Source organism: Aethalodelphis obliquidens, unplaced genomic scaffold (genome assembly GCF_003676395.1).
Source record: "Aethalodelphis obliquidens isolate GAN/ISIS:26980383/991018 unplaced genomic scaffold, ASM367639v1 scaffold7, whole genome shotgun sequence".
In the NCBI taxonomy this organism is placed as follows: Eukaryota; Metazoa; Chordata; class Mammalia; order Artiodactyla; family Delphinidae; genus Aethalodelphis; species Aethalodelphis obliquidens.
In genome coordinates this window covers 37,677,932-37,750,020 of record NW_020837951.1, presented here as the reverse complement: position 1 = coordinate 37,750,020, position 72,089 = coordinate 37,677,932, and the positions used below count along the sequence as shown (strand labels likewise).

Below are 72,089 nucleotides of genomic sequence, written 5' to 3'. Positions count from 1 at the left end.
AAGCCAGAGAGAAAAATGCAAATAACACATGGTATGATTTAGATGTAGAATGTTAAAAAAAAAAAATTGAACTCATAGAAACAGACAGTAGAGTGGTGGTTGCCAAGGGCTAGGGTGTGTGGCAAATAGGGAGAGGCTGGTAAAAGGATACAAAGTTTCAGTTGTAAAAAGAATAAGGTCTGAGGATCTAATGTATAACATGGTGACGATAGCTGATAAGACTATTGTATAATTGGAATTTGCTAAGAAAGTAGAACTTTAGTATTCTCACACAAAAGGCAAACATGTGAGTTGATGGATGTGTTAATTAACTCAATGATGGGAATCCTTTCACAATGTGTATGTACGTCAAATCATCACGTTGTATGCTTTAAACATATTACAATATTATTTGTCAACTATACTTCAGTAAAGCTGAAAAAAAGATGGAAGCAGCCTGGATTCTCAATTCTCTGCTAGTTGGGAAAATGTGAAGGAAATCTTCCCACTCTACATCAGATTGTGATATGAGCAAGTAATAAACTGTTGCATTAAGCACCTGACAGTTCAGAATTCATTTGTTTCAGGAGCATTATTTGAGATGAGCTTGACTAATGCATCAGCTTTCATATCCTGGTTCCCTAAGTATGTTTATTCTTTTACAAAACGTTTTTTCCCAAAAGCCAGTTCCCATTTTGATCATCATCATGATCATTAACAAACTAGTATTGTATTCGTGGTTTGCGCTGGTCTTTTTTGTAAGTGCTGAGGGTAAAAAGGGGCAACAAGTTATATTTCTTCTATTAGATCAGAAAATTCATGGCATGGGCTGGGATGTATTTATTCATTTATTTGTTCAAAAATATTAACTTTATATGCATTTTTATATACTCTACATTTATCTTTCTATACCCTATAGTACTTAGAGTAGGTGAAAATTAACTTTATTAAATGAATGTACTTAGAATCCAAGGAAATATTTTGGTTATCTTTGCCCCCATCCTTATTTCCACTTATCATTTATCTCCTACTCATCCTTAGGGTTTTGGTTTAGGAAACCCTAAACCAAATTTTTCAAGGAAGTTTTCTGCAAACTGCCAAAACTGAGATGTGCTTCCAGAGTGCCCTGGGCTGTTTCCTCTTGTAGCCCTTATCACACCCTATGGCAATAGCCTATTTGCCCATATGACATCTCTAGAGTGGAAACTAGTGACTTGGAAGCATTCCTGTTTTCCCAGCACTTAGTATATAGTACATAGAACATAGCGCATAGTAGGGACACAGTCATTCTCTAATAGAAGTATAAATGAATCAATAACACATTCCAGGGTGAATGAATAGTAGAGACATTAAAGCTTCCAGGAAAGCTTTTGTATTTCAAAGATGAGGACACTGAAACACCCCACATCTGACCAATTGATGATTTACTTGATCAGGCTAAAGAGATGTATCTTTGCTGATGAGTCAGGGTGAGTAAAGGGGGTTCATACCTCTATAAGCCAAGCAATGAGAGTAGAGTGATAGATATTAGCTATTAAGTAGCATTGATTCAAAAGACGAAAGCCAAAACAATAACAACAGGGGGCATTGTGCTGTGCAAGGCAGAATAAATATGCGTGTGGAGATGTTCACCTGGGAAGAAATACTTCCCATCTTATGGTGGAAAAGATATTTCTGAATTTAAAAGCTTTGTATGTACAGGCACAATGTTTGGGGATTTATGTAAAAGGTCTACGACAGGCAAATCCATAGACACCGAAAGTAGGTTCCCAGTTGTCAGGGCATGGGAGAAGGGAATGGGGAGTGACTGCTAACAGGTATGGGGTTTTTGAGGGGGAGGATAATGAAAATGTTCTGCAATTAAATGGTTCTGATGGCTGTGCTACCTTGTGAATATAAATACCAGTCAATTATACACTTAAAATGGTGAATTTTATGGTATATGAATATACCTCAATACAAAAACGTTATTGAAGCACAAGATAATAGGGAGTAAATAAACAATACAAGTTTCTAATGTTATTCTAAAATATTTTATAGTTTTTATGTTGTAAAAATGAAAATACCCAAGTTAATACTAGAGACTAAAGTGTCTCTGGCAACCACTCTAATAGTTGAACTAGTTTTAGCAAGCTCTGGATTATTTGCTATAATATTATCATCTCTTTTCAGGCCTGGATTTTTTAATTATATCTGGTCTTCAAAAATGGATACTTGGAGGAAATGTGCACATAATATTTTATTATAATTGGTTATTTTTCGAAGATGGATGTTAGTTGGTTTTCCTTTATCCTAAACTTTTTCTCCTGTCCTGCCTTTCAACCACTGAGAACTGCTTTTTTGAAAAGAAAAGTATTTTGTGGTGTCTCCCTTTATTTTCTCTTCTCTTTGGAATATTAAGTTTTTAAAAATGGATTTTTGCTACACAATGTTAAGCACAATCATTTAAGGTGAGTTTCAAGACTCTATGAAATCTCCAGTCACTCACAAAGATGAAAGGCCTCTGTGACCCGTTTATTAAACGTCCCTACTATCACCTGAGGAAACTTAGTTCTTCTTTTCCTTTATTTTTTTAAATAAATTTATTTATTTATTTATTTTTGGCTGTGCTGGGTCTTTGTTGCTGCACATGGGCTTTCTCTAGTTGCAGTGAGCGGGAGCTACTCTTCATTGCGGTGTGCGGGCTTCCCATTGCGGTGTTGTTGCGGAGCATGGGCTCTAGGCGCCCGGGCTTCAGTAGTTGTGGCACGTGGGCTCAGTAGTTGTGGTGCACTCGCTTAGCTGCTCCGTGGCATGTGGGATCTTCCTGGACCAGGGCTCAAACTCGTGTCCCCTGCACTGGCAGGTGGATTCTTAACCACTGTGCCACCAGGGAAGTCCCTCCTCTTCCTTTAAATCTTTGGAACCTGGAGCTACAAACAGAAATTCTATTAAAATATGTTGCAAAAACAATTCATCTTTTACAACATAGAATCAAACATAAAATACACTTCAAGAGGAAGATTGAGAGTGCAGTTTGTGAATTTCATCAAATGTTCCCATTACAAGAGACAGAGGAAGTAGGATGTCAAACAAAAACTCACTGACAACTAAAACAAAACTAGGTGATAAAGTATCCCCATGAACCCCTAAATATGAGCAGGTAGGAAAAAAAAGGAGCATCACAGCATCTATAAAGTCAGCATAATATCAGCATCTGTATGGGAGGAAACCCAAGGAAGTATACAGGGTGCTGACAGACATAAGAATGCAAGAACCCCAACATCACTAGCAGATATCCCCTGGAAGTTGCAGCTAGCTAATTGAATACCAGCAGTTAGGGATTTTTTTGGGTACAATTCACAGTATATGCAACATTAAAGAAGCTAGCAACAGCAACAACAAAAAACCCTATAGTATTGAATTGGAATTGGAAAAATCAGCATAAACTCAAGATGTATTTTATCTTTAGATAATATGCTTTCTAGATCTGCTTCCTGAAAAGACCTAGAAATACTGAGCAACTCTATAGCAATGAACCTCCTCAAATTTTTTACTCCAAATAACACTTTTCACAAAAGAAAACAAGTCACATCAGAGAAATGTCTAACTCCATGTTCAGAGCAGGAAATATACAAAATAAGCCTGGAAATATACAAAATAAGCCTGGAAATATACAAAATAAGCCCAGATGGGTAGCAAGGAAGTGATCAAGGACCACTGTGTCAAAAGGACTTGGGAACCAACCTGAGGAAGCTCCTACTGAGCAAAGATGGGGCAATTTAAGTGTCAGTAAACACAATAGCTGCAGTGAAATGAAACATATCAAATATGTTGCAATTGGTGAGTTCAAAAAAAGAAAGAAGAGCAAGAGAGAGAGGAAGGAGGGAAGAAAGGAAGGGAAGGAGGGAGGAAGGAAGGAAGAAAAGGGAGAATAACTAATTGCTAGTAAACCAACTTATTATTTGCCAACTGGTGAATAAAGGAGGAAAATGAAGCATATTTCTTATCTTTCCTAAATGAACTTCTACCAGTTAAATAGTAGATGAGGGAAAGCTTCTCTTTATAGAAGTATTCCAGCTAATACATAAAGAAGGGATAATAGAATTAGGGTATCACCATATTGAAAACCCAAATTAATTAGTGGATCTGGACATGAGTCACCAATAGCTGCTAACATCATGAAATGACATCATGTACTTTTTGATGAAAGAATTCAACATCACCTGTGAAGTGGTCTTGCCAAAAAAAATCAAACCTGAATATGATTACGCCTCTAGATCCAACTACCAATTTACAGGAAATATAGAGGATAGAGGAACATGCTAAATGACACCAGCAATATGCAGTCAGCAAAATTCAGAATGTAGAAAACTACAGGACAGCCAAACCAATTTATTTGATAAATTAATTACAAGAGGACAAAAAGAGATGGAAGGATTATTAGTTTTTTGAAGGAGACTAAGAAATATCACTTAATAGCAACATGTTGACTTTATATTAATTCAGAGCAACTTAAAAAATATACTATTGAAGCATGTGGAAATTGGAACACTGATTGAATATTTGATAACATTACAAAAATTTTTTTCATTATTTACCGTGATCATAATGATATTATGGTTGTGTGTGTGCAATAGTCTTTATGTTTTAGAGATACATATGGAATGGTTGAAAGATGAAATGGTACCTGCCATTTGCTTCAAAATAATATGGAGGAGGAAATTAGATGGAGGTAGAGATAAGTAAAAGGAGGAGGAAATTAGATGGAGGTAGAGATAAGTAAAAGGATTAGCCATACATTGAAAGAATTATTAAATCCAAGTGGTGGTACATAGGAGTTTATTATATTTTTTCTATTTCTCTATGTGTTTGAAGTTTTCCATGATAAAAGAATTAAAAACAAAATTATTTAAAATGTATTTTGGGGAAAAAGTTGAATGTGAAATCCATATTTATCAGGGTATTTATCAATGCTGTGATAAACCTTTGTTTTATACGAATTGCTATTGAAAATATTCAGTAGCTAAAACCACTAAAGTAAGCACTAGAACATTTGACTACAAATTAGTTAGAAAGAAAATTCCATTACTCATTTTTTCCCTCAAACACTGCTGGTACTGGCCTGGATCTGGAAAACTGACTTCTAGTCTTATCTCCCATTGAATATCTGTGTGAACCTAAACAAACCACCTGTTGATCTGTGCTATGCAAACAAGTGGAGGGCTCACCAACACAATAAACCAGCCTCTAGTTTAATAAGTAAGTTTTATTTGCACTCCATCCCGCCAAAAACTGGAGGAAAAATAAAAATTGAGTTAGCAACAATTAAACTAAAAGTAGGGATTATGACAGTTTTGTTCATTGCTGTATTCCTAATTTTTCATCACAAATGCCTGGTACATAATAGATACCCTAAAACTGTGAATGAATGAAAGGATGGAAGGATGGATGGATGAATGAATTTTATATAAGTGGATTCCACGTATCTGTAAGTAAATCCCAATATAGTCAGCTTAGACTGTGAATATTTATATCTAACTTTCAATAATTTTCAGGCTACAGTTGCATTTCTCTACTGTCTAGGTTAGTGGTTCTCAAAGTTTAGCCTCCATAAGAATCACCCAGAACGCTTGTAAATAGATACCAAATTCTAAGCCCCACACCAAATTCTTAGATTTGTCTTTCAAGCAAGCTCTCAGGTGATGCTAATGCTGCCAGTCTATGGAACACACTTTGAGTAGCATTGGGAAAGCCAGATTTTGTCACCAACCATCCCCCATCAGAATTATTTGGAGAACTTTTTAAATATTCAGATTTCTATGACTCTCCTGACACCTACTAAATCAGGATTTCTGAGAGTTAGTCTCAGAAATATGAATTTTAAGAAGCTCTTTGAGTCATTCTTATGTACACTCAAGTTTGAGAATGGCCTAGACTAGTGCTGTCCAATAGAACCCTCTGAGATGATGGAAATGTTCCATATCTGCTCTGTCCAGCACAGTGGCCATTAGCCATATGCAGCTACGGAGCACTTGAAATGTGGCTACTCTGACTGAGAAACTAAATTTTTATTTTACTTTATTTTAATTAATTTAAATGTACATGTAAATTGCCACTCGGGGCTAGCGGTTACCATATTAGAATATGAAGGCCTAGATTTTCAAACTTACCTTCTTAAAAGTAGAGTTTCCTTCAGTCATGGCAGAAGGGGAGACCCAGATGTTCCTAGGATCCTACGCTTTTCTGCTAGAGCAAACCCCCCTTGGTTACCTTGGGCTTTCATTTTATATTATGGTCCTTCAACCAACTGGAGTCCATGACCCTGTAGGGACAGCCCTAAAGCTCCTGTGAAAGATAAATCAAAGTGCTCTGACAAATTTTCAAATGAATGGCACATAGGTTAATGGAATAATTATTTATCTGCCAAACAATTATGCTTTGGGTCAATTTAATGCAGCTTCTCAAGGGATTCCCAATATGCTCACCAACTTATTATCTCATTAATCCTTATAACCACTTTGTGAGCAGGAGAAAGGACTCAAGTTATTATCCCATTTCACACACAGAAAAACTGACTCTTAAAGGAAGAGAGCGACTTCTGAAATCTCCCCAGCAACTCCCTTATGGGAAGTTATAATTATTTTTTGTATTTGTCATTCTCTGTAAGTAATTAAGGTTCCTATACTCACGGACACCTCAGTAGTGCTTTAAAAAGCAATTTACTGGGCTTCCCTGGTGGTGCAGTGGTTGGGAGTCCACCTCCCGATGCAGGGGACATAGGTTCGTGCCCCGGTCCGGGAAGATCCCACATGCCGCGGAGCAGCTGGGCCCGTGAGCCATGGCCGCTGGGCCTGCGCGTCCGGAGCCTGTGCTCCGCAACGGGGGAGGCCACAGCAGTGAGTGGCCCGCGTACTGCAAAAAAAAAAAAAAAAAAAAGCAATTTACTTTCTTTGGCACTTAACTATTCATGAAGATGGAACTTGGGCCCTGAGTAAAATGAGACAGACCCAAACTGGACTCAGACATCCTAGGGCTTCCAGGGTTTCATGGCATAACCCACAGGCTGCCGAATGAATGAATGAATGAAAAATAAATAGAATATTTATTTATTTAGCAGAGAGATGTCCACATAGGCATAACAATATACATACTAATACATACTAACAACGTACTTACTAATTACATTTTTTTTTTACATTTTTACATCTTTTCTTTTAAGAATCACAGTAGGGGTAGGAAGATTGTTTTGGGTAGCATAGAAGTTGGGAGACTGGAGATGGGATAATAAGTCTCTCTCTCCAAATGACAAATTTCAGGTCCTCCCCAGGTGATTTAGTTTCATAGCAAGATTTATGCCTGGGGCACCATCCTCAACTAGATAGATTGAGACAAGACCATAGGCCATCGAAGTCAAAGGCATGAAATGCTAATTAGATACAAGTAGCCCAAGGAGACTCGAAAATGCCGTCAGAGTCCAAAATTTGCAAAGCCAGCTGCAGTTTCACTTTGCTTTATACAATGTCATTTGAGTTACCTACACAAAACCTAAAGGAATGTAAAACAGAGATCTCATGGACGGGTTTGCCCTGCTGGGAGGAGGGAGAACTCCCAGTTGCCTGCTCGCTTTCTTTAAAGCAGAGCTTCCTCTCGATAAGAGGTAGGGAGGGCAGATTCTGGTGGACGTTGGTGGGCAGGGAAGGGGAGAGGAGAGGGAGATGAGTGCCTGAAATTGGGATGGCAGCCCTATGTTTAAAATGGAGAACACCTCCAAGAAGGGGGCCCTGGGTAGACTTTATTCACTTAATAGACTTTAAGTGCCTGAGGACACAGTACAAACTCGTATCACATTATCAGACAGGCCCCCTCACGGCATCAGTGTCGGCAGAGGCTCATGAATATGTAAATACTATATGTATCTTGGAAACATGCTTGACAAGAGAATAGCTAAAATGAACTGATTCTAGTTATAAGCCCATCAGCCTGCCATTCTTTATGTTTGAACAGGCAGGCTATTGCTAGGTGACAGATCATTAAGGCTATCTACTCAGTCAGCGGAAATGAAGAAATAATTTGTTCCTAATAACCTTCAGATGACCTCCCAGGCAAAAGGGAGTCTTTAAAGTGCTGTCTCTGCCAATATATGTCAGGCGGCGCGTGGGGTTCTTCTGGCCCTGCAGTCAGAGCGGGGCGGCTGGTGAAACAGATTAATAAACACCTACTGACAGGGACATATCAGGAAAAGATCTCATCACCTGCCATTATTGGGTTGATGAATAATTCAGAGCTCTCCATCAGAGCTGGGAATTTCAGGCTGTGCGGAGATCTACATCCACAGGGAGGAGGGAAGCCTGAAGACACTGATTCCCAGCATGAAATGGGGGCCTAGGAGCTGTATTTCTGTCCCAGACTGTGCAGGCATCGGGCAGGGGTAGGGGGCTGTGTGGAAAGGCGTGGAAAGGTTTGCCTCCTCAGAAGGTGACCAGTAGGGTTTAGGACCAAAGAGCCAGTAGGAAACTTCTCAAAGATACCCGACTGTCATGAAAAGTTTAGTGGCCAGGGAAGGCCCCCGGCGCTTATTTGTCTATCATCATTGTTGGTGAAAGAGGCCTTGGCCTTCGCTTCCTTACCTTACTGGTGGATTCCAGAGGAACAGATAGGTCAGTCTCTCCGACTTGGCCCTCATTCCCTTGTGTACTTAATCTTGCCTCCATTCCTACTTTCTTCCTATCGGTGAGGAAATATTTGCTCTGCAAATGTAATCACTGTAACAGCTTTGGGGTCAGATAGGCTTCTATGGGGATCTCATGACAGTCTCTAACTACCAGCTGTGTGATCCTGGCCATGCTGGGATTCAGTTCCCCGTCTGTAAAATGGGCTCAACAATGTCTGAGTCAGACAGTTATTGTGAGGTTGAAAAACAAGTACGCCTGGAGAAGTCCTAGCCGAGGGCTGGGACCAAGCAAGTGCCCACTTTCTACTGGAGACATATATTGGTTGCCTTCATCTGTCCATCTGTTTTTTGATCAGAGACAAGGCAGGAAACATATTGTACAGGCAAATTTAATAATTCAAAGAGAGTTAAATAAAGGGACCATTTCCATAGATGCTGGCAAGGTTTAGCAAACCAACTAGGGATAGTGACGTGCCCCAGACCAATAACAGCAGGGATCCCTTAGTCCCTCTAGGCCTTAAGGGGCAGGAGGAAGAAGCCAGCCATTTACAAGAGATTTGCTGCCTGACAGAGCTTTCTATGGAAGCTCCTAGCCAACCATGGTGATCTGGCATGTTGGGAGCACAGGACAAACATCCCCACTGCACTCTGCTCCTGCCCTCCAATCCCTGCCAGGAGCTCCCTTTCACTGAACCCAACTGGATGCCAGGCAAGAGGCCAGTTGATGGGTCTTTAAAGGTCAGCTGCCTGGGGCACAGATCAAGGTGGAGAAAGGTGGGAATTGAATCTGGAGGGACAAACAGAAGAGATCCAGCATATTCACCTGACTGATCAGATTGTCCGCACTTCTCTATCTATGGTGTCTTTCGATGTGTGTCAGTTAAAAGGAAAGCAAAATAAAGGGCATATCTATGCATTTTAGGACCTTAAAGACTAGACTAGGTGGGCGTGGGGGAAAGGAAGAGAAAGAGAAAAAGAGAGAGACTAAAGAGTAATGGAGTCAAGTAATAATAATATAATAATATAATGCAATCAAGAAAATTTAATAATAATATAATGGAGTCAAGAAAATTTAGGCCATCATGTAAATCATTCCATATCCTTTACTAAGTTACTCTTTCTGGTTCTGACACCCATAAAGTAAAAACTTTGCACTACTTGATGTCACAGAGCTTTCTTAAGATGGAATGAATGACCTAAAGCATTATAATAGAGTAGCTCCATCAATGCTTTCCCCTCCCCATTCTCAAATAAGTAATGGCATGGAAGACAAAGATTGCCATTCTTTGGAACTCAGAGCCACACAACATCTCCTCCTGAACTTGAACTTGATTTAGAGCTCATGGTGCTAAAACACGTTTGATGAAATGTATGCATTGTTCAGAGTCTAATCCTTCCAATTCAACCCAATCTGAGTTTCACTGGGCTGGAGCTTTTTGACTTTAGTCAAGAGGTAGGAGAAAATGTGATGTTTTGTTCCTAAAAGATAAGCACAGAAAAGCCTCTGGTCAGAAAATTAGAACGAGTGTATAGATCTTTCTGAGTCAATCAACTGTAATGAAACATCGTTTTAAAGAATCTTGTTAAGTGGCTTAGAGATAAAGTGCATTTTCTAAAACATTGGTTTCACAAAGTAGAGTGAAAGTTAGGATACACTTGGTAATTCTAGGGCTGAGCGGAGGCAGAGAATGAGACTAGATAAGGTAGAGAAGTGAGCAGAGCTGGGAAGGAGACAGAGCAAACACAGCAGGAATGACCCTACACTGGCTACAGTAGAAAGGCTGGATCATCTGAATTTCCATCCATCTGGATCATTGTCTTTCTTAAGCATTCTGAATACCTTTGGTTCTATTGCATCCTGTATATAACCCTTAGAAATAGCATGCTAGAGGAGGAAGTCTCCCATCAGGTCTCAGATGGCCTTAAAGAATAAGCTCTTTCGTCATTTGATTCCAGAACCAATATGTAATTCACTCATTCATTCATTAACTAATATTTTCAAGAAATATTTATTGAGGACCTATTAGATTCCAGGAAGTCTTCTGGAAATATATTTCTAACTTACATTGATGCCGTAGTCAGAGGAAGTCCCTGAATTTTAAATGATAAAGAATAGCCAGCCTTGCGAGGATCAGCAGAGAGAGCATCCCAGGTAAAGAAGGGATACAGAGGCCCTGGAAGCCTAACCAAGCTCGGCCTGTATGAGGAGCATGAAGGGCGGTGTGGCTGGAGGATGGTGAGTCCAGATAGCAAAGCCTGAGACTGGAGAGGAAGGAAGGGAGCACGCTACAGGGTGTTATGGGAGTACTCACTTACCCATCTCCAGACTCCAAATAATGAGAAAAAGCAGACTGCAGTGGGAAGTTCAGCACCTTGTTGGGTTCAGTCTTCACATGCTGACCTTGCATCATAATGCAGCAGGTGGAAACAACAGGGCAAGCACAGGCGATGTGGTATTAAAGTGCCTCAGGGATACAGTTAAGCCACAGCAGAGCTGCCCAGGGTATATCTCCTCTGCCATCCTCTTTTTGTTACCCATTATATTTGCACTTCTTCTTACAGTTTTGATAGGGAAAGGTCTAAAAGGCCATGCTTTGCCAACACATTCTCCTGAGGCTTCCTCATAGGACAGGCAGCTCTAATTTTAGAAAGGGACACAACAGATTAACTAGCCAGAAGCACATGGCCCATCCACACATGAAGGGGCTGGAGGAGTCCCCTCGCTCAGGAATGGAGAAGGGTCCCCAGCACGTAAGCCACTCACATGGCCTTTCTCTTCTACAAGGCTTATTTTCACTTTTGGATTGGAACTTGAAGAGAACACCAGAATATGTTTTCTGGACCTTTGGTTTTTCTTGTGAGTTAATTTCACGTATCTTCAAAAATATGGTTTCTCATCTGTACACAGACAGAGGGAGAGCCAGTCTCCTTTAGAAACTTGTCTGAGTACGAGTAAGTGGGTGTGTTATTTCTGGAGAAGTTCCACTGATCATTTCAGTTCCCATTTTGGCTATATTCTCCTCTATATTGCTCATTTTCTGAAGATATCTCTTTGTTTTTGTTGCTGCTGCTGTTACTGCTTTCCCAGTAAATCGCCTCTGGGCTCTGCCATGCAGCGGAAACTTTTTTCAAATGCAGGCCCATTAATGTAATCAGTAGCCATTACTGCTTAAAGCAAGTCAGTTACTGAAGTAAATAGTTAAACTTGTAAGTGACAAAGGAAGTAAGCCAAAGAAAGCAAGAATTGGGGCGGGGGTGGGGGAAGAGTAAAGATGATTTACAAAGAATGTCAAAATGGAAAACTTTTTTCTTGTTTCCTCCTTCCTTCCCTATATCTTTAGATGTAGCATGATGAAGAGTTTCTCTCTTTTTTTTTTTTTTTTAATTTATTTATTTTTGGCTGTGTTGGGTCTTCGTTGCTGCGCCGGGCTGTCTCTAGTTGCGGTGAGTGGGGGCCACTCTTCGTTGTGGTGCGCGGGCTTCTCATTGCGCGGGCTTCTCTTGTTGCGGAGCACGGGCTCTAGGCATGCAGGCTTCAGTAGCTGTGGCACGCAGGCTTAGTTGCTCCACGGCCTGGGTTCTTCCCGGACCAGGGATTGAACCTATGTCCCCTGCATTGGCAGGTGGATTCTTAAGCGCTGTGCCACCTCGAATGATGAAGAGTTTCTTACACCAATAGGATTAAGACATCTGCTGGGAAGGGAAGTGACACCAGGCATAGAGTCTGGGAAAGTAAATCCTAATCAGGGTGACCATATGTTCTGGTTTGCCTGGGAAAGTCCAAGTTTCCACCTGTTCTTCTGGCACAGTTGCTAACAATTTTCTCCCTTCACTTTCAAAAATGTCCTATTTGGATGGTAAATTACACGGTGGCCCTAGCCCTAATTCTGCCTCTTCCACTAAGCAGGCATGTGTCTCTGGATAAATTCCATACTTGTCTGGATTTGGTTTCTCAAGTGTTTGGATGAGATTGTAACTACGGTGCTCTTTCTCCCAATATTCTATTGTTCCATTAAGAATAAAAGAAGACAACATAGAGTTTTGTAGATTAGGGAATGTGCATGCTTTTAATGAAAGAATATCACTTACTTCTGAGGGGAAAGTTTGACTCCTGGTTTAGTACAACTGCCTCTGTCTTCTCTAACAGGCATTTGTTAATGATGATTGGAAGGATGATTGGCGCTACTCTTAAGATCTTAAATGCATTATCTTATTTAATCCTAACAAAACTATTATGGTTTCTATCTTATACGGACTGATAGTCACTTCAAACTGTCTTTCAAATATAATTGTATCTGACTTTAAAATACAGTGTTCTTAACCACCATGCCACATCTAGGATGCTTTGAGCAAAAGCAGCAAAGAAAGTACTCAGTGTATCAGTCAGGGTAGGCTAAGGTGTGCTGTAGTAACAAAGAATCCACAATCTTTCTGGCTCAAAACATTTATTTCCCAGTCATGTTACATATCCATCAAGGGTTATCTGGGGGCATTGCTGTGTGCTGTTCTTTCTCTAGGACCTAAGCTGATTGAGCAGCCATCATCTGCACTGTAGACCCAGTTCATTGGTAGAAGAAAAAAGGTAGCATGGCAGATTGCACACTGCCTCTTAAAGGTTCATCCAGAAAAGACCACGTCACTTCTGTTCACAGTTCATTGCATACAACTTCATCAACTCAAGTCATATGACTACCTCTAACTGCAAGAGGACAGGAAGTAAAATTGTACAGTGGACCAGAAATAACAGGAACATTTGGTGAAAAGCATTTAGCCACACCAAGGTACTCCTAGAACAAAAGATCTAAAGTCCCTCTCACAGCGTTAAAATTCTGAGTTTCAGTCACCTCTAAGCAACATTTCATAGAACTAGGCATGCATTTTTGACTCTATTTCTATAATGCTTTCTTAAGCCCTTTGTTATCCACAGACATACTAGCTCACCTCTGTTAAAAACATTCTTTCTATCCAAATAAGCAGGTTGAATGATATGGATATAAACTACTCCTAGTCCACTTATGCCCCTCCTCTCTCTCACGTCTCAGCTGTATCTACTATAAAACTAAGAGATGCCAGTTCAGTGAAGGAAAGGGTGTGTTTACCTCAGGAAAGAGTGTCTTTATGACACAGATCTTCTCTGATGAATCCACTAATGTGAAATTTCTGACCCAATAGGCAGTGATTGCACAGCTCTGAGACTTCTCTCATTATTCATGAAATATGTGCCGTGCAGTGTCAGTGCTCTCCCTGCAGACCTGCTGCCAAGCAATTACTCATTTCCATCACTTAGCCTTTTTATTATTATTATTTTTCAGTGGGTATCTATATATTCACTACACTTCAAGAAGCAAAGCACAGTCCCAGAATGAAAATGATGCTCGTCTTGTTTGATTTTAAATAGAAAAGCACTTTAAGTCCTTAAAAATTGATGTTGTTTTAAACTTTACAGAAGGCAAGAGAGGAAACCAGTAGCTGCAGAAATAAATGGAGAGCAATCAGGAGCATTTCCAGGGTTATACATATTTGCTACCCAAGAGCTGCTGGAGGGACTATCTTATACGTCCTGATTTATTTCTCTGACTCCCCCCAGGAGCCCTTAAGAGGAACAATGAACCAGAAATGGCGACAGAGCTCTGGTTGAAGTCCTTTGCCAGAGGCAGGAGTATTCATGTTCAGTGGCCCGTGCTTAGAAAAGGGACAGGCTCCAGGAGCCATGTCCCCTTCTCAGCACAATGTTTGTTTGTATAGCCCTTGCAGATATAAAGTCTAATGTAAAAGAATGGCTGCCTTTTGCTGCTATGTGATAAAATCTGTTCAGAGCACTTGTATCCTGGTGAACATCACAACTGAGAAACATTCCAACACCAGAAGTTAAAACAGAAGAGCTTTGGAAGTGTGAAACTTCACTAAACAAAAAGTCCTCAGTCCTAGGCTCCAATCCTCCTGCGCAGGTAGTCTTCTCAGAATCTGTGATCCGTTGCAATGATGGCCCCAGCTCTTCACAGTCCCAGTATCCACCCCTTCTCTCGTGAATTTGTGGTTACTCATTAAAAAGACATTGTCCCAGACTTCCCTGGTGGTGCAGTGGTTAAGAACCCACCTGCCAATGCAGGGGAAACAGGTTTGATCCCTGGTCCGGGAAGATCCCATATGCCATGGAGCAACTAAGCCCATGCGCCACAACTACTGAGCCTACGCTCTAGAGCCCGCGAGCCACGACTACTGAGCCCGCACACCACCACTACTGAAGCCCATGCGCCTAGAGCCTGTGCTCCGCAACAAGAGAAGCCACCGCAATAAGCCTGCGCACCGCAGCAAAGAGTAGCCCCCGCTCACCACCACTAGAGAAAGCCCATGCGCAGCAACAAAGACCCAACGCAGCCAAAAATAAATAAATAAATTTATAAATAAATAAATATCTCTGCCTTAAAAACAAAAGAAAAGGCATAGTCCCTTTCTCCATTTCTTGAATGTGAGCTGGTCTTATGACCTCCTTAGCCAATAATTATGCAAAAGTGATAGTAGGCCAATTTTGAACCTATGCCTCCAAAGCCCTTGTGTGTTGCCATGTGACCTCTCTTGCATCCTCACTATCACCATGGAAATGTGCCTGCTGGAAGAAGAGAAACATGGAGCAGCTTCAGCCCTAGTTGTCTCAATGAAGGTCGGACAGACTGACAGCCAGCTGACCCCCAGGCACATGAAAAAGCCCAGCCAAGATCAGCAGAGCCACCTTGCCAAAACCCAGCTGACCCCAGATGTATGAGAAATACATGTCTATTGTTTATTATTAAAAGGTCTTGTGACTTTGTTATACGAGTTACATAACTCACTCACTCAAACCCCATCAGGAAATTATGACTTTCTTTTTTTCCCCTCTCCCACACCTCACCCTGATATTTATTTACTTTGGTCTTTCCATTTTCTTTAGTTTCCTTACTCTATTTCCCTTATTATCATTAAGTGCATATCACTGTGCTGGACAACATAGTTAATACAGGGACTGGTGAATCAGGGAACTTTCTCTCAAGGAGTTCTCATTCTAACACAGCAGTTCTCAATATTTTTTATCTTGACTTACTTAATGGATGGCATTAATATGTGCAAGACACTCTCAAGAGCAAACTTGGAGTTATGAACAATTTCTGGTGCATTAGCTCTTTCTCTCCCATGTCTCCTATACCTAAGACATTGCATTTGAATGCTAGCAAGTCAAAGCAGCACTAAAAGGCTTGAAACATATCATAGATGCCAACTTGAATCATTTGTATGATGTTGTTTTACCGAACATTAGTTGTAAATTACTTACAGTACCCATTGTTGCTGATTGCTGCATCCTGGGTTTTGATATCCCAGAGGAGAACAAGTGGCCTAGTGAAAGGAGAATGCTGACATCCCGGGTCTTAACTGCAATCCAAAGCATACTGAAAAAAGGGCTTAGCACAAATATAAGCAACAGACTGGGGGTGGGGGGTGGGGCGGGCGGACTCAGAAAGGAACAAAACATTCCACCTGGGGCACACAGCGATGCTTCCCAGAAGAGCTGACATCTGATCTGGCCAGGGTTTTGACAGAGTAAATTAAATCACTTCATTTGTAAGAAAGCACTCTTTATCCCTTCTCCTCCAATCCCAGATGTCCCCCCAATCCTTTTGACTGGGGTCCGTCGAGGTTGAAATTTCCATCAGAGCAAAGAAATTACACAATATTGCCACACCTTACTGAGATAGGTGATGAGAAGGTAACAGCTCAGAATCTGGAGCTTTGAGCCCAGATTCCCTATTACTGCATTTCTTCCAGAAGGATGCTCACGGAGTCAGCCTCCCTCACTTACTGGCCAGATCTACCAGTTCTCTATCACCTGGCTAACAACAGAGCTGGGACAAATATGGCTTTCTTCTCCCTGGGCTAATGTTCTTTCCAGTTTGTTGAGTGTTTGATGATCTTTAGATGTCCCTTCTAACCTTGGCTTCTGAGTCAGGTTTTCTTTTGAGTCTTGCCTGCCGGTCTAAAGAAGGATTTATAGACACCCTCCCCCCACACTCCTGCTTTGGAGGAGTCAAAAGCACTCCTCCAAAGCAGGAGTCAAAGCTGCTCTATACAGACAGAGGCCTTTGGGATTCTCGAGGACTCTAGTTTAAGAAAAACTCTTTCCCTGTTTCCTCCTCCCATGTCTATCCTAGAAAAGTATGATCTTTCAGTTTCACTCTAAGACGCAGGTTTCCCAAGTGGTTTCCTCATTATGCGATGGCACAGGAAGGGGAAACAGCCCTGCGTTGGAAGTAGTATCAGAATGAGAGCAATAAAGTTCTACAGGACAGTATTGTGTAAAGGAGGAGACCTGGAAAGGTGCATTCTTTCATATAGTTTGAAAAAAGCGAGCTTCACTGGCAGATGGGGAATGTATGTGGAGCCTTTGCTCCCCTCTAGGAAACCACAGTGCAGAATTTTAAGGTTTAAGAGCAAAGCTAGGCTATCCTCTGCAGTTAACAGTTCTTTGAAGAAACAGCTGCTGGCTTGCTGCTTGGCCCTAATAGAGATTGAATGCCTGATGATAGGCTGTAGACTTACAGAATACCTTGTTATCATTATGGCATTCCACATAATGGTGCTTCTGACCAGGGAATCCATTAACAGTGAGCTGTCTGATACACCAAGCCATAAAATTGGGCGGGCACAGTAGCACGCCATCATCAAGTAGGAATGCTGTATTTGAGACTCCCCATGAGGACGTTGCTCAGATTTTCATGGTTCCTACTTTTGCCGCGTTCCCTCCTTTCTCTCAACCTACCCCTAAGGAGTTCTGTATGACCAGCTGACCAAGAAAGAAAAAATTCAGGTTTGCTTTATAGGTGGTTTTGCATGAAAAGCTGGCAGCATCTAAAAGTAGGCAGTTGTTACACAGCCTCGCTTAGGAGTGGCATGAAGGACGGTGGTGAGGGATCATCCTGACGGTAGGCAGAACTTTTGAGCAGTCTACCTGGTTATTCATTTTTGCCTGGAAGGAGAGAGGGCAAGGTACGGAACTATATGGATTCAAGGGCAGTGACTAATGGTTTGGTTGGATGATCAGAAACTTGAAGGAATACCACTTAAAAGTTGGTAGAAGGAGGTCTGGGGAGAAATAAGTGGATAGGTCTCTCAGAATAAGCAAAATATGAAAAGATCTTTATGTCTCACAGCAGAGAAGTTTAATGATCAAGTGACCAAGATGACCTATTCCGTGGATGTTGGTCAGCCTCTTTTCTGAGCAACCCCATCCTTGCCCATTGGGCTAATAAAAATAGTGGCCAGGTCAGGAGAGCTGAAGGCTATGCATGGACTCAGCAAGATGAACTTCCACTCGCCAAGCCTACAGCCCCTGCTCCAGGCCCACCTCCCATTGCCGGCTGCACATCTGCAGAGGCAGTAGCTGCACAGAGACAACAGCTTCCCAAGGACATTTCCTTAAGCTCCCCCTTCATTGTCCCAATTTGGTGGCAGGACATGCTGGGTTTCTCATATTTCTCTTCAAGCTCTGATTTCAGGAGATTGCTAGTGGGCATCAGGAGGATGTATTAATAATTCTTTCTCTGCTCCTTCAACTTCCACTTCCAGATCTTCACTTCCCCAGCAGGGCAGGGGGCCACATTTGTATAAGGTCTAATTTCCGTAATAAATCCCCTGTTCCGATAACACTCATGAGAGCTTCGCTTCCCTGACTGAACCCTGGCCGGTAAAAGGGGATTAGGTGTGGGTGAGTAGACCATGCATTTTATCCAGGTGAGGCCCTTTAAGATCGCTAGCTTTTCAGGACGTGGCTTTTATGTGTAGTTTCTTCTGCAGTCTGGAAGGTGAGGACTGAGATGGAGTGGGATTGCTATGCATAGAAAGAAAGGAAAAACTGGAAGGAAATTCCCCAAATCTAAAATAATGTTAAAAGTCTTGCTTTTGGTGGCAAGGCTACATATGGTTTATGTTTTCATTTTTTTCTACTGCTATTATAATTTCCAAATTTTTTACAAGAAATAGATTTGATCTATTACTTGATTAGTGAAAAAATAACAAATTTTGTTTCGAATAAAATCAGGGAATTAAAAAAGTTCAGGTTACTTGGTGACATATACATACCCTAAGGTATAATACAAAATCCATTTGTTGAATAGAGTTGAATTAATCAGTTTACACTCAATGTATACCAAGAACAAGGTTACTAGTTCAAAAAACACACCAAGTTTCAGTACCTCAAACAGTAAGTAAGACTGAGTGTGTTAGTGAAGCTCCTTCCATCACAAGAGGAGGCGTTATAAGGCTCAATATATGGTGGTTTGTTGTAAGAATACGTAAGACATTAAAATTGCTGGAATTTTTAACTGTCCCACATTTCACGGTGGCACAGAGTGTAGGAGACCCCTTGGAGCCTGGGCCTGGATTGAGGTTCATCTAGCTCAGAAGTAACTCTTGGGAACCTAGAAGAAAGTTATGGGTATTTATTCAAACATTTCGCTAATAGATAATTCAGCTTCTTCCTATGCTTTCCCCATGTGTACTCGCTGTTAAAGAAAATTAGATCATTTATAAGAAAAAATTAAAAATCAATCTCATTCTTTGTATATCACAAGTATTTTATCATAAAAGCAATAGGGAGCTACAGTGGAGATTGAAGCAGGAAAGTAAACTGAGACTTGAGGTTGAGATTAATAATAAAGCAACCTGGAAACGGTGAAAGGAGAAAAGTCACAGAGGCAGAGAAGACAACTAGGATGTTAGTGTAACAAGCTAGGCAAAAAAATAATGTAAACCGAGTCAAGAAACTGGCAAGTAGAACCAAAACTTATGTTGGAGAAACTAATGAAAGTATCATATTAGCATAATTAGAAACCAATTTGTTTAACTTTAATGAAAAGCTGCATTTTCTTTTTTTTTTTTTTTTTAACATCTTTATTGGAGTATAATTGCTTTACAATGGTGTCTTAGTTTCTGCTTTACAAAAAAATGAATCAGTTATATATATACATATGTTCCCATATCTCTACCCTCTTGCGTCTCCCTCCCTCCCACCCTCCCTATCCCACCCCTCCAGGTGATCACAAAGCACAGAGCTGATCTGCCTGTGCTATGCGGCCGCTGCCCACTAGCTATCTATTTTACGTTTGGTAGTGTATATATGTCCATGCCACTCTCTCACTTTCTCCCAGCTTACCCTTCCCCCTCCCGATATCCTGAAGTCCATTCTCTAGTAGATCTGTGTCTTTATTCCCGTCTTACCCCTAGGTTCTTCATGACATTTTTTTTTCTTAAATTCCATATATATGTGTTAGCATACGGTATTTGTCTTTTTCTTTCTGACTTACTTCACTCTGTATGACAGACTCTAGGTCTATCCACCTCATTACAAATAGCTCAATTTCATTTCTTTTTATGGCTGAGTAATATTCCATTGTATATATGTGCCACATCTTCTTTATCCATTCATCCAATGATGGACATTTAGGTTGTTTCCATCTGCGGGCTATTGCAAATAGAGCTGCAATGAACATTTTGATACATGATTCTTTTTGAATTATGGTTTTCTCAGGGTATATGCCCAGTAGTGGGATTGCTGGGTCATATGGTAGTTCTATTTGTAGTTTTTTAGGAACCTCCATACTGTTCTCCATAGTGGCTGTATCAATTTACATTCCCACCAAGAGTGCAAGAGGGTTCCCTTTTCTCCACACCCTCTCCAGAATTTATTGTTCCTAGATTTTTTGATGATGGCCATTCTGACTGGTGTGAGATGATATCTCATTGTAGTTTTGATTTGCATTTCTCTAATGATTAGTGAGGTTGAACATTCTTTCATGTGTTTGTTGGCAGTCTGTATATCCTCTTTGGAGAAATGTCTATTTAGGTCTTCCGCCCATTTTTGGATTGGGTTGTTTGGTTTTTTGTTATTAAGCTGCATGCATGAGCTGCTTATAAATTTTGGAGATTAATCCTTTGTTAGTTGCTTCATTTGCAAATATTTTCTCGCATTCTGAGGGTTGTCTTTTGGTCTTGTTTATGGTTTCCTTTACTGTGCAAAAGCTTTGAAGTTTCATTAGGTCCCATTTGTTTATTTTTGTTTTTATTTCCATTTCTCTAAGAGGTGGGTCAAAAAGGATCTTGCTGTGATTTATGTCATAGAGTGTCCTGCCTATGTTTTCCTCTAAGGGTTTGATAGTTTCTGGCCTTACATTTAGGTCTTTAATCCATTTTGAGCTTATTTTTGTGTATGGTGTTAGGGAGTGATCTAATCTCATACTTTTACATGTAGCTGTCCAGTTTTCCCAGCACCACTTATTGAAGAGGCTGTCCTTTCTCCACTATACATTCCTGCCTCCTTTATCAAAGATAAGGTGACCATATGTGCGTGGGTTTATCTCTGGGCTTTCTATCCTGTTCCATTGATCTAGCTTTCTGTTTTTGTGCCAGTACCATACTGTCTTGATTACTGTAGCTTTGTAGTATAGTCTGAAGTCAGGGAGCCTGATTCCTCCAGCTCCGTTTTTCATTCTCAACATTCTTTGGCTATTTGGGGCCTTTTGTGTTTCCATACAAATTGTGAAATTTTTTGTTCTAGTTCTGTGAAAAATGCCAGTGGTAGTCTGATAGACATTGCATTGAACCTGTAGATTGCTTTGGGTAGTAGAGTCATTTTCACAATGTTGATTCTTCCAATCCAAGAACATGGTATATCTCTCCATCTATTTGTATCGTCTTTAATTTCTTTCATCAGTGTCTTATAACTTTCTGCATACAGGTCTTTTGTCTCCTTAGGTAGGTTTATTCCTAGATATTTTATTCTTTTTGTTGCAGTGGTAAATGGGAGTGTTTTCTTGATTTCACTTTCAGATTTTTCATCATTAGTGTATAGGAATGCCAGAGCTTTCTGTGCATTAATTTTGTATCCTGCTACTTTACCAAATTCATTGATTAGCTATAGTAGTTTTCTGGTAGCATCTTTAGGATTCTCTATGTATAGTATCATGTCATCTGCAAACAGTGACAGCTTTACTTCTTCTTTTCCAATTTGGATTCCTTTTATTTCCTTTTCTGCTCTGATTGCTGTGGCTAAAACTTCCAAAACTATGTTGAATAAGAGTGGTGAGAGTGGGCAACCTTGTCTCGTTCCTGATCTTAGTGGAAATGCTTTCAGTTTTTCACCATTGAGGACGATGTTGGCTGTGGGTTTGTCATATATGGCCTTCATTATGTTGAGGAAAGTTCCCTCTATGCCTACTTTCTGCAGGGTTTTTATTATAAATGGGTGTTGAATTTTGTCGAAAGCTTTCTCTGCATCTATTGAGATGATCATATTGTTTTTCTCCTTCAGTTTGTTAATATGGTGTATCACGTTGATTGATTTGCGTATACTGAAGAACCCTTGCATTCCTGGAACAAATCCCACTTGATCATGGTGTATGATCTGTTTAATGTGCTGTTGGATTCTGTTTGCTGGTATTTTGTTGAGGATTTTTGCATCTGTGTTTATCAGTGATGTTGGCCTGTAGAGTTCTTTCTTTGTGACATCCTTGTCTGGTTTTGGTATCAGGGTGATGGTGGCCTCGTAGAATGTGTTTGGGAATGTTCCTCCCTCTGCTATATTTTGGAAGAGTTTGAGAATGATAGGTGTTAGCTCTTCTCTAAATGTTTGATAGAATTTGCCTGTGAAGCCATCTGGTCCGGGCTTTTGTTTGTTGGAAGATTTTTAATCACAGTTTCAATTTCAGTGCTTTTGATTGGTCTGTTCATATTTTCTATTTCTTCCTGATTCAGTCTTGGCAAGTTGTGCCTTTCTAAGAATTTGTCCATTTCTTCCAGGTTGTCCATTTTCTTGGCATAGAGTTGCTTGTAGTAATCTCTCATGATCTTTTGTATTTCTGCAATGTCAATGTCAGTTGTTACTTCTCCTTTTTCATTTCTAATTCTATTGATTTGAGTCTTCTCCCTTTTTTTCTTGATGAGTCTGGCTAATGGTTTATCAATTTTGTTTATCTTCTCAAAGAACCAGCTTTTAGTTTTATTGATCTTTGCTATTATTTCCTTCATTTCTTTTTCATTTATTTCCGATCTGATTTTTATGATTTCTTTCCTTCTGCTAACTTTGGGGGTTTTTGTTCTGCTTTCTCTAATTGCTTTAGGTACAAGGTGAGGTTGTTTATTCGAGATGTTTCCTGTTTCTTAAGGTAGGATTGTATTGCTATCAACTTCCCTTTTAGAACTGCTTTTGCTGCATCCCATAGATTTTGGGTCATCGTGTCTCCATTGTCATTTTTTTCTAGGTATTTTTTGATCTCCTCTTTGATTTCTTCAGTGATCACTTCGTTATTAAGTAGTGTATTGTTTAGCCTCCATGTGTTTGTATTTTTTACAGGTATTTTCCTGTAATTGATATCTAGTCTCATAGCATTGTGGTCGGAAAAGACACATGATACAATTTCAATTTTCTTAAATTTACCAAGGCTTGATTTGTGACCCAACATATGATCTATCCTGGAGAATGTTCCATGAGCACTAGAGAAAAATGTGTATTCTGTTGTTTTTGGATGGAATGTCCTATAAATGTCAATTAAGTCCATCTTGTTTAATGTATCATTTAAAGCTTATGTTTCATTATTTATTTTCATTTTGGATGATCTGTCCATTGGTGAAAGTGGGGTGTTAAAGTCCCCTACTATGAATGTGTTACTGTCAATTTCCCCTTTTATGGCTGTTAGTATTTGCGTTATGTATTGAGGTGCTCCTATGTTGGGTGCATAAATACTTACAATTGTTATATCTTCTTCTTGGATCGATCCCTTGATCATTATGTAGTGTCCTTCTTTGTCTCTTCTAATAGTCTTTATTTTAAAGTCTATTTTGTCTGATATGAGAATTGCTACTCCAGCTTTCTTTTGGTTTCCATTTGCATGAAATATCTTTTTCCATCCCCTTACTTTCAGTCTGTATGTGTCTCTAGTTCTGAAGTGGGTTTTTTGTAGACAGCAAGTATATGGGTCTTGTTTTTGTATCCATTCAGCCAAACTGTGTCTTTTGGTGGCAGCATTTAGTCCATTTACATTTAAGGTAATTATCGATATGTATGTTCCTATTCCCATTTTCTTAATTGTTTTGGGTTCATTATAGTAGGTCTTTTCCTTCTCATGTGTTTCTTGCCTAGAGAAGTTCCTTTAGCAGTTGTTGTAGACCTGGTTTGGTGGTGCTCAACTCTCTCAGCTTTTGCTTGTCTGTAAAGGTTTTAATTTCTCCATCAAGTCTGAATTAGATCCTTTCTGGGTAGAGTAATCTTGGTTGCAGGTTTTTCTCCTTCATCACTTTAAATATGTCCTGCCAGTCCCTTCTGGCTTGCAGTTTCTGCTGAAAGATCAGCTGTTAACCTTATGGGGATTCCCTTGTGTGTTATTTGTTGTTTTTCCCTTGCTGCTTTTAATATGTTTTCTTTGTATTTAATTTTTGACAGTTTGATTAATATGTGTCTTGGCATATTTCTCCTTGGATTTATCCTGTATGGGATTCTCTGTGCTTCCTGGACTCGATTAACTATTTCCTTTCCCATTTTAGGGAAGTTTTCAACTATAATCTCTTCAAATATTTTCTCAGTCCCTTTCTTTTTCTCTTCTTCTTCTGGAACCCCTATAATTCGAATGTTGGTGCGTTTAATGTTGTCCCAGAGGTGTCTGAGATTGTCCTCAGTTCTTTTCTTTCTTTTTTCTTTATTCTGCTCTGCAGTAGTTATTTACACTATTTTATCTTCCAGGTCACTTATCCGTTCTTCTGCCTTAGTTATTCTGCTATTGATCCCTTTTAGAGTATTTTTCATTTCATTTATTGTGTTGTTCATCGTTGTTTGTTTCATCTTTAGTTCTTCTAGGTCCTTGTTAAATGTTTCTTGCATTTTGTCTATTCTATTTCCAAGATTTTGGATCATCTTTACTATCATTATTCTGAATTCTTTTTCAGGTAGACTGCCTATTTCCTCTTCATTTGTTAGGTCTGATGGGTTTTTATCTTGCTCCTTCATCTGCTGTGTGTTTTTCTGTCTTCTCATTTTGCTTATCTTACTGTGTTTGGGGTCTCCTTTTTGCAGGTTGCAGGTTCGTAGTTCCCGTTGTTTTTGGTGTCTGTCCCCAGTGGCTAAGGTTGGTTCAGTGGGTTGTGTAGGTTTCCTGTTGGAGGGGACTAGTGCCTGTGTTCTGATGGATGAGGCTGGATCTTGTCTTTCTGGTGGGCAGGTCCACGTCTGGTGGTGTGTTTTGGGGTGTCTGTGGACTTATTATGATTTTTGGCAGCCTCTCTGCTAATGGGTGGGGTTGTGTTCCTGTCTTGCTAGTTGTTTGGCATAGGATGTTCAGCACTGTAGGTTGCTGGTCGTTGAGTGAAGCTGGGTGCTGGTGTTGAGATGGAGATCTCTGGGAGATTTTCACCGTTTGATATTATGTGGAGCTGGGAGGTGTCTTGTGGACCAGTATCCTGAAGTTGGCTCTCCCACCTCAGAGGCACAGCACTGACTCCTGGCTGCGGCACCAAGAGCCTTTCATCCACTCGGCTCAGAATAAAAGGGAGAAAAAGTAGAAAGAAAGGATTAGTAGAGGAAAGAAAGAAAGAAGGAAGGAAAGAAAGAAAGAAAAAGAAAGAAAGAAAGAAAGAGAGAAAGAAAGAGAGAAAGAAAGAAAGGAGGGCGGGAGGGAGGGAGGGAGGGAAGGAAGAAAAAAAACAAAGAAGAAGAAGTAGAATAAAATAAAGTAAGATAAAATATAATAAAGTTATTAAAATAAAAAAATAATTATTAAGAGAAAACAAACAAAAAAAAAAAACGGTTGGATAGAGCCCTAGGACAAATGGTGGAAGCAAAGCTATACAGACAAAATCTCACATAGAAACATACATACTCACAAAAAGAGGAAAAGGGGAAAAAATCATAAATCTTGCTCTCAAAGTCCACCTCCTCAATTTGTGATGATTCGTTGTCTAAAGGAGGGAGGTAAGGAAAGAAAGAACGAAGATAAAGTAAAATAAAGTTATTAAAATAAAAAGTAATTATTAAGAAAAAAATTAAAAACAAAACAAACAGACAGGTAGAACCCTGGGACAAATGGTGGAAGCAGAGCTATACAGACAAAATCTCACACAGAAGCATACACATACACCCTCACAAAATAAGGAAAAGGGGAAAATATCATAAATCTTGCTCTCAAAGTCCACCTCCTTAATTTGGGATGATTCATTGTCTATTCATGTATTCCACAGATGCAGGGTACATCAAATTGATTGTGGAGCTTTAATCCGCTGCTTCTGAGGCTGCTGGGAGAGATTTCTCTTTTTCTTCTTTGTTCTCACAGCTCCCAGGGGCTGAGCTTTGGATTTGTCCCCGCCTCTGCGTGTAGGTCGCTGGAGGGCGTCTGTTCTTCGCTCAGACAGGACGGGGTTAAAGGAGCCGCTGATTCGGGGGCTCTGGCTCACTCAGGCCGGGGGGAGGGAGGGGCACGGAATGCGGGGCGAGCCTGCGGCGGCAGAGGCTGGCGTGACGTTGCACCAGCCTGAGGCGTGCCGTGCGTTCTCCCGGGGGAAGTTGTCCCTGGATCACGGGACCGTGGCAGTGGCGGGCTGCACAGGCTCCCCGGAAGAGGGGTGTGGATAGTGACCTGTGCTCACACACAGACTTCTTGGTGGCGGCAGCAGCAGCGTTAGCGTCTCAGGCCCGTCTCTGGGGTCCTCGCTTTTAGCCGCGGCTCGCGCCCATCTCTGGAGCTCCTTTAAGCAGCGTTCTTAATCCCCTCTCCTCGCGCACCAGGTACGTGGGGGGTTTCTTGCCTTTTGGGAGGTCTGAGATCTTCTGCCAGCGTTCAGTAGGTGTTCTGTAGGAGTTGTTCCACGTGTAGATGTATTTCTGGTGTATCTGTGGGGAGGAAGGTGATCTCCGTGCCTTACTCTTCCGCCATCTTCCCGGAAGTCCCCTGCATTTTATTTTCAAAGAGTAAAGAAAGGTTGATCTTGCTTTTAGTCAGACATAATGTGGGATTTTCAGTCCTATGGATTTGTTAATTACAGATTTCTTCCTATCTGTCTGACAAGGCAACCTGTGATTCCTGATCGTATGGTTGCTGAAAAGCACTGGTTAACCGTAGACTAGGTTGTGCTGCAGTAACAACGCCCAAACCTCTGTGGCTTAAAACCACAAGGTAGGGGCTTCCCTGGTGGCGCAGTGGTTGAGAGTCCGCCTGCCGATGCAGGGGACACGGGTTCGTGCCCCGGTCTGGGAGGATCCCACATGCCGCGGAGTGGCTGGGCCCGTGAGCCATGGCCGCTGGGCCTGCGCGTCCGGAGCCTGTGCTGCGCAGCGGGAGAGGCTGCAACAGTGAGAGGCCTGCGTACCGCAAAAAAAAAAAACCAACACAAGGTAATTTCTCCCTCACACACAGGTCTATCATGGGTCAGCTGAGGGCACTGTTGTGCAGCAGCCTGGCTCTAGGATCAAGCCGAAAGATCAGCCAGCATCTGCCACCACTTACCTTTCACTGTGGTAGAGGGGAAAAAGACAGTAGCCCATCATACACCAGCTTATAAAGCATCTGTCTAGAGTAGAACATTATACCTCACCGGTCAAAGTAAATCATATAACCCCACTCAACTTGCAGGGAGTAGAGAATTGCAGTCCTGCTGTGTGTCCAGGTAGAACCAGAAACTTCCTGTGAACAATGCTAATGTTCACCCCACTGGTTATGGCTTCTTCATTAGCAGTGTTGTCTTGGCTGCCTTGAAACTCATGAACTACCTAGAGATCAGGAAAAAGACTTTAAAGTAAGACTCCACCTGCAGCAGCCAGTAGTGATGCTATTAATTCCCACAAGCTTAGTTAGAAAGCCCTAAGGTCTTAGCTATTTATATAGCTGCAAACACCCAAGACACTTCCTGACACATTATGGATGTGGAGTACAATAATAGCCTTAGTAGAATTTCCGTTCTGGTTTCTGTCTTGTCAGGAATCTTCCCTGCGGTCTACCTAGGGCCTCCCAAGCTGTACCCCGGGCTTGTTCTTCACCTTCTGCCCTGCTGTGCACAGTGACTATTAAGCAGCTGTCCTCTCCCACTGCGGTGAGGGCTGTGTGTCCACAAGGCATTGTTAGTGCAGCAACATATGCTGGTGGAGCACTTGGGAAGCAGGCTAGATGGAAAACAGGGGGACTTAATTGAATTAGAAGCACACACGCAGGATATTCTGGTCTGCGATCTTTGCAGCCCCCTCTCTGTTTGTCAGAGAAAGTCTGTCTACTTTCACATGATCTGCTAGCATTTGGGATTTATTCTCTGCACCTTCTATTAAATCCAATAGCCGTCTCTTATTCTCTTGCATCCTCACATTCTATAAACCAAAGAAATATGGTCTTTTGCAATAGTTCCGCAGTCCTTGCCAAAAACAGACAAATGAAGTAGTGCTGAGGATGAATGAGGGCCTTAGGACATCGCACACACTGGGTTCCACCTTGCTTTGCACCTGCCAGCCCTCTAGGTATGGGTTCCCACACTTTCCTGATGATAAGACGCAACAAAGGTATTGGTTAAAATACAGATTGCCCAGTCTATCCTGGGGAAGATACGAATCAGAAGGTCTGGATAGGGCCTCAGGAATCTGATTTTTAAAACACTTGAGATAAGTCTTATTTTCAGGAAAGTTTGGGAAACACTGGCCATTGCTTGTTCCCTTCCTCTTACAATAGTTGGACGTTTTTCAGCTTCACCAAACAAAGCTGCAAGGCTGGAGAACGATACCACCAAACCTTTCTCAAATAACTTCAACCTATCTGCTTCTCCTATTATAAAAATTTCTAGCCTCTAGTTATATCATATCTAGTGTACTTTCATATACTTTTATATAGTGTTGGGCTATTGTCTCCAGCTGTTTCACTAGGTATGTGTAGTTTCTCCCTATAAGTATAAATTCCCAAAAGTCAAGACTAGTGCCTCTACTTTGTCTTCCCTTCCCTCTTTACATGTCTAGCATCATATCCTCCTCTACCTCTGTCTCTACCATCTAATTATCTATCTCCCCATTAGAATGTAAACTCCATGAGAGCATGCAGCTTACCTCCTCCACAGTATTTAGAACTGTGCCCAGCATGTATTAGGTGCTCCAGATAAATGCATCTTGGCCTGTGGGGCAGATTAATAAGAAAGTTTTAAACAAGTCTGAGACATCTCAGATGTTACAAGGTTGCTGCTATCTTGACTGCTTTATCAATGTGATGATTCCCTTTCCTCCTTTTGCCCTCTCTTTCCAGCCTCTGCCTTTTTCCCTGACTAGACTGTCCAAAAGAGCGTTTCTCTAATCTAATGGGTAGAGAAACAGAAGTCCAGAGCTGAATACAAGTAATGTACAGTTTTGATTTTTGCTGGCCCGCAATCTATTTCTCTTCATTTTGTTAACAGAAGCCCGATTCCCTTTCAGGGAACCATCTCAGCCTCTGTACTGAGGTAGGAGTGACCCAGACCTGACCAATCAGTGTATCCCCTTGCCTCAAAGCTTGTTTCGGGAATGGCTATATGACCCCTGGGTCTAATCAGAGTTGGGGACTTTTGCTGGGACTTTGGCAAACACTGGCTTTTGTACTGCTGAGGTTGCTAGCTAGAGAATATTACAGTAGCCTAGAGTTTGGGGGGGGCCTCCCGTGGAGAGTGCCTGACTGAGATTGAAACCAGCACAGGGAAGAACAGGATGCAGTGCTGATCAGAGAAGACAGGCATAGAGAGAGTAGTGGTGACCCGGGAACACGCGCCCTGGGGACAGGCTAGGGGACGCACTTGTTCTGTGAGCTCTTGCAGGCGTCCTGCACATGGTCTGCATGTCCGGTGTCAAGCGCAGCCCTCGTACTCAGGGCAGGTTGGGTGAAGAAGAGAGCTTTGTTTGCAGGGAACATGCTGCCCAGGGGCTCACCCCACACGTGACCAGGCTCACCCCCTGTCGTCCTTTACCAGCAGCATTCAAAGGGCTTCCTAAATGCCCTTCCATGCTCTTTTTATACACTGTGCACTCATGCTACCAAGCCATCTGCAATAGATTTGTTTCCACGTTGGTCTGTGAGCTGCAACTTGAGAGCCAGGGCCGGATTTTCCAAAAGTTGTACCCCCATTCCTAGCACAGTGCCTGGAGGTGCTCCGTGCTCCCTACATGTTGGTTACACGATTCAGGGTATGCATAGGGTAGCTTACAGAGTTCAGCTCTGAGTTTCCTGACCTGAAAACACAAGGGATATGCCTCTACCAAAAATTAGAGCTACTGAGGGAAAAAACTTCTTGATTTCTCGACCTTGTTGGGCAGAGAAGAGTCGACTCTGAGCTGAAGTTGTTGGCCTTGCTCCCTCTCTTCGCAGATGACAGCCTCTGGTCAGTCTGTGAGGAGACACACCAGCAGCCTGCACTGTCCTGGCCAACTGGGTGGTTTCTCCGGAGGCCTCTAAGAGGCCAGGAGAGATGGGGCATGACAGAGCCAGGCCCGCTGCTCTGCTCACTAGAGAATGCCCGAGCTGGCCAGAATGACCCGCTGCACATGTGGGAAGCAGAAGAAGGGTTTCAGCCCCCAGAGGGAGAGGACAAGAGGGTAAAAATAGAGAGCGAGTAGGGATTTTTGGTTTTGGTTTTAGCATCTATGCCCGAGGAAACTGACAGCAAGCATCCCTCTGTGAATATGTGGATCCCACTGGATGGAAATGCAGGCTGAGGCACCAGCACCTGGCTCCTTTCTTTTTCTTTTCTTCCTTTCTTTTTCTCTCATGTAATAACACTTCCCCCCAATTCTTATGAAAATTTGGTAAAAATAGCTGTTTTCATTTGAGAAGCATTTTGAAGAGACCAGTCAAAAGGCCACTTTTCCACTAGCTATTGTGAATAATGCTGCAGTGAACATTGTAGCACATATATCTCCTTGAGGTACTTATTTCATTTACTTTGGATATATACCCAGATGTGAGATTGCTGGATCATGTAGTGGTTTTATTGTTTATTTTTTGAGGAAACTCTTACGATTTTCCGTAAGGCTCTACCTGTTTACCTTCCCACTAACAGCATGCAAGGGTTTCTTTTGTGTCCATTGATGGATGAATAGATAAAGAAATTGCACACACACACACACACACACACACACACACAAGCACATATACACACAATGAAATGTTATTCAGCCTTAATAACGAAGGAGATATGGCAGTATGTTTGAACCTAGAGGACATCATGCTGAGTGAAATAAACCAGACACAAAAAGAAAAAGGCTGCATGATCTCACTTATATTTCGAATCTAAACTCATAGAACCAGAGAGTATAATAGTGGTTAGCAGGGTCTACGGGGTTGAGGAAAATGGGGCGACGCTGGTCAAAGGACACAAAGTTTCAGTCATGTAGAATGAATAAGTCTAGAGATCTAGTGTATGGCATGATGACTATTGCTAATAATATTATATTGAATAGTGGAAATTTGCTGAGAAGTTAGATCTCAGGTGCTCTCACCACACACAAAAAAAATGGTAACTATGTGAGATGGATATGTTAATTAGCGTGATTGTAGCAATCATTTTGCTATGTATATGTATATCAAAACATCATGGTGTATACCTTAAAATATATAATTTTTATTTTTTTAAAAAAAGGCCACTTTTCCTTACTACCCAATTCTATTACTGAGTAGGATTTCTGTAAGATTTTTCTTCCCAAAGGGAGAGGCCGACTACACTCTACTTCATAGAAACTCTCCCTTCAAATCATCACATTACCTCATATCTTCTTTTTGCACGGCTGCCTTTTTTTCTTTGAACTCATGTTGAAATCATGTCCAAAGTATGGATAACAAGTTGCAAGCAGGATTGTGGTCACGAAACAAATATTGCACCTTAAATGCCAGTGAACACAATTCAGGCAATTGGATAGACATTTCTTTCCTATCAGAAAGTATTTTGATGAATAAGATTCCTTCTTGGGCCAACATCACTCTCATATTATTTGCATCATCTTTGTAGCTCTGCTAGACTCCCTTCTTTTTACTCCCAGCCTTGCGGGCAAACTCTAATCAAAGTTTATATACAAAAAAGATGGAGGAAGGTTCCTAGGTTATGGATAAAGCCAAATTCCACAGTGCTAGAGAAAGAGGTGATAGTTGTGCAAATACAGCTAGTGAACAGCTCCTCTGATCCAGCTCCTGAGGAAGGGGAGATGAATAGGATTCCTATCAGGTGTGCCCAACTGTTAAAGACCTAGTGTCTTATTTGCTTCTCTGGAAAATATGCTTACAAAATACAAGCAAATCCCTAAGGGGAACTCTCAGGCACTTTATGAATGTTAACAGTTTTCTAATCACTGATATTATGTTCACATAATGGCTTCTATTAACACAACAACAAGGTTTGCAACATGCCCTGCAGTTACTTGATGCTTCTTGGTATTTCCATCTCATGACAGTGATAAAAAAGAATCCCATATCTTTCTTGATATCTTGAGGTAATTGTTCCCAGTTGCTGTAATACGAACTGATTTGGCTCCAATGGAAATCCCACTAATAGTGACAAGCTGATATTTGCTACCGTTTGATCTCAGAAACAAGAATACTGCGTTATATGTCTACTGTTAATATGCTTTATATGTAAATTGTTAATGAACAGTTTACAAAGTGACATTGACCATTGTTATGTCGTGTATTCCAAAGACAAGTAGACTCAAGCTAGGTGTGACTCCTGAAACAGATGGCCAGTTTAGGTGATATACTCTAGTCTCTCAACTGACTGAACGGAAAACAATGGAAGGTATTGCTGTTGTTTTTTAGCATCATTTATGTCACTTTTTTCCCTCCCCCACAACATTTTTTGCCTCAACTATTTTAGCAAGTAGCATTGGCTATAATTTGTACTTCACAGTCTAACAGGGAATTCCCTGGCAGTCCAGTGGTTAGGACTCCACACTTTCACTGCCAAAGGCCCGGGATCCTGCAAGCCATGTGGCATGGCCAAAAAAAAAAAAAAAATACTGAGATGCAAAACTAAGATATAATCCTGGATATTAAGAAAAAAAGAAAATGGATTAAAAAAATAACAAATACAAATATCAATGATAAACTGTAAATTTATCCTATTTTATATCATTTTTAATTTTAGCTTTCCTTGATACTGATAATGATCATTATAACTAGTTTTAGGCAATTATGTATCGTAACATTAATCCTCATAAGACATGATTGACTAAGTATAAGTATATCCATGTAATAGATGAGGGCATAGATAAAAAGAAGTTTAGAAAGGCTGGAGACAGAGATGTGTTGGAGCTGATGCACGCCAGCCTCTGAGAACCAATTGTACACGTCTCTCCCAACTTCGTGTGCAGTGTCATCACATAGTAGCTTAAAACTGGCCACCGTGAAAGTATTTACACCATGGAATTTAGCAAACACTAGAAATCAGGGTACCCCCTCCCCTAAACGCTGGTTGTTAAACATTAAACAAGCGCTCCACTAGTTACAAAACTAGTAAGTGGCTGAGTTGAGATTTAAACTGTTCTGTCTGACTCTAGGCTGGGTGGAAACCATGGGCCCAAAAGTCAGGAGAATTTTGTTCTAGTACTAGCTTGCTTTGCCATGGAATTTTATGTCCTTAAGCCAATCCCTTCAAGTGTCTACCCTGCATTTTATCATCTACAGCATCCGGCTCTTAAATATTTAAATAATGAATAAAAGTATGAAGAATTATTGAAGGGCACTATCCATATATTCTTATCTGGTAAGAACAAGAATTCTAAGCTTTGATGATCACCTTCCCCCACCACTACCATGTTCACTTAGTAGAATTGAAGAGAGGGCATTCCTGCCCCCATCCCCCCTTCTCTAATCCCCCTTCCCCTGGCCTCTTCAGTAAGGTTCTCCCAGAAGCAGACCCTGAGACAAGGATTCACATGCAAGTTATTTGTTATGGAAGTGCTCCCAGAGAAACCAAACTGAGAAACCGTGGGAAGCTGACTAAGGACGGGGAGGAAGCCAAGCAAAGGCGTGATTTCAGGAGAAATCCCCTGGGAGCTCAGGAGCATACACCGCACACACAGTTTAGCCTCAAATCAAGGGAGCTGGGCTTTTGTGCCACCCCACCCTACACAGCCATTGGCTATGGGGGAGTTCACAAACTCCCAGACCCTTTGATCTCTCTGCATAGAGGGGAAAGCCCTATGCAGCAAAGATTGGAGAAGAGCAGAGCTGGGTATGCAGAGCTGAGAAGAAAGATGTACCAACAGTGTCTATTATATACTTCTGCATATCATGTTTTACTGAGAACCCGGCTTCATCCAGGCTGGCCAAGGGTAATACGGCTTTTCTCAGAAAGCCCAACATGATTTGTCTCGTCTCCTCCTAGCCAAATGGGAGCATGTTAGGGCACTAGAACACTCTGGAAATCTGGGAAGTAAGAAAATAGTCCCTCAGGATAAAGACATCCAGCTCTATTTCAGAGAAAGAGAGACAGAAAAAGGACACACATGGCAGACACCACACTTACGCTGAACTGGCCCTGAAAAAAGGGGATGACCACCTGGGGAGGAGACACAGTGTGTCCCCCACTACAGTGAACCTTTGAATGTGGAGCTTTCCGTGCTATGACATGCCACAGTAGTTGATAGTCTTCATCACCCACTCTTATCCCAACCCCAGGTAAAAATTAAAAGTACATGGCCAGTTCACTTGAATGTTTATACCACTCTTTAAGTTTGTTCAGCAAAGAGATCGTACCAGGTTTCTGGATGGGCATTTGGGCTAAGTATAATGCAAAATGATCCATTCAATGCATTAGGCATTCTTGGGACAGGAACCCATGACCCACTGAAAAATCTCTTTACACTCCTGCATTATTTCCATGAAAGCCTAATGTGCTACGGAACTCAAAATGTTTTCCCTTCTGCAAAATGTCCACAAATAATGTAGGAATTATTACTCCATTGTATCCACTAGGAAACTGGGGCACTGATTAAGTGGCAAGTCCATTAGAGGAGCTGTACCAACTCATGCTTTGAAATAGTACCTCATTACATGGGGACTAGCTTTGAATATGAACAGTTTGAGATGTTACCTTGTGTTGCATCTAGGCAGCCACATCCCGTACAGTGCTCATCAGGTTTTTGGTTTGGGGATTTTTATCTCCTACGTCATACAAACCCGTATTTTTAAAAATCATTTTTCTACTTGCTCCTTTTATTTTAAAATGTAATCCAAGTTATCTGAGGGAATAGAAAAATCCAGTGTGAAATAGATAATAACAGTTTTTAATAATCATTACTCATAAAACCTCAAGTGGCTTTGGTGGGCATCTGGTCATCATTAAGAGGATTGAATTTATCAAAGTCATTTTGCTTAATTAGGTGGCTAGCTGACAGGGTCTTTCTTACTGAAAAAGCATTACAATCATATGCAGAAGCCTCAAGAAGTACTTGATTGGACCATGTTATCATTGTTTTACTGACTATCATTAAATTCCCACTTGCAACCCCTAGGAGCTAATTCAAGTTCCAGGTTACTGCGCAAAGCTCACATAACCAGCTGGTCAACTTAAATTGAAGACAACTTAACTAAAAATAATAAAGTGAATCAATATCTCAGGTCCTACTTTACATAGAGGAATTCATGCTTTGGTATGATGCTTGCTCTAAGTGTGACCAATGCCTTACATCCACAAGTCCAAATCCTAGAAAGAGTGTAGCCTAATAACTTAAGAATGCCCAGTTGTACGCTCCAAGTCATTCTTAGGTAGAGAAGGAGCTTCAGAGATTACATAATATGTTTTAACTGGACAAACACCAACTGTTCTTTCATGCAGGGACTAATAAGCTACAATTCAGTGATATGTCCATTTTTTTCATATGTATCAAAAAGGACAAAGAATGTAACATCCTAGTCTCAAAGTTTAAAAAAAAATAATCTAAACTATTTAAAAAGGGATTAGCCCTAAGAGTAAATGAGGAAGGTGAAATGATTGGTCTAAGTGGATATCGCTAGGGCAAAAATCAGGAGTGTAATATCTTACTTCACCAATACTAGGGGTTCTGACACTTTAATAGGCAGTTCAAGCCTTTCTCTTCTGGTAATGTCCTTTTACCTTATCCCTGGATAGGAAGCTGAATTCTAGTCTTTGAATTCAAATATCCCCCAAGAATCCTGTAGAGGCTGCCCACAGCTCACAGGTCTAGTAACTCTTATCAGGGAGGAAGAAACAGGAATAATTGGATCCCATGAGCCTCTATTTACAGTAGTCAAGGAATGGAACATAAACCGATTGAGCTGTGTGGCTAGGCAAGCAGACTTGGGAACACGGTTTGGCAGGAAACAACCAGAGAAATAAGAAGGAGAGTTGGCCCCAGGGACTTTCTAATGCACAAGAAGTGGCTATGAGTGTGCATGCATGCTCCCTATACAAGATGGAGAAATTCCAGGCAGTTTTTCCAACCTGTGAATGCTTGCTTACAGTGAAGGAAGATGTTATAACCAACACCTTAGACAGACTTCTTCTTAAAGTCTTTGACCTGCTGAATTCACAAACCAGCTGACCTGCTCTCACATTAAACCGTCTTACACAAGCTACCTTGTCCTCTACATAAGCTAAGTTGTTTTTTTTTTTTAATTTCAGTATTTCCCTCATCATTTTTCCCTTCCCACATACAAAGTTGACTGGAATCTTGCAGACATCAGATTGTAAAGCTTTCCTATATAATTAATTCATGTGCAAAAACAACATGGTCCTGGAAAAATGGGAGATTTTCATAGATTTTACCAAATTTTAACAACCTAATTTATTTTTAAACGGCAGGTGGGTTAGATAACAGGATAGGCTTTGGTACATGATAATCTTATTAACGGAAAAGAAACCACAAAACTCATGGGTCTTGGTTCAAAATACCCTCTGTGTCTTAGTCTTAGATCAGCAGATCCAAATAGGGTGGGCTAAGAGCCCTAGTCTCTCATTCAAGTTGCTACCAACTACTTGTGTATTTGGGTAGGTCAGAAGTATTTTGGTCTTCAGGTTTCTTGATCTATAAAACATGAGGGAGGGATTTTGAGGGAGTCAGAAAAATGGAGTGAGAGGGCAATATAAGGAACATACAGAGCCAAAGATTTTTCCAAGCCATGAAGATATGCAAAGCCCCTCACCTGCCCAACCTATGAGCTGAAGGGCTCAAGTTCTTCAACAAGTCAGAATGGAGTCAGTGTAGAGGACAGATATTGGACATGAGAAGTTAGTGGGATTCAGCAGAAACTACCACAGGCACAGAAGTAACATAGGATAGTAGCACTCCATGGAGTTCCCAAGAATCTTAAAGAAGGCTTTGCCCTTCACATACAACAAGGAATGGAAGCATAGCACTTGTTTTTAAATCTAAAAGTGTGAGAAGACCTCAAACAACCTGGAGATACTTCATCCCCAAATCTTACAGCAATCCAATAAAGTACCTGTTGTCATCCCCATCTTACATCTTTCTGTTCCACAGTGGTCCAAGTAAGAGAATAACACTGTGTTTCAGGAAGAAAAACAAAGAGGTTTGGGGGCTTTTGATTGTTTTTCATGTCAGTCAAAAAGCCACAGTCTTGGGTTAATGACATCTAGGATTATTGTTTGGGAGAGAGGTGACATAAAGATGGTACCCACATTGACTTCCCAAATTGAGGGAGGTTAATAGAAGCAAGAGAGGATGCTTCATATTTCCCTAGATGGGAATTAGAGAGTAGAATTTCGGATGACCTTTTTTTTTTTTTTTTTTTTTTTTTGAGGTACGCGGGCCTCTCACTGCTGTGGCCTCTCCCATTGTGGAGCACAGGCTCCGGACGCGAAGGCTCAGCGGCCATGGCTCACGGGCCCAGCCGCTCCGCGGCATGTGGGATCCTCCCAGACCGGGGCACAAACCCGTGTCCCCTGCATCGGCAGGTGGACTCTCAACCACTGCGCCAGCAGGGAAGCCCCAGATGATCATTTTTAAGGTGTTTCTCACTCCTGTGACACTCTAACCTGAGCAGCACAATTCCATCTGTGGTAACTGGGTGCAGAGTGTCTGCACTATGATACTATGATACATCTGATACTATGCAGAATCACCTTGAGGAACATCTGGAGACGGGGAGGGATGGGTACCTTTTTGTTGATTATAAGACAAAGCAATACTCAAAGAAAAACTTCCCCTCAGATTTCTTTAGTATTCTTTTTTTACTTATTCTGCTTTGTACAAAGTTTAAAAAAAAAAAGTAAATTAACAGTTTCAGAGGATTCATGATCCCATTAGATAAATTTTCCCTCCCACGATGTCAGTACTAAATGTCATCCTGGTGCCTTTAAATGTATTATATTTCATATGGAGGATCAAAGCAAACCTTTCAATTAGTTCCTCAAGGTGATTCTGCATAGTATCAATTCTAGCATTGAAGTTTTTGTGCTTATAAAACTCTTCACCATGTACAGGGATGAAGATGCTGACAAAACGGGAAGAGGTTTATCTGGGCCCTCATACATTTTTGCTTGTTCGCTTTGTTTGGAATATCTAGTCAGAATTCAGGATGAATTCTGTGTCCTTGGCGTGGAATAAAACTAACCAGACCATTATGAGCGCAAAGCTGGCGCTTAGCATTAATGATTCTTATCTACTGAATTCTCTGCTTTCTAAGGCCTAAGAACATCTGATGAGGCAGAGCTGATGAATGAAACTACATACTCTTATGAAAGAAATAGGCAAAATGAAACCAGTTTCATTTATGTTAGAATCCTAGGGTTATAGATGAAATTATTTTTTTCAAACCTTAAAAGTATTAGAAGTTTACCACAGAAAATTTGAGAAAAAAATTTTTTTAAAGCTATCTCTTTTTACAATAATATTTTGATACATTTTTATATATGTTTTTCACATATTTGAAATCATGCTTAATATACAATTAAGTATACTGTTTTTTTAACATATCATTTAAAAGAATCATGTTGTAAGCTCTCCCTAAAGGTAATTTTAAGTGATAAAATAAATTCCTTATTGTGTAAGTAAGCCATGTTTTATGTGGAGTATTTAAGCTATTTTAATTATTTTTTACTAAGTAAAACTGATCACATGGGGTGACACTTAAGTGTCAGGTGTATAATGTTTCTTTTTACCGTGGCAATAAAACTTAATGTATTATAGTGCTCTTTCCTCAAAAATATTGGGAGGAAAGCAGGCAGGCATGGTGTTCCTTTTGAGGCATAGCAATCATACCTTTTGAATATGTATGTCTGTGCTTCGAATATGACCCTGGTCAGAACAAGCAAGACAAACAAAAACGTGTTCCTTCTCCCATAAACAATAGAGATGAGCCAGGGGGTGAAGAGGCCCCAGCTCCAGCAGCACACTGCTGTTCCCAGCCTCTGAGCTCATAAATAGTCTCTTTTTCTGTTGTGTCCGTTCTACACGTTACCGTTTCCAACTAGATTCTAGTACAGTTATGGCTGTGGCCCAGATATTTGTGTTTCTTTTGGCCTGCCTAGTTCTTGTGGAAAGGTCACTGCCACTTCTTTGATTTCTTTGAGAAGAGACTTCAACCATCTTCTCCAACCTATGAGCGACTCGCATAGCTGTTATACTTTAGAGGCTGTGGGAGTTGGTAATTATTTTGTTTTTCTCATAGACTACAAAATCTTTTTTCAGGTGTCATTTTTCCATTCTAACTTTACTTATTTTTTCTGGTTGATGGTTCATTTCTCATCCAACCCTCCCAACACAGTTTCTGGCATTGTGTTTTCTTCTTCTCAGATCCTTTTGTTAGTTTTTTAATGGATTAACTATGAAGGAAAGTCTTTGCCTTGCTGCTGAATCCACCAGAATCTCAGAAGTCTCCCTGAGTCTCAGAAGGGGACACAGACAGTTAGAAGGCCAGCAGTTCAAAGGCATGAGGCCAGAAGCCTTTTTGCCCTAGCGCTGAAATGTTGCTCTGCTAATGTACCTCATGCCCAGTATTTCTTATTAATAAGGCACTAAATATGGGGTAATCCGGTGTTACCATTGCCAAAAGAAAATATCTGTCTTTTAATTAATTAATGTAAATGGGCTTTTACTGGAAAATAGAAGGGAAGTGTTTCTAGAACTCAGAACATAATGTTACACCAGGGAATACCATGCCCTCTTTTTATTTTAACGTGGAAATATTTTTTAAATGCAGAGACACTAGGTCTGGACTGGCTGAGAGAGAGTTCACAAATTATTGCAGAACAGGTGCTTTTTTGTAAACTCAGGACTTCTGTTTCCCAGTTCACTTTTGCTACAATTCACTTGCATTCAATCTGGTGGGAGCTTTAATCAAGCAAATTATCTGGGTGAAGCAATTTATGAAACAAGAAATAACTTACAGTCAAACTCCACTTCTTCCTTATTTCTATTTACCTTTCCCTCATGGACTGATGCAATTATCGCTCAGCTAGGGACTAACATAAATATTGATCAAAACAGCAACACTACCAGATTACTCCCTGGTGCGGCTTCAGTTCAACTTACATCTCCTTACTGCCTTTTCTCATGCAAAGGTTAACTTTTCTCTCATTTCTAAGTTCCTTTTTGCTTCCGTTTTTCTCTCAGGACAATCTAATTTACAATTGACCCAACTGGATTGATCCAAAGCCACATAATTTTCCCTCCAGCGTCACAAAATCTGTTGTTGAAAGTAGACATTTATACACTGTTATACACTATGTAAACCAAAGGAGCTGACTTAATTAAGGAAAATCAGGAGGAGCTAATTTTTCAAAATGTGGGCTGAGCACATGCGTTTGTCTTCTCTCTTTTCTCTAAATCTGTAATGGCAACTCCTAAAAGTGACAGAAGCCAGCATGGAGACGTCTGCCGACGAGAGATTAAAGAAATTCTTGGCATGGGGGACCTCTAGAAATGTGAAATAGATTGGCATCAGATTTTTCATCAGAATAAATACAAGCTAAAGGCAGCAATTCTGTCCTTCAAACTTTGAAAGTAAAATGATTTAGAACCTGTAATTCTAAACCCAGCCAATTTTTAGATGGATTCTGAGAGCAAAATGGAGTTCTTTTCAATAAGACATCATCTTAAAATGTTACTTCTCTGGCTCACTCACCTCTGCCCTGACAGGCGCCCACTCGCACGCTGCCTGCTATGCTGCTCTGCCCGGCCTCAGCCCTGCCCGGGCTCAGCCACCACCTTCAATATCTCTGTATGCCCATTATGTAAGTTTAAGAAGCATATTGGGAGACCTTCAAGATGGCGGAGGAGTAAGACATGGAGATCACCTTGCTCCCCACAAATATATCAAAAATACATCTACATGTGGAACAACTCCTACAGAACACCTATTGAACACTGGCAGAAGACATCAGACCTCCCAAAAGGCAAGAAACTCCCCATGTACCTGGGTAGGGCAAAAGAAAAAACAGAGACAAAAGAATAGGTACGGGACCTGCACCTCTGGGAGGGAGCTGTGAAGGAGGAAAAGTTTCCACACACTAGGAAGCCCCTTCACTGGTGGGGACGGGGCGGTGGGTGGGGGGAAGCTTCAGAGCCATGGAGGCGAGTGCAGCAACAGGGGTGCAGAGGGCAAAGCGGAGAGATTCCCACACAGAGGATCGGTGCCAACGAGCACTCACCAGCCTGAGAGGCTTGCCTGCTCACCCGCTGGGGCAGGTGGGGGCTGGGAGCTGAGGCTCGGGCTTTGGAGGTCAGATCCCAGGGAGAGGACTGGGGTTGGCTGCATGAAGACAGCTTGAAGGGGGCTAGTGCACCACAGCTAGCTGGGAGAGAGTCCGGGAAAATGTCTGGACCTGCTGGAGAGGCAAGAGACCATTGTTTCGGGGTGCATAAGGAGAGGGGATTCCTTCCCTGTGTGCCCACAGAAGGTAGAGCACTGCCTAAGCGAGCTCCAGAGATGGGCGTGAGCCACGGCTATCAGCTTGGACCACAGAGATGGGCATGAAATGCTAACGTTGTCACCACTGCCACCAAGAATCCTCTGTGCAAGCACAAGTCACTACCCACACACACCACCACCCCCACCACCCCCAGGAGCCTGTGCAGCACACCACTGCCAGGGTTCCGCGATCCAGGGACAACTTCCCCAGGAGAACACACGGCGAGCCTCGGGCTGTTGCAGTGTCACGCCAGCCTTTGCCACTGGAGGCTCGCCCTGCATTCCAATTATGACTACCGTACCCCTCCCTCTCCCCGGCCTGCTTTAACCCCCTCCTGTCTGGGCAGGGAATAGATGCCTGACAGCAGCTGTCATACAGAGGCAGAGCCAAAACCAAAGTTGAACCCCAAGAACTGTGCAAACAAAGAATGGAAAAGGAAATTTCTCCCAGCAGCCTCAGGAGCAGCCAGTTAAATCTCCACAATCAACTTGATGAACCCTGCATCTGTAGAATGCCTGAATAGACAATGAAGGCTCCCAAAATTCAGGTGGTGGAGACTTTGGGAGCAACTGTACACTTGGGGTTAGCTTTCTGCATCTGATTTGTTTTTCGTTTTTATGTTAATCTAGTTTAGTTTTTAGTCCTTATTAACATTGGTGGATTTATCGTTTGGTTGCTCTCTTTTTTTTTTAATCTTTTATTTTTTTATTTTATTATTTTTTTTTTCCTTTTCCCTCCTTTTGTGAGTGTGTATGTGTATGCTGCTTTGTCTGATTTTGTCTGCTTAGTTTTACTTTTACCATTTGGTTTGGGGTTCTGTATGTTCTTTTTTTCTTTGGTTGGTTGGTTGGTTGGTTTTTGTTGCATTTTTTCCTTTTCCTTCTTCCTTTCCTTTCAAGGCATGTGGCTGGCAGGGTCTTGGTACTCCGGCCAGGGGAGTTTCAACAGTCAGTCCAAAACAAAGTAGAAGCAGACAAAATCACCAAAGGGTTAATTTGCTGAACATTTAGGAACTTTTTTGAAGCTTTTTTTTAATGTTTTTTCAACTTTTCTGAGGTATACTTAACATAAAAATTTGCATATATTTAATGTTTACATTTTGATGAGTTTGGACATATGCATATATCATCACCACAAACAAGGTAATAAGGGGGGGAGGGGAAATAACACTTAGCATGACATCTACTCTCTTAACAAGTTTTTAGGTGCACAACACCCTGTTGTCAACTATGGGCACCATGTTGTACAGCAGATCTCTAGAACTCATTCATCTTGTATAACTGTACCTTTAAGCCCTGTTTTCCCCACTCCTCACCCCCTGGAAACCACCATTCTATTTCCTGCTTCTCTAATTTTATATTTTCTCATATAAGTGAAATCAGGCAGTTATTTTTCCTTCTGTGACTTAGCATAATATCTTCCTGGCCTATTCATGATGTTGCAAATGGTAGGATTTGCTCTTTCGAAGCCTTTATTTTGCTCTAACTACTCAGCCTTTATTTGATTTGGTGAGCTTTCCTTTAAATGCAATCCCCTGGGGTGTTTTGCTGACTGAAGCTCTTCCCTTCTACTGTCTTGGTCTGAAATACTTTGCCATAGCAGGGGCAAGTACAGGACATGAGTTGGAACAAATAGAAAAGCCAGTAAACAGTGTTAATGGGAAGCCCATTTATTTGTTCCTTTATAAAATGCTAAGAGTGAAAGCAGGGGCAGGATAGGGGCGAAAAAAAAGGAGCAAATATTAAGCTTTCATAAGGGGAACAAAAATTCCCTGAAAATCAACTATTTAATGATTTCAGTATTTGGCAAGTTGATCATCACATTGGATCAGTAAGTCAGTAGGCTCCAACTAAAATACCTTCAAGAAAAAGAAAAGGATTTTAGGAAAATACAAAATGAGTAAGAAATGAGGTTATTTAGGGATATGATGAGAAAGGTGTATGTATCATCTTCCAAGAAAAAAAGCAAAGCAATCAGAAACTCCATGGGAGGAAAATGCCATACAAAAACTCTATAGAGCCAATGTGAATCTGAAATTCAGCATGGCTTTAAACAATGTATAAATTTAGAAAAAAAAGGAAAAGAAAATCCATTTGATCTGCACATAAGGAACATTCTTGGTTGATTGGCATGAGGTGAGGGATGGTGTGGCACTGGAACCATTAGAAAAGGAAATTTGATAATAGCACACCATTAGAAAATACAAAAAGCAGAGGGGGTGAGCTTCAAGTATGATCAGGACATGCCTCCACATTTCTGTAATTCTTGCAGCTTTTCCTTCCTCCGTCAGCTGAACTTTAATGCTGGTTTCCTCCTCAAGTGCAAGATGTTTGCCTGTATCAATGGAGCCTCATGCTTCTTGTTCCTAATTGCGGGAGGGCAAGAGGGGCTTCCTACAGTCAATGAGCTTTGCGCACACTGGACCGTCTCTGAACCAGTCCTCATGACCAGATGCCATGTGTTGATTGTTTTTGGTATGAATTGTCTGAATAGAACAGAAGTTACTTGAGTGAGGACAGTCTACCCAAACAACAGGCTGCTGTGCCGTGAGGGAGGAGCAGGATGGGTTTGGAGGAGGCAAGCACAACATGCAACAAACCCTATTACTTTCATAGCTTTAAAGCTTTGTAGAGATTTGCCTTTTCCTTCAGTTTACCTTTAGGGTTTAGAACTGCACTGTGCAACACAGTAGCCACCATCCATGTGTGGCTATTCACATTCACATTTTAATTAATGGAAATTAAATGCAATTAAAACTGGTTTCTCAGCTGCATTAGCCATATTTCAAGTGCTAAAGAGCAAAGCTTAACTAAAGCTACCATATAGGACAATACATATTTTAGACATTTCCACCAGCACACGAAGTTCTAGTGGACAGGTTGGAACATGAAGTGCTCTGACTTGAGGATGCATATTTTCTATGGAGTATCCTCCTTAGATATGCTTTAGCCATGACTACAATGTTTGTTTCCTCCCAAAAGTTTGTAGCATCAATGAGACACCGGTTTTTCAGCTTTGGTTAATATTTCTTTCTTTTGTACTTACTTCTTTAAGGGAAAGCTTCCATGGATGACTAGACAGAGATTAAGAAGTAGACTAAGTATTTAGCCTTTCAGCACCCCTTTCTTGGTTCTCCCCTTATCCAAATCTCTCCTTACATGCCCCTTCCTCTAGACTGTGCTCCGCTCCACGATTTCCTCCTCAAGCAGTAGCTGATACTCCATGAGGCAGCTACCATATAACTTAGATTTTATGGTGCATATCCTCTTTATAGTGAAATTGATCTTAATGTATTTATGTGTCTGAGTAGTGGTTGGAGGCTTGGCTCAAGCATGGTGCAAAACTCAGTTTTTAACAAAGAGTAATAGGGGGTGGGGGTGGAGTGATTTAAAGGTTTGCCAGGTGTTAAAAAAAAATCCTCTAAGAATTAATGAGGTAATAACTATCATTTACTGAGCACTTAATATGTGCTAGGTACTTCTTTAACTTTTTACCTATAATATTCCATTTATTATTCCCCCAAATTCTTTGAGATGATTACTATTATTTTCCCGTTTCACTGATAAGGAAGTTGAAGGGCTGAGAGGTTAATCAGTTTTCTATAGGGTCACAAGGCTATGAGATGACCCTATATAAATGGGCCAGACTTTTGATTCAAATCCAGGCAGGCAGCCTCTGTGGCTTTATCACCTTGCACTGGCTTGAGGAAATCATCCAAAATTCACAGCACCAGCAGCTGCATTGCATCCCAGTCTAGGCTTTAAATCTTTGTTCTACCTGTTTATTACAAAGCAAACACAGACAGGGGGGTTCTCAGGTTAGTTGGTTGGTCTTATGAATCCCCCAAAGCTGAAAAGATCCTAAATAGTAAAAGTTTGCTTAAGAGTAGGAAGTCAAAGTTAAGCAGCAACTGATAAAGCAGAATTAGTGGTAAAAATCTGCTCAACATTTATTTAAACTTCTTTATTAATTTAAATCTTGCCCTATATTGACAAATTTGTTCTACAACAATAATTAGAGATTGTCAGTCGTTTTCAAAGAGTCTTATCTTTCTAAAAGAAAAAAAATTGACTGGATCATATGCTTGTACTGGAGTTTACTAACATAGTGATTCTCAACCTTGGCTTCCCAGTAGAATCCCTTGGAGAAGCTTAAAAATTTCTACTGCTTCAGATTGTGTGTGCATGTTTGTGTGTGTGTGTGTACATGTGTGTGTGTAGCATTTCTCATAACTGACTCAGCTTAACATCTAAGCTGAGGGACTAAGCTTAGGTGGGATCTCCATTCTTGTCTTTGAATGGGATGTGAACTGCTTTTGGTAAATTAGACATTCAGCACTGCATGAGCCACGTCGTGCAATGAATGACGTACCTTGGTGAAAGTAAAGCCATGTTTGTGAGCCTGTGCATAGCTTACATCCCTGCCACCATGGCCGCTTTCGTCCATTGAGCAAGCACTGGGTGACTATGACAAAAGGTTGACTGATATCCACTGAGAATATCATATTATCTACCTGGTTATAATCCTCTCTACAGTGATTGCCTTTTGGTGGACATTCATATGGAGCACAAATACCTTCACAATCTGTGCCCATTCTATAAGATCATGACTGTCCACAGATCAGGTTTTTGGCTTTGAGAGCTAGCATTTTCCTCTTATATGCATCCAGCAACACTCTAATAGGCTGCTCATCTAGTTGTTTCTGGAAACACTGTTATCAATTATCGTCTTCCAAATATTTCTGTAGGCTAAAAAAATTCTGATTACTCACGTGTGTTTGCTGCCCCTCATGGTATATGTGCCACCTTCTCTTCGGTGATTAGGTACTGCTGTTGGCCTCTGCTACTCTGGGTTCTCCTCATCCCCATTGAAGTCAAGGAGCCTGCATAGAGGGGTATACCTAGCCTGCAAAAGAGAGTAGACATAGAGCCTTTCAAGGATCCAGCCGCTCCTTCCACTAATGCATTTCCGAATGCTTTAGTGAAGGGAGTGCCTTCTGGACTTTCTCAGAGATCATACTTGGGAGGGGGTAGGGTGCAGGTCACACATGACAGAGGCAGACTACTGTTTGGATTCTCTCCAAAGCCTTTGGATTTTCTCTTCTATAACATGACAGGGAAGCTCTGGAATCTCAATTTCTTTAACCATAGGTTTATCATGAAATCCAACTTTCTGTCTACCAACCAATTAGCTATTGGAGCTACCCAGTGTTGTATTCTGTCATTCTTGGGCTAAGACCCTTAGACTCCATTTCTGCACATTTTCTACAGGTTTCTGCTGTTACATATTGAGAAAGTCTTTCAATTCTTTTGATGTAAACTGTCTCCTCCTGGGCCATAGTGTGTTCCTGCCTCCTGTAGCGTGGTGATATTTGACTCTGGCTATAGGTCTGGTAGCAACAGGAAGTGGTTGTGGTGTATCTTGAGGAGAACAAGACATCTTTCCCCAGTGAGATTGCCAGAGGCTTTTCATGCAAAGGAAGGCTAGTTTCCTCAGACGTTGGAAAGCTGGTAAGAAAAGCTCAGAATAAACTTGGGGGTCAAAATTACCAGTTTTTTCTGAACCCAACAATATAACCTCATTCTAAGATTCAGGATCTCATTATTTTCCAATCCATATTCTAACTTTCATATAAGAAACCTTACAAGATTCTGAATAGAATTGTTGTTGTAGTTCAACAACCTGTGCAACTAAATTATGTGTTTGATTTTCAGCAATATTAACTCTGAGTCTACAAGAAATTAGAGAATGTTTAGGGCTATCGTAGAAACTCTCTGGTTCTCAAACTGTGACTTGAGCTGAATGTTAAGGGACCTGAGATTCTCACGTTCTTTCTGGTGTATTCAAGTGCACTTAAAAATATCCACTCCACACCGCAGTCCTTGCAGTTGTCATTACTGTCGTAATTGTTATGTGGACCAACCTCTTGGGTTTCCAAGGCGTTTGCTGCAGTGCATACTTCATCACAATCTAACACTGCAGATGGTTTGATTTATTAGGATATCCCTGCATGCCATGGGTTACTGGTGTCCCATTTCCTATTGGCAAAAAGCTCAGCACTGTACTCAAGCCAAAGGGCACAAACAAGCCTAATCCCCAAATCACATCTTTCCAAGTCTGCATCCTGGGATCACTCTCCTTACCAATTGTGTATCATTCAAAGTCCAAACAAGATAGAAATCACACAGTAACTTGAACATGGAAAGTTTAATACAAATAACTGTTACTTGTAACAGGGGTGTAACTATAAAGGGGTAAAGAAAACTAAAAAACGCCGTAGGCTGAGCAAGAGTACCCAAGGAAAGAACAAACTCTGAAGGGGGTTGATCCTCTTCAAGTCTGGCTTTCAGACCTTGTTGAGAAGGAATTGTTGCAGGTAATGGACAGATGGACCAAGACTGGTAGATGGATATGTGGATGGAGTTATGGCATTGGCATCTTCCTGACCTGCAAGATGGTGTGAGACTGTGCACACATTGTCTGTGTCACAAGGGCCATGAGAAACAACCGTCTAGGGTACAGGTTGGCTGAGGCTGCGGAGTGTGCCCACAGAGGGAGTTGAGGCATCAGGAGCCTCCTTATTGTCTGGGTGGCATGAAGTCTGGGGCACACAGTGTCCACCTTGGTAGAGTCTCAGCCTGGAAATCACTGGGCCAGGGATAGTGTCGCCAATTCATCTCAGCTACACAGTTGGGTAGAGCATGCTGGCTGTCTCCATCAAACATGCCACTGGAAACCGTGCAGGAGAACTAAGAAGAGTCCCTTTCTCCTTCACTGTCTCTCCACTGCCCTCTACTGGCAAAGCTTATCGTCATGCCCACTGCAAAGGAGGAATGTTTAAGGGGTAAAGCTCCATTATCACACAGCAGGTAACAAAGGCTGATTTTGAAGCTGAAAGACAATAAATGAGTAGGTGGCCCAACTAGTTATATACCATTTGCTGAAAAGAAGAATGACAATCATAATTGTTTAATTCAAGAAAATACTTGAAACCTAACTGAAAGAAGTTAAACCCAGAATCCTCCCAAATTTTCTAACAAGCTGTTTGCAAAATTCTAATTGTAAAATTTCAGCTGATGAAATAGCCGGATATGTTTCCTTTTTCTTTATTTAAGAGAAAATTGTCTATGTTTCAAAATAGTTGCAACAGTCTCTTAATTCTCATGTCGTGACACTGCAAAATCTGAAGTTTTTTTTTATGATTGTATATGATTGCATTTCACACAGAGAAAGCAATAGGACCTGATTATAGACAATGAAGCCTTTGATTACAGGCTAATTATCAATGTGGCCTGGTCACTTGCCAAACCCGGTCGCTCCAGGACTGATATGCCTCTCAACTTCATGTTTATAGTGGTATACAATGCATTTCACAAATTATGGGAAATGAAATTTCTATGACTAACTGGTGAAGGAGATTTTTTGCTACTCTCTTAGCAAATCTCAATTACACAATACAGTGTTATCAACTATATTCACCATGTTATACATTAGATACTCAGACCTTATTCATCTTATAACAGAAAGTTTGTACCCTTTTAACAACCTCTCCCCATTTCTCTCACCCCCTAGCTCTGGCAACCACCACTCTACTCTCTGTTTCCAAGTTCAAACTTTTTTTTTTTTTTTTAAAGATTTCACATATAAGTGGTAGCATACAGTATTTGTCTTCCTCTCTCTGGCTTAATTCATTTAGCATAATGCCCTCCAGGTTCATTTACTTCATTGCAAATGGCAAGCTTTCCTTCTATTTTTAAGGTTGAATTCCATTGTACATACACATCATATTTTCTTTATCCATTCATCCCTTGACAAACACTTAGGTTGTTTCCATACCTGGTTATTGTGAATAAATATGCAGTGAACATGGGAACACAGATATCTCTTTGAGATAATAATTTTGTTTCCTTTGGAGGTATACTCAGCAGTGGCATTGCTGCGTCATATGATAGTTCTATTTTTAGTTTCTTGTGGAAACACCATACTGTTTTCAATAGTGGCTGTATCAATTTACATTCCCAGCAACAATATACAAGGGTTCCCTTTTCTCCATATTCATGCCAACATTTATTATCTGTTGTATTTTTGATAATAGACATCCTAACAGGTGATATCTTCTTGTGGTTTTGAATCATATTTCCCTGGTGATTACTGATGTTGAGCACATTTTTGGTTGGCGATTTTTATGTCTTCTTTGGAAAAACATCTATTCAGGTCCTTTGTCCATTTATTAATTGGGTTGTTTTTTTTGCTTTTGAGTTGTATGAGTTCCTTATATATTTTGTATATTAATCCCTTATTGGATATTTGGTTTGCAAACATCTTCACTCATTCTATAGATTGCCTTTTCATTTCATTAATGGTTTTCTTTGCTGTACTGAAGCTTTTTAGTTTTATGTAGTCCCACTTGTCTGTTTTTACTTTTGCTGCCTTTGCTTTTGGTGTCAAATCCAATCAGTTATTGCCAAGACCAATGTCAAGGAGTTTACTTCTTACATTTTCTTCTAGGACTTTTATGATTTCAGGTCTATGTTTAATCCATTTTGAATTGATTTTTGTTTATGGTATAAGATAAGGGTGCAGTTTCATTCTTTTGCATATGCATATCCAATTTTCCTAGTGTCATTTATTGAAGGAACTATCCTTTCCCCAATTGTATATTCTTTGTGTCTTTGTTAAAAATTAATTGACCATACATGCATGGGTTTATTTCTGGGCTCTCTATTCTGTTTCATTGACCTATGATGTCTACAGCTTTGTTCTTTCTCAGGATTGCTTTGGCTATTTGGGGTTTTTTGTGTGTGATTTTATACCAATTTTAGGATTATTTTACCTATCTGTGAAATATTCCTTTGGAATTTTGATAAGGAATGTATTGAATCTGTAGATTACATTTGGTAGTGTGGACATTTTAACACTATTAATTTTCTAATGTATGAATGTGAATAGCATTCCATTTATTTGTCTTCTTCAATTTCTTTTACAAATGTTTTATAATTTCAGTGTACAGATCTTTCACCTCCTTAGTTAAACTTACTTCTAAGTATTTTATTCTTTTCTGAAGCTATTGAAAATGGTATTATTTTCTTAATTTCTCTTTAGTTTGTCATTAATGTGTAGAAATGCAGCTGATTTTTGTATATTGATTTTGTATCCTGTAAACTTTACTGAATTCACTTATCATTCCTAACAAATTTTGGTGGAGTCCTTAGGGTTTTCTATACATAATATCATGTCATCAGCAAACAGATAATTTTGGTTCTTCCTGTCTGTTTCAAATTTCTTTTATTTCTTATTCCTGTCTGATTGCTCTGGCTAGGACTTCCATCATTATATTGAATAAAAGTGATGAGAGTTGGTGTCCTTATCTTGTTTCTGATCATAAAGGAAAAGCTTTCAGCTTTTCATCATTATGATGTCAGCTGTGGGTTTGTCACATATGGCCTTTATTATATAACATTTCTTCTATATCCAAGTTTTTGAGAGTTTTTATTATAAATGGGTATTGAATTTTGTCAAATGCTTTTCTGCATCTATTTAGATGATTATATGGTTTTTTACAGTCTTCATTTTGTTCATATGGTGTATCACATTTATTGATTTGCATATATTGAACCATTCTTGTGTCTGAGGAATAAATCTCACTTAATCATGGTGTATTTTCCTTTGAATGAATTGTTGAATTTGGTTTGCTAATACTTTGTTGAGAATTTTTGCATCTATATTCATCAGGAATATTCGCCTGTAGTTTTCTTCTAGTATCCTTTGTCTGGCTTGTATCAGGGTAATACTGACCTTGTAAAATGAGTTTGGAAGTGTTCCCTCCTGTTCTGTTTTTTGGAAGAGTTTGAGATTAGTTTTAATTCTTAATTAAATGTTTAGCTGAATTTACCAGTGAACCCATATGGTCCTGGACTTTTCTTTGTTTGGATGTTTTTGATTACTGATATAATCTCCTTACTAGTAATTGCTCTATTCAGATTTTCTATTTCTTCATGACTTAGTCTTTGTAGGTTGTATGTTTCTAGGAATTTATCAGTTTCTTAAAGGTTATCTACTTTGTTAGCATATAATTTTCATAGTAGTTTCTTATGATCCTTAGTATTTCTGTGGTATCAGTTGTAATGTTTCCTCTTTCATTTCTGATTTTATTTTTTTGAGTCTTCTTTCGTTTTCCTTTATTAGTCTAGCTAAAAGATTGTCAATTTTATTTATCTTTTCAATAAAAAACTCTTTTATTGATATTTTCCATCATCTTTCTAGTCTCTACTCACTTATTTCATTTTATTTACTTTCTTCCAATAACTTTGGACTTAGTTTGTTCTTCTTTTTCTAATTCTTTGAGCTGTAGAGTTAGGTTGTTTATTTGAAATCCATCTTTTTTCTTAATGTAGGAGTTCATCACTGTAACATTTCCTCTTAGAATGGCTTTTGCTGCATCCTATAAGTTTTGGTATTTTGTGTATCCATTTTTATTTGTCTCAAGATATTTTATTTCACTTTTGATTTCTTCCTTGACCCATTCGGTTGATCAAGAATATGTTGTTTAACCCCCACATATTTGTGAATTTTCCAGTTTTCCCCTTGTAATTGACTTCTAGTTTTCTGGCAGAAAAGATGATTGATATGATTTCAATCTTACTAAGTTTTTAAGGCTTGTTTTGTGGCTTAACATATGATCTATCCTGGAAGCTGTTCCATGTGTATTCTTAGAAGAATGTGTATTGTGCTGCTATTGTATAGGATTTTATATGTATATATATATGGTATAGAATTATATATAACTATAATATATAATATATAATATAATTATAATATATTGTAATATATATATCTGTTAGGTCCACGTGGTACCCTTAGCCAGCCACTTGTGAAGCATGCAGTCTCATCCCTACCAGGGAAAGACTGGGAGATAAGTGTTTTTGCCAGCTCTCACTCTACTGAACCCTGGGACCATAGCTGTGCCAAGCACTTATGTGCCCTTTAACAACTGTTTCTTTGTTTGTTGTAGTCCTTTGGGACTTGTAAATGCAAGCCCCATTCACTTTCAGAGCTAGGTGATTTGGGTGCTTATCCCTTAGGTGGTAGCCTTAAAAGTTGGTACACAGAGGAAATTGTGGTGCAAATCCTTCACTCTGCAGGAAGAAGCTGGGAGTGGGGGTTCCCTCCTGATTATACGGCAGTGTGCCAGGGGTGGCTTTTATGGTGAGAGTGTGTCTCAGCATTTACTACCTTTTTACCTTTTTTGATATGGGGATTTACTATCACCTGATGTGTAAGAGTCACTCAACTCTGGATTTCTCTCAGAGGGAATTGCTTCATGTGGCTGTACTCAGTGCATCCATGGGAGGAGGGAAATTCAGCAGCCTCCTATGTCACTATCTTGTCTGGATCCCCCAGGTTACCTCAAACACTTTAAAGGACTAGAAACCTAAGAAGCAATATGTGAGAAATGATTTCATCAAATGCAAAAATTAATATCAACATATTAGTTGTAAGGGCTATCACTTGTATTGTGTCCTTTAATCCTGATGACTCCCCAGAAACATAAGTATTATCACTCCCATTTTAGAGATAAGAAAACTGAGATACAGGAAGGATAAATAACTTGCCCAGGTTACTAAGTCACAGAACCCAGTTGAAAAGCCAATTTACCTCCTTTGATGCATATATTTTTTTTACTTTGTTGCCTCTTAATAACAATTAAAACTTGTTAAAATACTTACTTAACACCTAAATAAAATGTCATCACAGGCTACATAGGGAAATTACATCAAATGCCCATGCAACTGGAACAAATAAGATTTTGGTATGAGAGGAGTATATAATTATATGAGCAATTAACTTATTACCTATTTTATTCAGTGTGCTGTAACAACCCCCCATTTCTTTCTTTCTTTTTCCTTTTCTTTCTTCCTTTTTTTTTTAACTGGCTCAGAAAGTCTAAGTACATAATGAACAAAATATAATTTCTCTCACGTTATTTATGGGCTCCTTCCTTCCGTGTAGTTTTCTAATTGTAACAGGGTCAGCTTCAATTTGCCATATGGAAACTTAATTGAAAATGAATGGATAATCCAGACCACTAAAAGGTCAATCCTATAAGGAGAGAAAATAGGGCAAGTTAATAATTTAACATCATATAGGATTTACTGCCTTTTAATTTTCTACACATGTATACTAGTCTTTCATAAGCACTAGCTCTGGTTTTGAGAATTGTAAAGATCTTGCCTTTAAAGTGTTCTGTAAAGTAAACCACTGAAGAACTCTGAGGCTGTCTGCTCTTCTAGGAAAGTGTTAATTAGATTTGATAGTATTATTTAAATATTTGCTGAAACAGTGCATGTCAAGCATAATTCCAACAATAAAAAGTGTTAATGAAATAGATATTTTTGTGAGTTTGCCCCCTTTTTGAGCTGTGCAACGTTGGGCTAGGAGGAATCAAGTCCTGTGATTTACAACTTTAAAAAAATGTTTTTCTAACAATAGGAAAAGTTGCAGAATCACCTTTCCTGCAGAATGAAACATGTTGACTAGAGGTCCACCTGTTCAGGACCAGAAAGCAGCTATGTATTCTTCAACACTTGCTCCCTCTCCTATAGCACTACCCTTCTCCATCCTACCTGCCACATATGTAGATATAATTTAGTTGAAGCTTCAAAGTAGTTGTTTTACTAAAGAGTCCTATTATTTTGAGTGGGAGATGTATCAACCAAATTTATAACTCATTTTAAAATTCAACTTTATTAAAAAATAATTTACTTACAATAAACTGCATCCATTTAAAGAATAAAATTTGATGAGTTTTGACAGTTACACCAGTGAACCACCACCATTATCATGATACAAAACCTTTCTATCACCTCCAAAAGATTCCTCAGGCTCACTTATAATTCATCTTTCCCTTAGCTCACGGCTCCAGGAAATACTTGGTCTACTCTTTGTTACTCGAGATTAATTTGCATTTTCTAGATTCATTTGCATTTTCTAGATTTTCATATACTCTGAAGACTTTTGTTTCTGACTTTTTCCATCCATATGGACAGGTTTTTTTCCTACTGAGTAGTATTCCATTGTATGAATATACTACATTTGGTTTATCTGTTTGATTGTTGATGGGAATTTGGTTTGTTTATAATTGGGCCCATTATTAATAAAGCTTCCATGAATATTCACATACAAGTATTTGTGTAAACAAAAATTATATTACTCTTCTGTAAACACCTAGGAGTAGAATGGCTGGGTTGTATGGTAGATGTATACTTATTTTTTTAAGAAATGTCAAAATTTTTTCAGTGGTTTTCCATTTTATATTCCATCAGTGGTATATGAGCATTTCAGCTGCTCCACATCTTTGCCAACACTTGGTATTATCAGTCTTTTAAATTTTAAGAAGTTTAATGATTATATATTGGTATTATATGGTCTTATTTCCTCAATGATTAATAATGTTGAGCATATTTTTATGTATTTGTTGGCCATTTGTACATCTCCATTTTTATGTGTCTGTTCAAATTATTGAGTTGATTGTCTTCTTATTAATGAGTTGTAAAAGTTCTTTGTAAATTCAGGATACAACTTCTTTTTTTAGGTATCTTTTTTGTGAATATTTTCTCCCAGTTAAGAGTTCTCACTATTGACACCATGGAACCATTAATGGTTCCTATAACCCATTTTTGAGGCATATTATATGGCTGGCAAAGCAAAAGAAAAAAGTTAACAATGCATTATTCCATAACATAATTTTAAAATATACATTATTCACTAATTAGCAGTGATTATCTTCTTCTCAGCCTAGGCTATAAACTATATACTTCATGGTCTGATTCTTCTTCTCTGAAAATAGTACATTATAGTTAATGCACAGGGATTTTCTTGACGCTAATATCCTTGCTATTTTAATGTCTAGTTTAACACACACAGACCTGCACACACATAAACACAAACACACACACAATGCAATTAAATGACCCCAAACCATAATTTCCTGTTAAGTATTTGTCTTCTTATGTAAATGGACCTTTTTCCAAATGTGGAAATACCTGCTTAACAAGTGTCTTGCCATTAGCCCACAAAACAGGCATAGACATTTATTAGAAAAACGAAGTGGACTCAGCACTCATTCCCAGCCTGAGATGCTGAGCATTAAGGCTGAACTCAGAAGAGCTTTTACAACCAATTGATACAGCTCTGAAAATGGAGTTTTCCACTGGTAATGCCCGAGACCCTTGAGTACAGAACTAGGCTCTGTGGTAATAAACATCTGACATTTTCATTTGCAAGTATTCATGTTTCATTTTAGATAATGTTCCCCCTATTTACTTCTTCAGCAGTAACGCATCAAATATCCTACAGTGTAATCTTTCTCTCAGCACTTATCAATGAACTATGAAATAGTATTAAATAGAATTAATTAGAAGTTTTAATGAATCATGTCTGTCCTCATTTATTATACAATGTAATTTTCAAGGAGTGATTAATTACAAGTTACAGATGAGCGAATGGTTAATGTAGTTTGTTAACCTTACTAAGGAGTGACTGTACACAGCAAGCTGCTTCTCCTCTGTTTATTAGCACTTGGCTTGTACTACCATCAGTTGAAGTGAATGAAAAGGTTTTAGTGACTTTGCAATTAATATGCACTGTCAGCTAATAATTTACTCCCTTATTTTCTTTCCTGTACATTATATGAACATTGTTGAGATTCAAAGGCAGAATTTAGCTACCCTCATTTTGAAGTGTTTCTATGTAACTATTAATATGCCCATATCATGGCCATCGAACTGCATGATTATTTTAAGTAGACCCTATTTAATACAAGGTAGCTTGTTTGAAATGAGTCTTTCTGTATATTTCCTTGAAGAATATACTAATTTACCACATTATTATTGTCATTATCTAAAAAGTGGTAGCTGGCTGCCTTTCATTTTCAGTTTTCTTACATGCACCCTTCAGAAGCAGAATAATGCCTAAGCTGACAAAAATATAGTAGCTAAATACAAAATACTTTTGTGGACAAGAAGTAATTGAGACTGGTGTATGGGAATGCCATAAGGGTTTTTGCCTTCCCAACAGCCACTCTAACATAAGACCATGGCATCCTTGGGGATGAGCCACCATCTTACAACATTCTAGTCTGTTTTTCCTTTAAAGGACTCATTAACAACTATGGTTGTATGGAGGTGGAAAGACGTCATGGCATGCCTCCCACAATACCTCCATTTGCTGGCTGAAGTGTAGAAACTCATTTTTGCTGTGCAAAGCAGACACTGGTGTTTTCTGTTCTGAATCTAAGGAAGTTTGATAGCTCTTTGGAGGCCCAGCTAACCTCAGTAGGAAAAATAACAATATTTAATTACATCCCTGTGATATTTAACAACTTTCATTATTTTCTCATAGGCATTATCTTATTAAATCTAGGTAAAAATCTCATGAATGAGGAAACTATGATTAAAAGATGTTAACTGACTTATCCAGCACCCCTCAAGAAGTGAATGGATGAACGAAACATTCATTAATTTAACAACCATTTCCTGAGCACCTAATATGAGATACCTACTACTCTTTTGTGGCCTGGATAAGACAAAGCCCTTTTCATCATAGACCTTAGAAACCAATAGGGGAGACAAGAAATAAATGAATAAAGATAGTGATAAGTCCTGTGAAGAAAATTAAAAAGGAAAAAGGTTAGAGAGAAACAAGGCATGAGGAAGGTTATTTTAGAAAAGGCGGTCGGAGAAAGGCTCCTTAAAGAAATGTTATATTAGAACAAAACTGACTGATGAAAAAGTCAGTTATACGAAGAAAAATTCCAGGCAGCAAGAACAGCCAATTCAAAGGTCATGAGCCCTTTGGTATGTTTGAGGTAGATCAAGAGACCAGTGTGGCTGAAGACAGATATAGCTGGGAAGAGATGAAGTTAGAGAGATAGACAGGCAAGAGATCTTCTAGTTAGTTCCCTCGGGGGCATTGGCAAAGATTTTGGATTTAAACTCAAGAGAATGGGTGCTGAAAGGAACTTTCCAATTCAATTTTGCCCAGAATTTTTAGGACATGAGAAATGGAAGACAATGTTCTAGAACATCAGGTAGCATTTTAATCTCCATTTCTTGTTATAAGGAAGAAAAGTAGAAAAAGGAGTTTCCCCATGAGCCTAGAATTTGAAGCTATTAATATAAAAGTATACTGGCAATGTCCTGTCTTCCTTAGAGAACTGAGCTTTCAGACAAGCAATGCTCTTTGAAGTCAGGGACTCTGTCTTACGCACTTTTCATTCTGTTTGGCACACAAATCAATGTCTCATGTTTCCAATCAGTGCTCTCTGAAATGAACTGAATGGCCTGATACGTATTGTTCTGCCCACCCTATGTCTGAAAAAATCATGATAGAATAGGCCATGTTATTTGAAATCGCTGTAACAGAACAGAAGGATCCAGAAAGCAGTCCTCACTTAGCACTTGGCTTCACAGTATATGCTATTGATCCAGGCATCCAATTTGTCTGTAGTGGGGTATTGCTAATCCCTGAAGCAAGTGTATAATAATGCACTTATTTTGAAAACATTTTCTTTGCTTAAATCTACATTTTCTCACCTACCTCCCCAAGTAAAATTGTGAAGATTCACTAACGTTAATTCTCAAAGGAATGCTATGGAAAATCTATCCCTTCTACCACTCTCCACAGACTCTGAGAGGTGATGGGCTCAGATGAAGGAGCAATACCATTTTATGTTACAGCAATAGGATTTTACTCCGGAATCTCAATACCATAAACTTTTAAGAGTCAAATTTTTTTATCGATCCACTTTAAAGTGCATGCCTTTATAATCACAAAAGCAAGTGTAAGAGAGGAAAAAACTTTCCCCACTACTCTCTTAGGTTCAGTGACTGGGGCCTGCAAGGTTTATTACCCTGATGTGGTGATGGTTTTAAAGGTATACGCGTATGTCCATTCTGTTCTACTATTAGTAGACTGGAAGGTAAATTTCAATGTAATAAGCACACTATATGAACACAGGAATATGAAACAAGGGTCCAGCTTTTGCCAAGTTCTATTATATAGTAATTGACATAACTAAAGGGAAGAGAAAAATTGTTTTTAATTACAAGATATTATGCAAGTGCTAAACTGTATGCTGCATTATGTAAACACATATTAAGTTTCTCAGAAGAGATATAAGTTAGAATGAAAGTTTGAGGAGAAAATTCACTAGTCAGTTCATAATTTGATCTTTGATAGACTTTATTTTTTAGAGGAGCTTTGGTTCACAGAAGAATTGAGCAGAAAGTAGAGAGTTCTCATAGACCCCCTGTTGTCTCCCCACACATAAAACCTCCCCCACTATCAGTATCTGGCACGAGAGTGGGACATTTGTTACCAATCAGATGAACCAACATTGACAACTAATTATAACCCAAAGTTCATAATTTACATTAGGGATCACTCCGGATGATGTACATTCTATGGGTTTTGACAGATGTGTAATAGCATGTCTCCATCATTATATTATCATATGGAATAGCTTCACTGCCTTAAATCTCCTTTGTGCCCTGCCTATTCATCCCTCCTTCCCTTCAGCCCCTTGCAACCACTGATCTTTTTACTCTCTCCACATGAATCTACTTTTCCAACTCTAAATTTTATGAGTTTACAGATCAAGTAGTTCAATGAAAATTTAGCATTCAATTTGAGATGTGTTTTCACTGCAAAATACAGATCAGATTTTAAAGGCTTAGTATGAAAACAATGTAAAGTGTCTCAATTTTTCATACTGATGACATGTTGAAATAATAACAGTTTGGCTATATTGAGTGAAATAATACATGTCCTTAAAGTTAATTTTGTCTATTTATTCTTACATTTTTAATGTGGCTACAAACATTTTAAAAACAATATGTGGCTTACATTATATTACTGGACAGTGTTCCTTTAGACTTATGATAGCTGAACTCCAGAAATATCATTAACTGGGAGATCAAGCATTTCTCAGACATTATGAGTAACCTGCCTTCCACTCTATTTCATTAAGTTAATATTAGAGAAAAATTTAAGAAATTTGCCTGAGTAAATATGATCACCTATAGACTAAGATTAAATCATCATAGGTTGATATGTGGATTTAGTGAAACAATATAAAGGAGTTAAACATTTTAACCATAAACATGGAACATGAGTCCCTGTTTTTATATGATATCCATGGGTCTTATAAGCACATGACCCCATTTTGCCTATAAACATCACCCCTCACATTCCCTTCAGCTTTTTAGTGAACATCTTTTCCATGTGGGCTATTGATCTAATAACAAATGCCAGAATTTTCCCAAGAAAATGGAAGTAGCCAGGTAGAACTAGTTTATTTTTATCATGAGTTGACAGCCTTCTCTCTTCTTTCTACCTCATCATACATTAAATATGAAATCAGAAAGAAGGAGGGAGAAACTGGAACTGCAAAGGGTTTTTGGAGAGAGAACAAGTGGAAGGTTGCACATCTGTACTCTCAGCTTTTCTTAGCTCTTAAATTCACTGATGCTTAAAGGAGGCAATAGCACTTAAAACTGCTATACTGGTACTCACGCTCAATCCGTAAGTCTGCTCTCATCTGTGCTTCTACGATGCTGGGGGTGGGAGCCGGTGGAGGAAAAGTGTTCTTTTCATGCTCACTCAACTCTCTCCCTGTTCTTGCCTGCACGTGACGTGCAGGAGGACATGAGAGCATGAAAATCTTTGACTGAATTCTGAATGGCACCTTGCTGTTTCTACCTCAGCACGCGTTCTTAGAGCACCTTTGCTTTGGTCTCTAAGTTAGATGATTTTCATTAGCTATTTGGGCTCATCTACAATAAAATAACAAACCCACCTGTAAATGGGTGCCAGGGTTTGGCTGTCCATAAAAGGAGAGCTAGGACATATACCTCACAGTTTTTAAAAGAGCTGAGAAGGATATCTGACAAGTATCATTTAACATCTATTACCTCCTTTCCTATCTGAGTAGAAGGATGGCATAGTATTCTTTACTTATAAGTTCTATTTTAAAGAAATGAAAGATTTAAAGAATTGTAAAGAGCACTTGAAGAGTGAAGTAAATGCATCTCTGATTTTAAAGTTCTATCAAATTGAGAAGTCACTTCCTGTTTATCCACATACCATGTTCATTCTCACTTCATGATGCTTCCTTCTGTCTGGAATCCTCTTCCTACTGCATGCCTATGACTTGTCAACCACCTCCTCTTCATCCTCCATATTTCAAATGAAATGCCATTATCTCATGGAGGCTGGGTATAGTTTAAAGTCAAAATTAAAATAATGATTGGAATTCTTATTTCTTAAAACCAGTGAAAGCAGTAAGATGCTGGGAGAAAGTGATAAAAGTTTAATCATCTCTAAAATCCGTGACCTTCAGGGTAACTTGGAGGTACCCCTTTATTACACTTGCAAATTACCCTACACTTCTTCATAGCACACAGCACAATTATAATTAACTTTTCAATACCTGTCTCAGTGACTAGACTACAGATAAAAGTAAAGAGACTGTCAGCTCAGAATAAAAATAAGCTCCATGAGGGAAAATGTTGTTCTGGACTTTATTCCCAATACCCAACCTAGTTCCTGGAATATAGTAGGCACTGAATAAAGATTTATTGAGTGAATTAATAAATAAATGCAAGAATGAAGAGGTTATACTTCATGTTCATAAGTAATGCTTTACCAGAAAGGATATTTTGGGAAATAGACCACAAACCCATACATATGGAATGATTGAAATCAATGAATAGAATATTTCCTTCACTTTTCAATATAAAGCGCTTCAATATCAAAAGTCTGTACATGTTCTTTAACCAACGGCTGAAATGTGCTGTTGTAAATGAGCTAGGTCATCATCTATATAGCAAGATGTAATAAACAAAACTCTGAAGTTAATAAATCAATCGTGTGTATGTTTAGGATATACTATTAACATCAAAAGAAAAAAAGGATAGAGACCTTCAAGGTGGCAGAGGAGTAAGACGTGGAGATCACCTTCCTCCCCACAAATACATCAGAAATATATCTACATGAGGAACAACTCCTACAGAACACCTACTGAACGCTGGCAGAAGACCTCAGACCTCCCAAAAGGCAAGAAACTCCCCACGTACCTGGGTGGGGCAAAAGAAAAAAGAAGAAACAAAGTCAAAAGAATAGGGACAGGACCTGCACCTCTGGGAGGGAGCTGTGAAGGAAGAGAAGTTTCCACACACTAGAAGCCCCTTCACTGGTGGGGTGGCGGTGGGGAAGCTTCAGAGCCACGGAGGAGAGCACAGCAACAGGGGTGCAAAGGCCAAAGCGGAGAGATTCCCACACAGAGGATTAGTGCCGACCAGCACTCACCAGCCCAGGAGGCTTCTCTGCTCACCTGCCGGGGCCGGTGGGGGCTGGGAGCTGAGGCTCAGGCTTCAGAGGTCAGATCTCAGGGAGAGGACTGGGGTTGGCTTCATGAACACAGCCTGAAGAGGGCTAGTGCTCCACAGCTAGACAGGAGGGAGTCTGGAAAAAAGTCTGAAACTGCCGAAGAGGGGTGCACAAGTAGAGGGGATTCAGAGCACCGCCTAAACGAGTTCCAGAGATGGGCGCGAGCCGTTGCTATCAGCGCAGACACCAGGGATGGGCATGAAACGCTAAGGCTGCTGCTGCAGCCACCAAGAAGCCTGTGTGCAAGCACAGGTCACTATCCACACCTCCCTTCCCAGGAGCCTGTGCCGCCCGCCACTGCCAGGGTCCCGGGATCCAGGGACAACTTCCCCGGGAGAACACACAGTGCGCCTCAGGATGTTGCAATGTCACACTGGCCTCTGCCACCGCAGGCTCACCCCGCATACCGTACGTCTCCCTCCCCGCGTGAGCCAGAGGCCCCTAATCAGCTGCTAATTTAACCCCGTCCTGTCTGACTAAAGAACAGATGCCCTCAGGTGACCTACACGCAGAGGCGGGGCCAAATCCAAAGCTGAACCCCGGGAGCTATGCGAACAAAGAAGAGAAAGGGAAATCTCTCCCAGCAGCCTTAGGAGCAGCGGATTAAATCTCCACAATCAACCTGATGTACCCTGCATCTCTGGAATACCTGAATAGACAAAGAATCATCCCAAATTGAGGCAGTGGACTTTGGGAGCAACTGTAGACTTGGGGTTTGCTTTCTGCATCTAATTTCTTTCTGGTATTATCTTTATCTTAGTTTAGTATTTAGAGTTTATTATCATTGGTAGATTTGTTTATTGATTTGCTTGCTCTCTTCCTTTTTTCCTTTAATATATAGATATATGTATTGTTTTCCTTTTTCTCTTTCTGTGAGTGTGTATGCATATGTTTATTTGTGTGAGTTTTTCTGTATAGCTTTGCTTTTACCATTTGTTCTAGGGCTCTGTCTGTCCTTTTTTTTTTTTTAGCATACTTTTTAGTGCTTGTTATCATTGGTGGATTTGTTTTTTGGTTAGGTTGCTCTCTTCTTCATTTCTTTCCTTTTTTATTACTTTTTAACTTTTTAATTTTTAATAATTTTTAAATTTTTTTTATTTTAATAACTTTATTTTATTTCATTTTTTCCTTTCTTTCATTCCTTTTTTCTCCCTTTTCTTCTGAGCCATGTGGCTGACAGGGTCTTGGTACTCTGGCTGGGTGTCCAGCGTGAGCTTCTGAGGTGGCAGAGCTGAGTTCAGGACATTGGTCCACCAGAGACCTCCTAGCTCCATGTAATATCAAACAGTGAAAGATCTCCCAGAGATCTCCATCTCAACGCTAAGACCCAGCTCCACTCAACGACCAGCAAGCTACAGTGCTGCACACCCTATGGCAAACAACTAGCAAGACAGGAACACGACCTCACCCACTGGCAGAGAGGCTGCTTAAAATCATAATAAGGTCACAGACACCCCAAAACACACCACCGGACATGGTCCTGCCCACCAGAAAGACAACTTCTGACCTCATCCACCAGAACACAAGCACCAGTCCCCTCCACCAGAAAGCCTACACAACCCACTGAACCAAACTTAGCCACTGGGGGCAGACACCAAAAACAACGGGAACTACAAACCTGCAGCCTGTGAAAAGGACAGCCCAAACAAACACAGTAAGTTAAGCAAAATGAGAAGACAGAAAAATATACAGCAGATAAAGGAGCAAGGTAAAAACCCACCAGACCAAACAAATGAAGAGCAAAGAAGCAGTCTACCTGAAAAGGAATTCAGAGTAATGATAGTAAAGATGATCCAAAATCTTGGAAATAGAATGGAGAAAATACATAAAACGTTTAACAAGGACTTAGAAGACCGAAAGAGCAATAAAACAATGATGAACAACACAATAAATTAAATTAAAAATTCTCTAGAAGGAAACAATAGCAGAATAACTGAGGCAGAACGGACAAGTGACCTGGAAGATAAAATAGTGGAAATAACTACCACAGAGCAGAATAAAGAAAAAAGAATGAAAAGAGTTCAGGACAGTCTCAGAGACTTCTGGGACAACACTAAACACACCAACATTTGAATAATAGGGGTCCCAGAAGAAGAGAAAAAGAAAGGGACTGAGAAAATATGTGAAGAGATTATACTTGAAAGCTTCCCTAATATGGGAGGGAAATAGCCAATCAAGTCCAGGAAGTGAAGAGAGTCCCATACAGGATCAATCCAAGGAAAAACATGCCAAGAAATATATTAATCAAACTATCAAAAAGTAAATACAAATAAAAAATAAAATACCTAGGAATAAACCTACTTAAGGAGACAAAAGACCTGTATGCAGAAAACTATAAGACACTGATGAAGGAAATTAAAGACGACACAATCAGATCGAGAGGTATACCATATTCTTGGATTGGAAGAATCAACATTGTGAAAATGACTATACTACCCAAAGCATTCTACAGATTCAATGCAATCCCTATCAAACTACCAATGGCATATTTCACACAACTAGAACAAAAAATTTCACAATTTGTATGGAAACACAAAAGACCCCGAAAAGCCAATGCAATCTTGAGAAAGAAAAACGGAGCTGGAGCAATCAGGCTCCCAGACTTCAGACTACACTACAAAGGTACAGTAATCAAGACAGTATGGTACTGGCACAAAAACAGAAATATAGGGCTTCCCTGGTGGCACAGTGGTTGAGAGTCCACCTGCCAATGCAGGGGATACGGCTTCATGCCCCGGTCCGGGAAGATCCCACATGCCGCAGAGTGGCTAGGCCCGTGAGCCATGGACGCTGAGCCTGCGTGTCTGGAAGCTGTTGCTCTGCAACGGAAGAGGCCACAACAGTGAGAGGTCCGCGTACCACACACACACACAAAAAAAACAAAAACAAATATAGATCAATGGAACAGGATAGAAAGCCCAGAGATAAACCCACACATATATGGTCACCTTATCTTTGATAAAGGAGGCAAGAATATACAATGGAAAAAAGACAGCCTTTTCAATAAGTGGTGCTGGGAAAATTGGACAGCTACATGTAAAAGAATGAAATTAGAACACTTCCTTACACCATATACAAAAATAAACTCCAGATGGATTAAAGACCTAAAGGTAAGGCCAGACACTATAAAACTCTTAGAGGAAAACATAGGCAGAACATTCTATGACATAAATCACAGCAAGATCCTTTTTGACCCACCTCCTAGAGAAGTGGAAATAAAAACTAAGATAAACAAACGGGACCACATGAAACTTAAAAGTTTTGCACAGCATAGGAAACCATAAACATGATGAAAAGACACCTCTCAGAATGGGAGAATATATTTGCAAATGAAGCAACTTACAAAGGATTAATCTCCAAAATATACAAGCAGCTCATGCAACTCAATATCAAGAAAACAAACAACCCAATCCAAAAACGGGCAGAAGCCCTAAATAGACATTTCTCCAAAGAAGACATACAGATCGCCAACAAACACATGAACGGATGCTCAACATTACTAATCATTAGAGTAATGCAAATCAAAACTACAATGAGGTATCACCTCACACTGGTCAGAATGGCCATCATCAAAAACTCTACAAACAATAAATGCTGGAGAGGGTATGGAGAAAAGGGAACACTCTTGCACTGTTGTTGGGAAGGTGAATTGATACAGCCACTATAGAGAACAGTATGGTAAAAAACTAGAAATAGAACTACCATATGACCCAGTAATCCCACTACTGGGCATATACCCTGAGAAAACCATAATTCAAAAAGTGTCATGTACCACAGCGTTCATTGCAGCTCTATTTACTATAGCTAGGACATGGAAGCAACCTATGTATCCATCGACAGATGAATGGATAAAGAAGATGTGGCACATATATACAATGGAATATTATTCAGCAATAAAAAAAATGAAATTGAGTTATTTGTAGTGAGGTGGATGGTCCTAGAGTCTGTCATACAGATTGAAGTAAGTCAGAAAGAGAAAAACAAATACTGTACGCTAACACATATTTATGGAATCTAAAAAAAAAAAAATGGTTCTGAAGAATCTAGGGGCAGGATAGGAATAAAGATGCAGACGTAGAGAATGAACTTGAGGACACAGGGACGGGGAAGGGTAATCTGGGATGAAGTGAGAGAGTGACATGGACATATATACTCTACCAAACGTAAAATAGACAGCTAGTGGGAAGCAGCCACATAGCACAGGGAGATCAGCTCTGTGCTTTGTGACCACCTAGAGGGGTGGGATAGGGAGGGTGGGAGGCAAGAGGGTGGGGATATGGGAATATATGTATAGCTGATTCCGTTTGTTATAAAGCAGAAACTAACACATCATTGTAAACCAGTTATACTCCAATAAATATGTTTAAAAAAAGTAAAAAAGAAGGAGAAATGATTAAAAGCAGTTGTCTCTGGGGAGTGGATCTCAGGGTACTTCAGAGTGACTTCCTTTGTTTGGAAGTCCTTCTTTATTATTTTTAACCATATTTTGTATTTATTTGATGAAAAAAACAAAAGTCCTTATCCATTTTCTAATAACTCAGCCTCAATAATCAGTCACTCATTTCCCACTTAGTATCCTTTGCTTTATGGTACTAAATTTCATATTTTCCGTACTAAATTACAAGGTTATTGACACCACATTCATGTCATACACATCTTTATACTCCTCATGATATATACTGCAACATGTTCTACATAGTATATATTAATATCTGTTGACTGACTAATGAAGATTGAAGGTTATCATTTTAATTCAAGTGAGTCATGTTTCTAATTTAATTTTCATTTATTTTCACACTCCCTAAAGAAGCTCATTTTTGTAAATGACCTCAGAACTTTGGATATAGTCATACCTATTTTCCCATTAAATGAATATTGTAAGAACATATCATGAAGATAAAGGGGTTAATATATGACTTCCCATGTAGGAACACCTAAACATGTTGGTGTTCCAGGCCAGCAACATGATGACATTTCCAGGTGAACATCTAATGACCCTACATGATAACCCAATGTCAATAATAATAATAATAACAATGCTATAGAGCTTTTGAGGATATCTCAATGATTATCCATGAAATGGTTTACTATAGAATAGTACAAAGTTAAAATTAAAATAATGACTAGGGCTCTTATCATTTTTAAATCTAGTGAAAGCAGCAAAAGACTGGGAGAAGGTGATAAAGGTTTAATCATCTATAAGTACAAAGAAATGTGTCTATAGTCATGCTATTTGTTGCCTTTTAGAATCGTAGTTATCATGCAATCATAAAATCCCAGGGTTGAAGAGACCAGAAATGGTCATTTTTCCAGCTTCTCATCCAGTGTGTCTTAACTTTTTGCTACGACATTCCAATAAATAGTCACCCTGCATGGCTAAACATTCTCTCCCAAAGAGACTAATGTTGATTCTAAATTGTTTTAACTTTTGGAAATTTTTCCCTTATACTGAGGCAAAAAAAAAAAAAATCTCTATGTATAACTTTAATGGGTTGGTATTGACCTATTAAGGCCATCCAGAATGAATCCAACACTCATTTCCTGTTAGACACTTTCAGACATTTGAAGAACAGTTTTTGTGCTTCTGAGTCTTCTCTTTCCTTGTCAACTAAATAGACTATGAATCCCCACCCACTGCTGAAGCCTGCCCTTAGAAGTCACATCCACCTGTCTGTATTCCCTAAATTACCGTTGCATTTCTGTCTTCAGGAATCTCCGTTACTTTGGGTTAAATTTTAGAGAGAAACATGAAAAGACCTGGAAAACATTAAGATCCTGGTAATCGCAGGAAGTATATTAGAAAGAAATCTAAACATTTGTTCTTGGGAGGAATTCCCAATGTGAAGCAATGATTTCCAAGGTCAAGAGTTTGGAACAAACCCAAGAAAACATTTACCCTTCTTCCACCTACTAGTTTGTCTGGAGGTTAGAGTTAATTTTTAAGTGCAACATCATAGCAGCTCTGAATCGCCCTCCAGAACTAAGGATACAGGACCCACAGCAGCAGGAGGCAGAATGAACAGGCTCTGTTTACACCTTTTCTTTTTTTTTTTTAAGTCTTTGCCATTTTAATAGCTTAATTGTTGTTTCCCCTATTACTTAATTTTAAGGTATTCTTCATGCATAAACTTATTGACCTTCAATGTCTGTTCCCCAGACTTTGAAAGCCAATGACCTTGTCGGAAACATCACCTTTGCCCCCTGTCTAACTGACACCTTTGCAAATGCACTGGGCCAGGGGTCTTATTAATAAATTTTCTTTCCATTACTTCATTAATAGCTGAATTTCCTTAAACCACTCTTTTCACTTCAAGACAAAGGGATTTCTCATTGAAATAAGAACAATATTTTGAGTGCTCATAGAAAACTGAATTTAAGAGTTCCATGCAATTACATTTTTTTTTTTTTTACTCAACTCATATCATTATTCTTACCCTGAAGGTAATCAGTATGAAAACTGTCAAAAATCTTTGCTTTTCTAGCTTCTAGCCTTCCAAAATTTTGGTCTTCCATTCAGGAGGTTTTAAAGCAAGGGATTCAAATTTAGGGAATTTAGAGAATGCAAAGGATTATATGGAAAATTCAGTTGTTCCTTGGACTTCCATTTCTTATTTTGTTGGAAGCATCTCAGCTATGGTCTCAGAACTGAAAGCATACAGGTCATTAAAATGGGTTAAGAAAGAAGATGTGAGCGCTCATGGAAACCTTGGGCTAAACCAAAAGTGGGAGTCAAATTGAAAAGTGACATTGATGTCTTTCTTGCTATGACTAAATTAAGCTCTAAAATTTTATTATTCCCAAGTCATCATCTATGTTCACATCCATTGTATTACAGCCACATTCTAGGTAATTGTCAAATTTCAATTTGGCTTAATTTTTAAGCTGCAGGGGAGTTATATCAGATTTCAACCTAAGAGCAGGTACTTGGGAAAGGCAGAGCTATCTTTGCCTGTGACAAGGAGAAAAATGTGGAGGGTTTAGAAACACTCCTATACTACTGCCCTGCTTAGTATTGTGACAGCAAGCAGTGCTAACCATCAAGAAAGTCATCACAGATCTTAGGTCTGCGTCTCAGAATGTGCCCCCAAAAGTCTGCACCCATTCACTGGGGAAGCTTGTTATAAAATGCAAATACCTAAGACCATTCAGATAAAAAAAAAAACTCAAAATCTTCAAATGGCTGACATCATGCAAAATTTCACCATGAAATCCCAGTCTTACAAGTCCCTTTATAGACTTAATCATCTGCTAAATCTTTCCTTCTTTATATTTTATTTTCAGTATTTCAGGAAATGATTTATCCCCACTCCCCTCACATACACGTTTCAAAGTCCCCACACAGGTTGCTATGCAGATAACAATGCAGATGTCAGTAGCTTCCTTTAAGAGATCTCAGAATGCAATCTATCAAAAGGCACATGCCCTGGGTTTTAGAGAGGGTGTTTCATTTCATGCTGATGAAATCATATACTGTAAATTCCTGACCTAGATAAGCATCACAAAGTCTATAATGTATTCCTTCCTACTCTCATCTTCTGCATGTTCAAGTGTCTTCCACCTACTTTGCAATCTGCAATCCAGTCCCTTTTCATTGCTTCTTATTGTCGTTTGCTTCTTTCTTTTTCTTGAAAATAAAAAAAAACAATTGTCGATTAAAGTAATAAAGCTCCCATAAAATAGAAACTTCTGAATGATCTTCAACATCAGCATTGTAATTCTGACTTGTGAGTCAACACTACTGCTTAAGTCACGTCTGTCGGTTTCTAAGTTAGCACAATTCAGCATTTGAGTTCCCAAGAAGTCATAAAATACCCAGAAGAACTTAACGTCTGTAGATCTGTATGGGGTCTGAAATTGTGCTTCTGCAGACTGATCAAAAAGAACTAAACCTCACCACTTCCTCAAGCCCCAGTCATCCTACCCTGCAACTTAGTCTGCCCTGCATATAAGCAGTGAAGTCAGAATTTGCACAAAAATATCTGCCCACAAGCCTGACACCCCTTTAGAGGCATTCCTTGGAATTAAGACACTATCACAATTTATTCAGGTTCCTTTTATACTGCAGATAAGGAGAGGAGATGGCAGGAAGGTCACACATTAAGTTAGCAGGTTAACTGATTAGCTTGTTCTCACCTTGAGCTAGAAGAAGTGAGGCAGAGGATTGGTCAATTTTAATAGGGTACCAAAACCGGACATGGTTTATAAACTCTTTAAAGAAGTGAACACTTATCTTTGAAATTCTCAACACATCTAGTTTATCATTGGTCTTTGTATTTGTTGAAAAATACTTGGTGCACAGAGCACCAAGAAGCAAACTGAAGTTATTTAATGTGTTTGCCAAAGGCTGGCTCTTCTTACCTTGGCTTCTTCTGCTTAGTTACCTTTGACCTCAGCTTACTGCCTATTGATGTGTTGATTATTGTCTTGACATATGCTCCTTGTATTCTATGTGGGTGAGTTTAGATTTCCTAAAGTTTGGTTTCTGACCATCTTATCCAGGAGATAAGGAAAGAAGAGCAGATATTAGCCTCTGTGTGTTTGTGACAGTGGTGGTAGGGAGGAGAGAGCTCTGAAAATATTATTTATGATCATCTAACCTTGAAAAAAGAAATAAAAATCACTCCCAATAAGCTTAGGTTTACATATTGAGTGTTTTTGATTTAGTGTGTATGGTACTTAATAGAGGCAAAAATAATTTTGTCCTGATCAGTACACCACAATTTGGCTTTTTTAAAAAAAAATCTAATATTATTTAATCTTTACTACTTAATCTTTTAATAGTCAATCTAATATGATTTAATCAAGTTAAAGCAGCTGGTCCATTAATGAGGTGCCAACACTTTACAGGGGCTTTAGGAGTAAATAAACCAATAAAAAGGAAGCATCATTTTCAGTGTACCCATAGGCAGCTGATTGTGTTTTGACTGGAGGAGTGAGATGTGGGTGCAGAAGGAGAGAGAAGAGTAGGACATTATTTAACATTAAATAAGGACTACGCCTTCTATCAGGGGATGGAAGGAACTGCTACAGCCAGCAAGTCCCTTTCAGAGGATGTGCTAAGACCCCACTAACCCATCTGTCTTTGTATTTTTGTTTGGTTGTTTGTTTTGTTTTGTTTTTTTGCAAGCATTGTAATAGTTTATTTTTCTTTAATGCTAAGTTACTTTTATTTTTTTCCAGGATGATTGAGCTATAATTGACAAAAATTGTATATATTTAAGGTGTGCAACGTGATGGTTTGATAGACATATACATTGTGAAATGATTATAATCAAGTTAATGCATGCATCACCTCACATAGTTACCTTTTTTTTCGTGTGATGAGAGCAGTTATGATTTACTGTCTCAGCAAATTTCAGTTATACAATACAGCTTATCAACTAGAGTCACCATGTGATACATTAAATCCTCAGACCTTATTCATTTTATAACTGAAAGTTTGTAACCGTTTAACAACCTCTCCCCATTTCCCCCACCTCCCCAGCCCCTGATAACCACCATTCTACTGTCTGTTTCTATGAATTGATTTTCTTTTTTTTAGATTCCATATATAAGCAATGCAGTATTTGTTTTTATCTGTCTGGCTTGATTTACTTAGCATTATTTACTTATAAGTTTTACCTTATAAACTACAGGTTTATCCATGGTGGCGCAAATGGCAGCATTTCCTTCTTTTTTAAAGTTGAATAATTATCTATCTATCTACCTGTCACATTTTCTTTATCCATTCATCCATTGATCGAAACTTAGGTTGTTTGCATACCTTGGCTACTGTGAATAATGCTGTAATGAACATGGGAATGCAGATACCTCTTTGAGATAATGATTTGGGGGGGTTTTTGCATATATATCCAGAAGTGGCATTGCTAAATCATACACTTGTTCTATTTTTAATTTCTTGAGGAAACGCCATACTGTTTTCCTAGTGGCTATGCCAGTTTACATTCCCACCAACAGTGTACAGAAGTTCCTTTTTCTCCATATCCTCACCAGCATTTATTATCTCTTGGATTTTTGATCATAGATATCGAAACAGATATGAGGTAATATGTCACTGTGGTTTTGATGTGCGCTTCTCTGGTGATTAGTGATACTGGGCACCTTTTCATGTACCTGTTGACTATTGTAT

General features: G+C 39.6%; 1 long non-coding RNA gene across 1 annotated transcript; it reads right to left on the bottom strand.

Annotated features, from left to right (window-relative positions):
- Positions 1 to 26,996: 26,996 nt before the first annotated feature.
- On the bottom strand, positions 26,997 to 53,690 carry LOC113620005 (uncharacterized). Its single transcript, XR_003432613.1, has 3 exons — positions 53,492 to 53,690; positions 28,716 to 28,780; positions 26,997 to 27,404 (listed from the first exon to the last, which is right to left on the bottom strand). It is a non-coding gene; the product is annotated as an uncharacterized LOC113620005 (long non-coding RNA).
- Between the last annotated feature and the right edge of the window lie 18,399 nt (positions 53,691 to 72,089).